Below are 60,948 nucleotides of genomic sequence, written 5' to 3'. Positions count from 1 at the left end.
ATAAGCCTGGTTACTTTGGTAACTGCAGTGCTATTGGACTGAAGCATTAACGTGCAGGTAGAGATGAAAGCAAGGTTGAAAGTCTCTTTTTGATTTCTCTAGTTCAGTCTAGACAACAACAGCAAGATGTACCAAATAAAAACTGAGCTCAGGAATTCTTTCTTTATAAGTATAATGGATGCGCAGAAAGAACTTCTTACTCGTTCTGTTCTACACAGATACTTTCATGGTTAACAGAGAAAATCCAACATGTTTAACTTCTTTTCGTGTACAGGCACTAAGCACTAAGGCGGTCAGCTATGATGAATCTTCTCTGGCATTTTTCACTGCGGAGTACAGGCTCAGCCAGCAAAAAAATAAAAATAAAAAAATAAAGATTTTATTTTGAAAGCGCTGAGCAGATGCTGCCTCGTCTCACTCTCCGCGTCTTGACGCAGGTTCCTCAGCCTTGAGGTGGTGCAAGGAGAGAGAGGAGTGAGCCTCCTCCACTGCGGATGACGCTATATGATGGAGTTATTTATTTATTTGCCTTTATTTACGCGTGGCCGGCCCTGGCTTTTTAAAGCCGCTCGATTATAAGCAGGTGTTTCATCGGCGTTCCTGCTCTTGCCGCACCACCTTTGGCTTTCTCACTGCCGTTTCATCCAGTAAAGAAATATCCCCTCCTATCCTCCATCAGTGCACCGCTTTGACGCTCACCGCCTCCCCCCCCATTCCTCCCCCTCCCTTTTCCCCCATTTTGCTCTCCTCCTATTTGAGGTGAAGCTGGCTTTGAGGATCAAGTCCCATCCATTGTTCTTCAGCCCGCTCAGCCACTTGCTCGCGCTCACTCTCTCGTGTAAGCACACACGCACGTGCATTTAAAGGCGCATTTATCCGCGCCTTTCATCTGTTTCTCAAAGTCACACACACACTGATTTTCTCCCCATAAACACACACAAGCCTATTTTGTCTCATAGAGACTACAGTGCAGTAAGTGCTGTAACTGCGCATGCGTCCTTTGCTTTACATTACACCCTTGTCCCCTATGTGGTGTATCAGGTGAGTTCACCCAGTCATCTTCCGGGATAAAGACACACACACAGAGTTTACAGTGTGGGTCAGGGCAGCATTGATGCTCTGCTTTACATTTGCTATCAGGGAGGCTGTGGTGCTGTTAGAGACGCGCGCTGGTTAACCGACATTCAACAGCATTTTGGAGCTTTTTATTAGAGCAGTCTACAGTTGTTAGCTGTGCACAGTGGGCATTGTGGAGTCTGTTGGGGCCCCTCCAACCAGCATTCATCACCATTATGTTATGAGTAGTCTGACAGCACCAACAGCAGTCCTCTAAAACAACAAGGAAAACATTACTACAGCAGAGACCTTGTTTATTTTAGCAACAGTGACCAAGACCAGGTTGTCTGGTTATGCAGTGTTAATACTATAGAGTGCTGTGCAAAAGTAACTCCTCATTCTGTTATGCTTTGACAGAAACAAGAGGAATAGATGCACTGGTTTACTGAAAGGTTTGCAAACATATGAGGATATAAATACCAAAAATAGAGTTTGTACAGTTATTGAAAGTCACAGCCTGAACTCTCTTAGGCAGCTTTCTCGACATTATTTTCAGTAATCTTCAGGAAAAGTTCTCCAGGCTTCTTGAAGGACATTCAAAGCTCTTCTTTGGATGTTGACTGCCTTTTGTTTTATCGCAGTGAGACTATTTCTGTCGAGGCTTCTGTGAACAAGTGGATCCGTTGAAGGTCCAGATGCCACTGCTGTAGTTTAAGGTTTCTCAGCCCTCAGGGCACTACCAGGCACCCGGTGCCCCGAGCAGTCATCTGCCTTGCCTGGTGTCAAGAAGCACATCCAGCTATATATTACAGAATTTGCATAATTCTGCTAATAGACCCCAAACAAATATTCATATGTTGTGTAACAGCATATGAATGAGTGAGCTGAACTGCTTGAAAATTGTACTGTATTATAAAATAAAAAAATTTAAAAACTCAATCAGGACAGTATTTTTTTAAAAGCATAAAACCGATTTTAATATAATTTTTATTATTAGTTTCCTTGTTCAATATATTATTTGATCCATGATAAATACAAATACTACAAAGCCCCACAACTGCCATATGCACAAATATACAGGTATACCATATAGGCTGAATAGCAAATATATAAAATAAAAATAATAATTAAATGAAAGGATCGCTTGGAAAAAACACTTTTTTCAGCAGCAGTTTCTTTAAAAGACATTAACCCACCTCCTGGTTCACAGGGTCAAACCACTTGAAATGAGCACAAAAAATGTACTAAAACATAAATTGTGTTAAATTGTCAGTTTGGACCAACAATTTTATATTTTTTATGGAAAGCAAGAGCTGCATCAAATATAGCATCTGATTTATAGAAAGATTTTTTAAAATTACAAATGAATTAAAATTACAGGGTAATTATTGCTCCCAATCCACCTGAAAAATAATGGGTGAAAACCATTACTCCATGCACAGCATACTTGTGTGCACCCCCCATCACCCACCCCTTGACATCTAGAAATTATTTTTATTTCTACGTCATCTATAATTATCCTTTTGGGCTCTATGAACAAACATAAAATGAATAACTTCAGCAACAACAGCTGCAGGTCCGTCTTCAACCTTTTAAAGTTTTCGTGGGTTTACATCATCCTGATGTCTACATCATCAGTGAGATATGTTCCTTCTGATTCATTTATGAGGGATAAATTGCAAAAATATGCAGGGTGCAAATTAATAGTTACATTTTTTTTTTTGTTTAAATGTCGTTAAAAGGTTAAATAAACACTCCATTTTCAATAAAGTTTGAATTTTTAGGTAATCGTTTCACAGTTCAGGCTTTGAAGGGTTAACCAGTCAACGGTTATACATAAGAGGTTATTTATTCTCATAGTGTGCTTCTACATGGAAGTCATGCTTGTATAAGCAAGTCATAAGAGTGCGTGACAAAAAAAACAGACCAAACAAACACTAACACGTTCCTATACAAGACTTTAAAATGTTATAAACATGATCTGACTCGACCATTGTCAATGAGCTACACTGTTAGAGAGTTAGCTCCATCCGGTCGTTAAGTGATGACGCGACGAATCCTACTTCCGGGCCTAAAGTAGCCTGCGTTTAATATGGCTTTTGTGTTGTTAACATGTTTAATGTTTTGTATTTTCTTCTATTTAATCTCAAAAAGCTCCTAAAACAGTCAGTGATCACTGTTGACCTCCCTCGGCTTTTATTACCGCTAATCATTTATTTAAGCTCAGTTTTTAAAACCTTAGGATGTAACTACAGCCCAGCCCATGCAGCAGTATATGAATGACTAACCTCGCATTGTGGATGGATTATCTCAGTTGTTCTCCTGGCTGAAGTTTGGTCCTTTTACAGCATCCTGCCATGCGATTACATTTGTTCCTGACCACCGAGAACACTCACGTTAACTCTTATCGAGTGGAAAAAAAGTTAGCTTGTTTATATTATGCTAACATAGCTGTGTCGCTAGCGGTCACGTAGCACATCATTATATACCAGCTAGCCCAACTTCAGTAACCCTACAAACGTCACTGCTGTTTAGTTTTCTGTCTTCATTTATGTTGGAAGTGATAACAGAGCTGTACGTTTTAATTTGTTTCCAAAACCCCGCAGTCAGGACATGCTATATTGTATTTAGATAGAAGCTAGCGAGCTAACTTCCTGCTAACTTCTAACTCCGTTAAATGTCATAAATTCCGTTTTCATGGATGCCTGGATGTTAAACTCAATTGTTACACCTGGTAGAGCAGAACGCTGATCATTTTATTAAAGATAAAAGACTTTAGACAGTTTTTCAACTCTCAGTAATGCCATAGTGATCGTTTGATATATGGACCTGCAGCGGAGTTTAGGCCCAGACACGGCTAGTGACGTCAGACTGAACAACCGGATTATTAGCTCTGATAGCTGGGATCACTACATTCTAATGCAACCTTGTAATAAAGCAGCCCTTCACAGTGGCTCACAGGGAATTTAGAAGGCCAGCGATCCCACTGTACTGTACCAATTTCATGAAAGTGGCTGATTTCACTTTAAGATTTAAATATCAATTAGCAGCAGTAGCAGAATATGTGCTGAGAATGTGTGTCTTCAATTAAGATTAAGGTACATAAATAAAAAGAAGAAGAAAGTGAGTAAGGATGTGTTGTTAACTTTGGCACTGCCCTGTGTTTGTATTGCAGCTTAGAAGGAAATTTATTCTGGTAACCTTTCCGTGAAGTTGCAAGGAAGTGAGAGGACCACTCCACCCAATCTAAAATTAAAAGTTACAAGTTTCACCATGTTGACTCAGTTTTACTATGTCTCCTTTTTCATGATTTAGGAAAGAGCGGTGCCTGCAAATGATTACTGACTGTGGAAAAAGACACTGGAATTTATTGCGTTCGTTCTTGAAATTAGAGATTTCTGCTCAAAGACCCTCAAAGTTCGGGAGGCATTTTTATGCCACTTACTAATAAGCGCAGACATAAAGATTACTTTAGTCTCAGAGAGGATGAGATAACCTGTGACGCTGGAGGTACAAATACATGAGAATCTAGTCAGCTACTGGTTGCATTCTGGAGACCGCAGGGTTCAGATTGACAATTTTTCTGTGACCAAACCAAATGGAAGCTCAATCATGAAATCGCTGCATTTTCGTAACAGAAAGCTCAATAAATAAGTAGCATCTGGTATGAATATGAAATATGACAGAAGACATTCAGTCTTTGGTTTGTTACTAGCTTGAGTCCAGAGGTCATCTCCTCACAACACATGAATCAAAATGACTTTTCTGTAGCGCTACTGGCTATTATTCCCACTTATGAGCCAGTCGAAAAAATCACAAAGTTCAAGTTCCTTTGAGGGAACCCCTGGTTGTGGCGCCAATGGCGGAGGTTCAGACGGAGCCCTATCGAAGCTGCTGGAGGTAGCTTGAGATATATCAAGTGGACCGGGGACAGTGAGCAGGGAGAGCAGAGACACACTGTTTGATGTATTGTCTTGATCATAACTCTGCTTTGAGGAAAAAGAAGGCATGGGTGATGGCTCCAAACCTGAAACGGCTGGAGCTAAAAGAGAAGGAGGAAGAGGATTTTGAAGAGGTGATGGTAAAAAAGTAGACGGTGAAACTGAACTGCTTGGGTTTCCACTAAAGCGACATGGAGGCATTTGGGGCACGCAACCCGGTGCTACTACACCCGCACTTCCAGCCTCTAAATGGGAATAAGGGGGTGTAGCGTCAGCTGTAGCATTTAGAAAAGATGTTTTCTCCTTAAAAAATCCGTCCACTGTGTAACCCATTTCACAGAGGGTGTCTTGCTCCAGCGTGGGCTGCGCAGCTGTGGAGAGCACACCGGAGGGAACGGGGTTTGAAATAAGACCGTCACAGATGGGTATACCATTTGTTGTGCTTGAGGTCATTATAGGTTCTTTGCTAAATAAAGAGTGCGGAGCTGTGTATGTGGTGAAAGATGCTGAATAGGGAACTGTCACTGGGCTGGAGGAAGAGGAAGAGGAGGAATTGAAGAGCTTAGGTGAAGAATGAGCAGAGGAGGCTAATGTTGTGTTAGCTGGAGGAGAGACATGGTTCCTTTTGACGCAGTCAAGGCTCTGAAGTCCCAGGCTGGAGGTCAGAGAGAAGGGGAGCGCAGAGGAAGCAGCCACGGTGGAGTCCGAGGCCTCGGCGATTCCGTGATGGTTGGAGCTGGTCTGACAGTCAGCTGAAGAAGAACCCGCAAGGCTGGAGGGGAGGCGGCAGTAAGGTTCGTGACGCTCCAGCGACGTCGTTAACAGGTGCAGCTCCTTTTTCAATGCAGCGATCTCCTTATGAAGAGCCGAGTTCGAGTGCTCAAGACTCTGGAGTTCCTGAGGAGACAGAGGGCAAAGGGGAATAGGAAGCGATTAAATAAGGGGGTGGGGGAAAAAAGACAAAGCGGAGGGATCAATAGTAAAGAAGAAAAGTCAGGTATATCTTTATTATCCCTAACTGAGGCGCTCACCAGCCATAAAAACTTATTACAGACATACATCAAAGGACAAACAATGAACGCAATCACATGCCACCCACATAATATCACACCAAGCCTGTGCTGCGCAGTAATAAAACGACACAGCGAAACAATCTTAATGACGCTCCTTTAAGGCTCCGAGAGTGTGCAGCAATAGAAAGCACAAGAGGCATGAAGTGTGGCCAACGCCAGAACCCCAAAGGAGAACTGAAATATTGCTCCTAAGTGACAGCGCTGCAAGATCAGCATGAAACGAGTGGGTAGGCGGTGGAGAGAGAACAAAAAGTGATTCCTTGCTGATAAGTGCAGACTAATGCATGGGACCAATTAGGAAAATTTTGAATTGAAATGTGGCAAAAAGCTTTCTCAATAAACGTGCCTTTTTGGAGCATTTACAACGGTTTTCTTTACATTTAGCGGTAAACTTAAAGCACTTTCGAGATGCTCTTCCTTTTTTTAGTGGTCATATATACATACTGTTACATTGGTGGCCATAGTTTCAAATACATACAACTAATGAACTCAGTCTTTAACAATAAAATTCACTGTTTTTGACTGTTTTTTTCTACTCTTGGATCTGCCGGGGATATGCCTAATATAGTCATCTCGGACAGACTGTGGCTGAAGCCCCATCACCTGCTGCTCAAACCTTCGAGTCGCAAAGAGCAGATAATAATAAGAAATCTGAGTCAGACCTCAGTAAGTTAGGCCTAGAGATCAGCTGATGACCCTCAGTAACCCCCGTTCACTATAGGGGGAAAATAAATGTATATTCCACGACCACCTCTTCGGCTTTGGCTGCTAGCAGAGTCGCCGGTAGTTTGCACAGAAGGCTCCAACTCCTGCAAACACTCGCTAGCTAACCACCAGCCGGCCGATAAACTTGAAACAGTGCGGCGTAAACAAGAAGCAAACAAGAACAAAGACCTTCAAAGTAAAAGTTGTACCTTATCTCTAAAACCAACACACGTTAAAAGGCACAACTTCTTGACGATGAAGGCAAAGGTTCTCTGTTTTTAGCTGAGGTCACACTTCTTCCCAAATTTCACTACTGCCACAGACAACTCAGCGTCTTCCATAAAAACTAGAGGCCATCTCTGACTAACCAAAGCAAACACAGGGTGATAACACTGACGAAAGGCAATTTCGCCTTAAGGCGATGCCTAAAGTGGGCCGGAACAATCCGGAGCAGCATTCCAGCTCATTCAGTAAAGTACAGAGTAGTTAAATGTGATTGGCAGATTTGACTAATGCATAATGACTAATGATTTCATTTGCAGCCTGCTTTCAGCTGACAGCATGGAGATATCTGCTTAGTTTCCAAAAAAAATGTAGTTCCTAAGAACAGAAGAAAAAGGAGGTCAGCATACAACAGCCTCAAAGATATGAGTGAACAGAGAACAGGAGAAGAAGATGATAAACTGTTTTCAAAGTTAAGAACTTTTCAGCAAGGGACATTTGATAAAATGGAAATCTTACTTGCAGTACTTGAATCTACACATGATTTACTGCTAATCATACTATTTTATCTATATATTGCAAAACTGTGAAGGTTGCATGAAAATAGTAGTCATTGTGGTGCAAGTTACGGTGGCAGAGCCTGCACACACACACAAAATCTACTGTTGAGTTCAAAAATTAATATGCAGCTTGTCTCTAAGTGACTATTTTCACCCAGCAGTAAGGTTCCCACAGCTGCCAAATCCCACTTTAACCTCTACACAAAAGAAGAGCTTTTAAAGGAATGGGTGAAACCAGCAGCTACACCAGCCTTTTTGGAGCATTTACAACGGTTTTCTTTACATTTAGCGGTAAACTTAAAGCACTTTTGAGATGCTCTTCCTCTTTTTACTGGTCTTATATACATACTGTTACATTGGTGGCCATAGTTTCAAATACATACAACTAATGAACTCAGTCTTTAACAATAAAATTCACTGTTTTTGACTGTTTTTTTCTACTCTTGGATCTGCCGGGGATATGCCTAAGATTTAACTAAGGATTATTTTGAACTGTGACCCATTCAAATCTACTCTAATGAGCCGTCACTTCAGCACAGCTAACATTCGTCTACTTTTAACATTAAAGTGTAAACTTGACAGTTGCCCTGAAGAAGAGTCAGAGCTGTGCTATGCAGTTGTGAGTCACGGTCTCCGTCCCATTGAACTGTAAGCTGCTGACACAACTTTGAGTTTTTAACAAGTTCGAGTGGCTTGAGGCAACGACACTTCCCAGAACTTCAAGTGAAGCACACACACACGCAGCAGAACTGAAAGAGAAGGAAAGAGGGAAAGCGAAAGTGCGAGTTCCCGACACAAAAAAAGACACGCACACACATTCACACCCATTCATAAATTTGGTACACGCAGACATATTGAGCAGGTTACAACAGGTAGGATGTAATCTAAAAGGAAAATAGAGCTTAGTGGTAGTAAAAGAGCACGAGCTCGGGTGCAGCACAGCAAACCGGTGGTTTTGTTTTCTCTTTGTCAGAATGAGAGTAATTAAACACATTTATGAGCGTGAACCGACGGACGAATCAGATTAGTGACATGACAGGAGAACAAATGCTTCTTTTTACTGCACAGAAACCTGAATTTGTACAACTCAACCTGTTGGTTAAATAGGACTCTGTGGCTTAGGCTCATCCTCATGTCCACTCATACTTTTTTGGAATTGGAAATGGCAAATTTGTTTAAGATAGTATTAGGAAAAAAATTTACCTAGGCTAAAGAAAATTGTACAGAAATATATATACATATGAAGCATAATTATCAAATTATCAAACGAAACTGCAGATCTCATGTGATGGGAGAAATTTTAAAACTATGAGCCAAGTAATCTGGCTGGAATACAGAAGTGCAAAGTTTAGCAAGATAAGACAAGAGGAACCTATTAAAGGTCTCACAAACAACCAAAGCAGGTGACCAGCGAAGTGAACGCAACACAGGAAGCGTGCTAAGATGCGGCATTCCCACCGTGCTTAAAGATGCACATCAACAGATTAACTGTATGTACAACTGTGTGCCACTGCTTATCAAAATCACCAGCATATGACGATGCACAATAACTTAGTTCCATTTAGCTCTTCATGTAACTAGTAGCTAACATTATTTCAGTATTTTAGAGAACACCACCACCTGAATACTTTCTGCTTCAATGGATGGGTTTCAAATCACAGTAAGAAATCTTGAACACCACATTTTTACAATAACCCTTCATAACTGTAATGCATGTATGACCTTGAAACAGTTTTCAGGGCTACGTGCTGTTAGGCTTGTGTGTAAGCACGCGGTCATCAAAGATACTTTAGAAATCTGACTGAGTGCTCTGGGAAGCGTGTCCGTGTGTGCGGATGTGTACCCTGACCTGTGGAATTTGCACCCGCCCCCCAGGGGAGAAAAAAAAAGACAGGCAAGTACAGATTGAAAACAAATGCGTCTGTGTGTGTGCGTGTGTATATGTGTGTGTGGATGGCAGACAGGAAAGGGAGGGCTGATAGGGAGGGCAAAGCAGAGGGAGTGAAAGTCCTTCTCCTAAAGCAGGCTATTTACAAGAAACGCCTGCAAGCATGCTGCCAGATTACACAATACGCACGCGCGTGCACACGCACACATACACACACTGCTCATCAAACAGGCTGTGTGAGAAAAGGAGACAGAAAGTGACAGAGTCAGAGGATGACAATGGAAGGAAGCAGAGGGGGAAAGGAGTCAGACCTCATGAAGTTCATCTGCTCTCTCTGTCTGTTTTCTGCGGCTCTTCCTCGCTGCATCCCTGTTCTTCTCCCGTCTTTTTGGCCCTCTGGGTCCCATCTGTTGTCCCCCTCTTTCTCTCTCCTGCCAAAACAACAACAGAATTAAGGAGAAATATCTGGGGTTAATTAGACCGCACAGTGACACAGTGGGCGTTCAAGCATGCACTTCTATTTTGACTTTGGCTTTCTTCTTTTTAAAGGGCGTGTATCGATTTCATTTCGATACCGCGTTTTTGTTTTAAAGGTATAACATGACTTACAAGGTCATGAGACAAACCAATCACATGAGACAGTGCGTGTGGCCCTTCAAAATAAAGCGGGTCAATAATACGTGAAGTGCTTTGATGCAGCGCGTGATGCGAAGCAAAGGCGAGGGCTGACAAACCATATGACAAATAACAAGGAAGATTCTTTTTATTGCACACAATAATTCAGGTCTTTATTAGACTACACCTTCCATTCATTTCATGAGTTCAATTTTCACTCAGCACAGCTGTTGCTGACTGTTCTACAGGCAGTATATACAATCTGTGTATACTTTGCAAACACACACACGATAACTGCAGTAAATAACCTGAGCCGGACGTGAACTGAGGGTTCAGGGCACCAGAGGTGGAAGACCAATACTCAGTTTAAAAACTAATAACAATAATGATAATTAAGGTACTAATAATTTAAATGAAATTTAAATAAATCACTTATTTTACAAACAGATCTGTTTGGAGGGCTTAAAGTGGATCTGAGTTGATAAATAGTGGTTTTAGAGGCAGTGGATGATGATTATAACTAGCATGACTAATAATTAATACTATATATTACTATATATTGCTGTATATTACTATACAATAATGATAATAATTATAACTTTAGCTTTAATAATATATCATTTTTATTTACAGTGTAAAAAGGAAAAAAGCCAGAGGTTCATTAATCAGAAGAGGATCTGACTCAATATAAACAGTGAATGGGTGTTATACCTGTTGTAGCCCATAATTATAACCAATATCGGTGTGAATTTCATATCACATAAGTTTACTCTTAGCATCAACAGCGTGAAAAGGTCCATAGGATGACCTGAATACGGGGATTTGATGATCGAGTCAAGAGACGAGAAAGAGGAACTTACCGATCCTGCAGTACTGCTGGGGCTGGCGGACTCGGACCCGGACCCGGAGTCCATGTATAACGGGGACATCTTGACCCACGCTCCTGCAGCAGACTGGCTCACCTGTCGGCTGGTCGCCTGCGGCAGCACGAGGCTTTCACCTGTCTTGGACCATGAGTGCAGCAGGGGAAGCCGTATCCATTCATACGCGATTATCGGGATATCAGGACAGAGCAGGAGTGCAGGTTACAGAGCAGGTAATGCTGGGACCTGTTGCCGTGCTACAGACTAACATCGGATGTGTTGCTTGGTGACTGTGTGGCGCTGACTGAGGCGCTCAGTCGCTTTATCTGATGACTTATGAGTTCAGCAGGTCTGGCAACAGATGATGCAACATGATGCTGCGGTTCTCTTTCTCTTTCGGTTTCTCTTTATTTTAAACTGACCCGTTGCCTTGCAAAGCTGGAGGGGGTGGGCGTGCTGCTTTCAGGTGCAGCATGTTAGTTTCACTCCCCACACGTGCTTACAAAGTGCATTCGATTTATCTCTCACACGCGCACATTGTTGTGCAGCTTCACGTCACGCAGTAAATCCGTGTTTTTCTGCTAACATCTCTGACATGTTAGCGTCACACTTTTAAGGTCCGGATTGTGAAAAGACCAACGTGTGAAATCCTAATTTCCGACAGCACGTGAATGCGTTATTTTAAATGGCTGGGGAAAGTTTCACAGGGGCAGGAAGCGCTCGGGTCTGCTGACCATATATAGACTAAGGTGTCTCCTTCCCCACGTGCAGGGAATTTCTAAAGCGGATTGCCAGGAAATTGCTGTCCAAGCCTCCAGAAACAAGCCAGCGCTTAGAAGAGTTCTCGGCAGAAAATGATGTAACTTTCCACAGAAACATTTGACCTCTGATGGCTTCAGGTCTTCTAAGCCGAGAAGAAAATGGCTAACTCATGGGATTTTCAGAGATACCTGATCCAGCCTGTAGGCTGAAGGGTTTGTTTGTTTTGTCTGCATGTCATTGCACATGTGTATAGTGACAATAAAATGCATTCTATTCTATTTTCTTTCTCTCCTTTAAACTTAGCTTAATATTAGAAGCTGCCCTTATTTACTTTTTTACACTATTGTCTCAAATTTGAAATGTAACATTTTATCTCTGAGATGTCAAACATTTGGTCCGAGGACCAGACCAGACTCACCAAGGGATCCAATCCGGCTCACTGCAGGGCTTGAAGGGCTGGAAAGTTTAAAATACAACGCATCTGGGAAGTGTTCACAGCACTTCACTTGTTCTACTTTTTGCATTGTTACAGCCTTATTCCAAAATGAATACATTCATTTTTCTCACTTTGTAAATATGGGGTATTATGATTGGAAAAATTAATGTAATCCTTTTTTTTAGTGTAAGGCTGTAAAGTGACAAAATGTAGAACAAGACAAGTGCTCTAAATACATCCACTGTATGATATATTCGGTTTTTCCTAAAAAACAACAACAAAAAAAACAAACCAAAAAACCCCCCAAATGCTGCTATTCCTGGTGTTAAAGAGTGAAAATGTTTTCCAGCTGAAGTGGTGAGGGAAAGTACCAACAAGGTAGGTGGTGTATCCTCTTGACAGGAAATTAGAAAGGGAAAGTTGGTGGCGAATTAAAGACATACGGGAAAGCATTTGAAGGAAGAGTCTAGAAAAAAAAAGAAAAAGACAAAAAAAAAGTGGGAAATGAACAAAGTGCAATGAAGAACTGAGAAGCTAAGTGTACAGCAAGAAAAAATGTTTAGAGTGCATTGAATTTGAGTCTCGGCAATAAAGGAAGGCGAAAATAACTTGTCAATTGGCTAGACAGAGATCGAGCTGGAACGGATGAGCAGCAGGTTGGGGTGATTAAGGATAGAGTTGGAAATGTGCTAATGAGTCAAGTCAGGGTGTTGACAAGTTGGAAGAAATACTTTTGAGGAACTGATGGGTGTAGAAAATGTAAGAGAGAGTAAGATGGGTGGAACATGGATAAGAAAGGATGAAGTGAGGGCAGCTATGAAGAGAATGAAGAGTGCAAAGGTGGTTCATCCAAATGACATACACAATCAAAGGTTTGGACACACCTTTCCATTTAATGGTTTTTCTTTATTTTTACTACTTTCTATATTGTAGATACATCAAATGTTATTAAGCAAGATATATGGAATTATGTAGCAAAGAAAACATTGATAAAAAGCTCTAAATATGTTTTATATTTTAGATTATTGAAAGTAGCCACGCTTTTCTTTGTTGACAAACTTTTTTTCTATCACAGGTCTGCCTTGTCAGGGTTCATTTGTGGAATTTCTTGCCTTCTTAATGCGGGGTTGGGACCATCAGTTGTACTGTGCAGAAGTCAGGATGGTACACAGCTGACTGTCTTATTTGACAACTGTTAGAATTCATTTTACGGCAACCAATCGCATAAGTGAAACGATAGTCTGTAATTTCTTTAAGATCTGAATCTAAGTCAGTCAAAATTTGAATGTGTCCCAAAGTGGAGTTACAAAAACCATCAATCGCTCTGGTGAAACTGGCTCACACGAGGACCGCCCAGGAAAGGAAGACTAAGAGTCATCTCTGCTACTGAGGAAAAATTCATCTGAGTCAGCAGCCTCAGATTAGAGCCCAGATAACATCATGCCACACAGAGTTCCAGTAGCAGACACATCTCTACATCAAATGATCAGACTGCACGAATCAGGCCTTTATGGTCAAATAGCTGCTAAGAAACAACTCCAAAGAAAAGCAACAAGCAGAAGAGATTTGTTTGGGCGAGGATACAGAAGGATTCAATTCAATTCAATTCAATTTTATTTATATAGCGCCAAATCACAACAAAAGTCGCCTCAAGGCGCTTCATAGATAAAGAGAAAAACCCAACAATCATATGACCCCCTATGAGCAAGCACTTTGGCAACAGTGGGAAGGAAAAACTCCCTTTTAACAGGAAGAAACCTCCGGCAGAACCAGGCTCAGGGAGGGGCGGCCATCTGCTGCGACCGGTTGGGGTGAGAGAAGGAAGACAGGATAAAAGACATGCTGTGGAAGAGAGACAGAGGTTAATAACAGATATGATTCAATGCAGAGAGGTCTGTTAATACATAGTGAGTGAGAAAGGTGACTGGAAAGGAAAAACTCAATGCATCATGGGAATCCCCGGCAGCCTACGTCTATTGCAGCATAACTAAGGGAGGATTCAGGGTCACCTGGTCCAGCCCTAACTATATGCTTTAGCAAAAAGGAAAGTTTTATGCCTAATCTAGAAAGTAGAGATAGTGTCTGTCTCCCGAATCCAAACTGGAAGCTGGTTCCACAGAAGAGGGGCCTGAAAACTGAAGGCTCTGCCTCCCATCCTACTTTTAAATACTCTAGGAACAACAAGTAGGCCTGCAGAGCAAGAGCGAAGTGCTCTAATAGGGTGATATGGTACTACAAGGTCATTAAGATAAGATGGGGCCTGATTATTTCAGACCTTGTATGTGAGGAGCAGGATTTTGAATTCAATTCTGGACTTGAAGCCAATGAAGCGAAGCCAAAACAGGAGAAATATGCTCTCTCTTTCTAGTCCCTGTCAGGCGTCTTGCTGCAGCATTTTGGATTAGCTGAAGGCTTTTCAGTGAGTTTTTTGGACATCCTGATAATAATGAATTACAGTCGTCCAGCCTGGAAGTAATAAATGCATGAACTAGTTTTTCAGCGTCACTCTGAGACAGGATATTTCTAATTTTAGAGATGTTGCGCAAATGGAAGAAAGCAGTCTTACATATTTGTTTAATGTGTGCATTGAAGGACATATCCTGGTCAAAAATGACTCCAAGGTTCCTCACCGTGTTACTGGAGGCCAAGGTAATGCCATCCAGAGTAAGAATCTGGTTAGATACCATATTTCTAAGATTTTCAGGGCCGAGTACAATAACCTCAGTTTTGTCTGAATTAAGAAGCAGAAAGTTAGCGGCCATCCAGGCCTTTATGTCTTTAAGACATTCCTGCAGTTTAACTAATTGGTGTGTGTTATCTGGCTTCATAGATAGATAGAGCTGCGTGTCATCTGCATAGCAGTGAAAATGTATGCTATGTCTTCTAATGATGCTGCCTAAGGGAAGCATGTATGATGTAAACAGAATTGGTCCTAGCACTGAACCCTGTGGAACTCCATAATTAACCTCAGTGTGTGAAGAGGACTCTCCATTTACATGTACAAATTGGAGTCTATTAGATAGATATGATACAAACCACTGCAGCGCAGTACCTGTAATACCTACAGCATGTTCTAATCGCTCTAATAGGATATTATGGTCGACAGTATCGAATGCTGCGCTAAGGTCTAGCAGGACAAGCACAGAGATGAGTCCACTGTCAGAGGCCATAAGAAGATCATTTGTAACCTTCACTAAAGCTGTTTCTGTGCTGTGATGAGCTCTGAAACCTGACTGAAACTCTTCAAATAAACCATTACTCTGCAGATGATCAGTTAGCTGTTTGACAACTACTCTTTCAAGGATTTTTGATATGAAAGGAAGGTTGGAGATTGGCCTATAATTAGCTAAGACTGCTGGGTCTAGAGATGCTTTTTGAGGTTTAACTACAGCTAGCTTGAAGGCCTGTGGTACATAGCCGATCATTAGAGATAGGTTGATCATATTTAAGATCGAAGAATTAATTAATGGCAGGACTTCTTTGAGCAGTTTTGTAGGAATGGGGTCTAAAAGGAATGAACATTAGACCGGTGGACATCTGTGCTTTGGTCTGATGAGTCCAAATTTGAGATGTTTGGTTCCACTTGCTGTTTCTTTGTGCAATACAGAAAAGGTGAATAGATGGTCTCTACGTTCATGGTTCCCACCGTGAAGCATGGAGAAGGAAGGTGAAGATGCTTTGCTGGTCACAATGTTGGGCATTTACTGAAAGCTGAAGGCACACTGAACCAGCATGGCTACCACAGCATCCTGCAGCAACATGCCATCCTATCGGGTTTGCCTTTAGTTGGACCATCATTTATTTCTCAACAGGACAATGACCCCAAAACACACCTTCAGGCTGTGTAAGGGCTATTTGACCAAGAAGCAGAGTGATGGAGGTCTGCACCAGATGGCCTGGCTTCCACAGTCACCTGACCTAAACCCAATGGATGGTTTGGGATGAGATGGACCTCAGAGTGAAGGCAAAAGGCAAAAAAGTGCTCAGCATCTCTGGGAACTTCTTCAAGACTGTTAGAAAACCATTTCAGGTGACGACCTCATGAAGCTCATAGAGACAATGCCAAGAGTGTGCAAAGCAGTAATCAAAGCAAGGGGATGCTATTTTGAAAAACATGTTTTGAGTTATTTCACACTTTTGTGTTCACTACACAAGTTGATGCCTTCAGTGAGAATCTACAATGTAAATAGTCATGAAAATAAAGAAAAAAGATTAAATGAGAAGGTGTCCAAACTTTTGACTAGTAATGTACATGTGGAGAAGTGTAGCTACTGATTTAGAAGAAAATGGTAATGTGCAAAGCTGTAGTAACTACAGAGAGATAAAGCTGATGAGCCATACCATAAAGCTACAGGAAAGATGTGCTGAAGAGTTGCTGAAGCTAGGTTAAGAACAGAGGTGACGATCAGTGAGCAGCAGTATGGAGAGTAAGAGCACTACAGAGGTGTTGTTTGCTTTGACAGTGTTGATGGAGGAGTTTAGAGAAGGTCAGAAGGAGTTGCACTGTGTTCTTAAGGATCGAGAGAAAATATAGGATAGGTCAGACGAGAGGAACAGTGGTGCTGTATCAGGAAGTCAGGAGGGTGGTGCAGGACATGTATGAGGACAGTGAGCCAGGGGATAGGATTACCATCTTGCCCCTTCTTGTTTGCAGTGATGATGGGCAGGTTGACAGATGAGGAGCCAGAAGTCTCCAGCAACTCTTATGTTTGCACATGACATTATAATCTGTAATGAAAGCAGGGAGCAGGTGGCGGTATGCTCTGGAGAGAAATGGTAAATGGCCTGTATTTGTATAGCGCTTTTACTAGTCCCTAAGGACCCCAAAGCGCTTTACACAACCAGTCATCCACCCATTCACACGCTGGTGATGGCAAGCTACATTGTAGTCACAGCCACCCTGGGGCGCACTGACATAGGCGAGGCTGCCGGACACTGGTGCCACCGGGGCCAGAGAAGAGTAATTAAAGTCAGTAGTGAAAGTGAAAACTGTTCTAAAATAAGCTGACTGCTTAGGAACGCTGCAGAAGTACAGAGTGTGAAAAACAGCATCACTATCAATCACAAATATCCACAAAAAAATCTTGATTTTCACCATCTTGTGAAGGCACCGCTGCAGAAGTATTTGCATACAATGACATTTGACCACATCCACACCAGCTCCCTGTGAGGGAGAGCTATTTATAATAATATGTTTTACTTAATGTAAATAGATTAAATGAGTTATTTTAGACCAATTATTGTTAGAAATGTCACATCGTATTTAAATATATTATGTTTTCTCTAAACAAATTCATATTTTACATTTAGATTAACTGACTTGTTTAATTCCCACATAAAAATGTTGTTAATTTAAATTGTTTTGTTATCTTAAGTAAATCACGCAAGAAAAAAATATGAAACAACTCAGATTTTACTTTACAGTTTAAGAAACTATGTTTTTGTTTTAATTTATTTTTTAAGAAGAATAAGAAGAAGAGGGAAAGAGCTGGTATGGTAAAGCTTTGGACTACAGAGCCTGAACTGTATTTATTTTCTTTGGTTCTCTGTACATTAACTTAGATTAATTCGATTTTTAATTAGATTTATTAATATTTATTAATAAATCACATTTATCACATAATTCACAAAAAGGTGTCATTGCAATTTTTCCAGTGTATTTTGTTAAAAGTTAGAAAAGAAGCGCCTAAGAAATATTTGCAAAAATCTGTAAAGTGGATTCAGTGGTTGAAAACTGTGGTAAAAATAGCTGACTCGTTTATAACTCCTAAATGTAAAAATGTTCACATTTCTGATGCTTGTTTTCATTTTCACAAGATCGTTAACATTTTATATTTTGAAAATTAGAACATTCCCCAAACCGACTCAAATGTGTAATTTCCACAACAGACACAAGTAGGCGCTGCCGCAAACCATCACAGTAGTTCTCTGGCCTCCACAGCCCGGCCACACCTTAAATATGCACACTGACCAATCTGCCGGCGCCGGAAGTTGAAAGCAACCAATCCACGTTCTCTTGCTGCAAAACAAGCCAATCGGTGGCTACATGGGGCGGGATTAACACTCTGGCTTCTTCCTGAGTTGCAATGCTGCTTACGAGAGCCGAACATTATCATACTAAACTTTAAAATTATAACATACATTTATTACAGTATAACAGTTAAACGGGGCAGCGTCACGATGGGTTTACTAACAATTTTGAAGAAGATGAAACAGAAGGAGCGCGAGATGAGGCTGCTGATGCTGTATCCTTTCTGTGACAGGTTTGGCTAGGCTGAAAACAAAGTGGCATTCGTGCACTTGGTTTATTATAACTATACATGTATCAAATAAGAACCCGCAAGCTTCTCTGTGTGTCTGTGTCGTTAGATAAAGATGCCGGATAACGCCTTTCTCTTTATTTTTCCCTCTGTGCGGATTCATCCTTCTTGCTATGCTAGCTGTTACACGTATTCTAGTAAATATACGAGACGCTGATTAATCGATTAAAACCTCTCAGGTGTGTGAGTTGTCTTTAACCTGGCGCGTGCAGAGGTCTGGACAACGCGGGGAAGACGACCATCTTGAAAAAATTCAACGGGGAGGACGTCAGCACCATCTCTCCCACACTGGGCTTCAACATCAAAACGCTGGAGCACAAAGGGTAACGTGCGCACTGGCTCAAACACGCGCACACGCACGTTGCTTTGACACCCATGTTTCTTTAAAAAAAAAACTAATCTAGTCAAGGAAAAATTTCAAAGATGGTCGATATAATAATCTAAAATTAAAATGTGCCTATATGAATATGAAAGTAGGTATTGTGTATTGTCTTGTGTGAAAACCATGACAAATAATAAATGAAGCTTCAGTGTAATAAAGGAATAAAAGTCACAGGAAATGCTTTATCCCTTCAGATCTATTTGCCTCTATTTCCTTCCGCCTGTGGCGCCTTTTGATTTGGCTTTTATTTCTGTGTGTCAGCCTGTTAAATCCAGAATCAAAGTTAAAATCCTTCATCTCTTAAATAATCAGGCCCCATCTTACCATAAAACCAAATGGGACTATATCAGAGCACTTCGCTCTCAGGCTGCTTGCCAACTTGTGGTTCGTACGGTATTTAAAAGTAGAAGGGAGGCAAACGTTTGCTGAAAACCTCCTGTGTTAATGTACAAAAGTATTCTTTAGACCTGTTTTTTTTTTTTTTCTAGCTCAGTCTGTACATTTCCATTCATGCCTCCCACTCCTTGTGTTTCCAGGTTTAAACTGAATATTTGGGACGTAGGCGGTCAGAAGTCACTGCGCTCCTACTGGAGGAACTACTTTGAGAGCACAGATGGGCTGGTGTGGGTGGTGGACAGCGCAGACAGACTCAGACTGGAAGACTGCAGACAGGAGCTCAGCGCACTCCTCCTGGAGGAGGTATATGAGAATGACACACAGTGGAGTGACAGAATCCTTTATATTGGTTGTTTTGTTTTTTAAAGGATAAAAGAGTAAACGCAATAGGTTTGCAGTAACCGTTAGACCAGAAGGGTAGGTGTGTAAAAATGTGACACTCACTAGTCCTGAATACCAGCCTTAACCCTGGTATTCCACCTGTCATTTAAAAGGAATATTTTGCCCAAACCAATCAGAAGTATCCATTTATCTTTAATAGAAAGCAAATCTTTAATCGTTTTTCTGAGTTGTCTGGAAAACGATCTTAAAAGAATATCTTTTAAGATATTTTCAAAACTGGGCAACTCACACTGGCCTCCATGGACCCTTAAAAGCTAGAGTCAAAATATTTGATTTCAGTATGAACACGTTATGCTATTTTTAAATAAGCTGCGCTCCGTTCTTTGCAGAGGTTAGCTGGTGCAACGCTGCTGGTTTTTGCCAACAAACAGGATTTACCAGGAGCTCTGTCCAAAGAGGCAATACGAGAGGTGAGCTCTGCACCCACTTGACACTGCATTTCAGCAATGATATAGTTGCATATATCACGGTGGATGCTGACACTTTGTTCTTCTGCAGGCGCTGGCCCTGGATAACATCAAAAGTCATCACTGGTGTATCATTGGTTGCAGTGCAGTAACAGGAGAGAACTTGTTAGCTGGCGTGGACTGGTTATTAGATGACATCGCTGCGAGGATCTTCACTGCTGACTGAATGTTTAACTGCAGACCAGCTGGTCTCTGTTCATGACCTGCCGCCTTTAGTGACTGAATGCTTTTATACTTGTCCCATCAAGTAAGGATTTACCCAGCAGTCCTGGGTTTGCACTGATTTAAAGGAGACTTACCATAGTTTACTTGTATGAACCCAGTAATAAAAGTTCATCCATTCTTGTGGCAAAACACTGCAGTTGCCTTCTTACAACATCCACACTTGATTCTTGCAGACAACTTGTTATGCTCGTTCTTATGTAGTCTAAAGTTCTCTTTGACATGCAATTCTTTGCAAATTCTGGTTGTATCACAAGCTCCTACAGAGAAAAATTTGGTGCTTTCCACCATTCTTGCACAGGCCAGTTCTGCATAATTTGTCATCTCATCGATCAGCCTCAAGCTAATTCTTTGACAGTTAGCATTTAGGTTTGATTTAATTTGTGCTACAACACAAAGCATCCTGTGTTATCCCTTTAAGCCAGAAACCTGACATTCTAAAAACTTGCACTATTAAAATGTTCTGGTTTATCGAGTCTCCCCACAGTCACACTTGAAATAAAACTGCTTAGTCTGCTAAATTTTAAACACTTTATTGTTTTGTTACTGCAAATTTTAAGTGACAGAACCCCACAAATGTAAACATTATCACAGGTGTCCACACAATTCCAGTGTAGTTCAAACTGCAGTCATCTTGGTGGCAGCACACAGGAGATCGTCACGATGTGGCACGTACCCTCCAATCTGCAAAGTTTAAAAACAAACACTTAGAAACATGGAGGGCAGGAACACTCATGTTATGATTAAGTCCGTTTTAAATCAGAGTATACCAATCAGTCATGAATCTTCAGACTGGGGCGGTAAAACAACCTCATCACTTCTGCTTAACACTAAACCGTTGCCTAATTAAGTAACTTTTCCAGTTTAAACTGGTTACTCACCATCATGACTGTGCGCAATGTCAGTCTCATGACATGAGGTGCTGGACACAGACCACATGACTCCATTGCCTCAAACAAGAAACCTGCAATAGATGAAATGTGTTAGTAGAGTCTGCTTGTGGAGTGACTGAGAACACATTTTAGCTGCTGAGATCAGAGTATACCAATCAGTCACGAATCTTCAGACTGGGGCGGTAAAACAACCTCATCACTTCTGTTTAATTTTTAACTGGACATTAAGCTGCTGTATGCTGTTAAAACAGAAGCAGAGTTTGTACTCACCAGCATGAACTGACTGAACCGACGATCTGGTGTTTAAAGCTGTTTAAAGACAGACAAGTATTAAGTATCCTGCTGAAGCTCTTTTGGGGAAATTGTCAGACTGACATTAACACTTTAGTGAAGCAAATCTATAAAGCAGCATTCAAAGCCACTGTGTTATAAAGTGTCAAAGAAGTTTAAATATGACATTTCTGGGATGTGATCAGAAGGTTTCTTTTCAGCCATGCCTTGGTCAGCACTCCTTCTCCATCAGAGCACCAGCAGGTCACCTTACACCTGGAGGGGTAACAGTCAGGGTTCTCAGCACCATGCTAGGCCAACAGGAGGGGAGACCAACTGAGTTGGAGGGGGTAGAGTCAACCCCCTCTTTGACTGTGGTGTCATGTCATCATTTGCACAAACCCAGCAGTACTAAAGTCAAGATCCAGGGCTTTCACAGTCTTATCAGACAGGAAGCATGACTGCACAGTTTTAGACCTTAATACCAGAATCATTCATCCTTTATTTTCACTATGATCACTTTTCTGTTGATGTTAACATGCACAGCACCTACCTAGGGCTTGCGTCCAGCTCACAGCTTTGACAGGCAGCTCTGTCCTGAAGGACGACACAAAGTTACATTAGCAACGTTTGCTCACAATGACGTTAGGCTACAGGTTTGTTCCCGTGCAGATAAACATCAGATGATTCACAATTCCAGTATGTTTCCATTCAGACTGTTGGTAACCCCAACAGGTCATCCCCTTATTGCCAAGGCAACACCAGTGGGTTCACCTTTTCAGGTCTGGCATTGACACGAGGCGTAAGACGTGTGCAAGTATCATCATACAGGAAACTTGAGTGACACCCATCAGTCTAAATAAAAGTTTAGAGTCCATCAAGCTCTAAGCCTCCTACATAAAGATGTCTAGATGAGCACTAAAACGAAGCTACAGAGTTCACCCACCTGGACAAACAGCTGGGATGGTGATGGCAGCATCTGGAGTCCAAACTTCAGCTACCTGTAAAATGATTGCATCAAGTCAAGGTACAGAAAGGAGGTTCAAGTCTCACAGTGTTTCCTGTGGACCGTCACTGACTTCAGATTTAAATTTTATCAACAGCAGTTCAGACGAACGAGATTCCAAAATTTCTCTCATCATTTTCAGCAGGTCTGAATATTTAAAACTGCACAGATTTTTTTTTTTATTAAACATACCTTCAAACCGGAAAGCCTCCATAAAGCTGCTGAAGCAGTCATCAAGTCACCTGACAACAGAAATCATTTACATCACTCAAGCGGCCATGCAGATTGTATTATGACAAATAAAATACACAGATTATAGAAATCCTTCAAAGTGAAAAGCTGCAGTTGCTCAGACGTTCGTGTCGTTTCACATCGGGTCAAAGTGAGCTAAGTATCATCATCACTGAAACTGCGCTGCAGATGAGACGTCTCGTCTCTGCACGACAAGCTCAACAGAAAGAATATTCAAGTCTTAAATCCTTACCTTGAAACTTTCTCGACTGCCTTCCTCCCCAAGCATTTGGTGGAAGTCCCTAAAGGAGAAGTTGGGCCGTTAATAAAAAAAGCAGGGACTACTTCTTGTGCCATTAAGGACTTGCATGTTTGATCAGGGCTTTGGTGACAAACTGCCATGTGACACATGTCGTCCAGGTGTTTGATGGGTGCTAACCCATTTCATCCTTTCAAACAGTCAGAAATGCCTCACATTATGGAACCAATAAATTAATTTAGCATTTCAGATTCAATTTCTAGAATTTCACATTAACCTGAAAAAATTAAAGCTTAATACTTACATGCGGATTTGGCATCACTTCCTTCTGAAACAACTCCAACTTTAGCCTAGCAAAGAAATACGACTGTTAATCATTTGCAATAACTAACATTTACATGTTTGTTAGCCTAAATTAAAGGGTAATCAGATTAAAGGTTGACATCACATTAATCAGGCATATGCTTGTCATTAATGGTAATCATCATGCTTAAAACCCTACTGTGGAATTTTAACAACGGCAGAAAATCTTAACTGACCTCTGAATTTAAGCCACTCTGAACACTGCGGGGTTCACATCAGAGGACCTACACAGAAAAAAATAAATCTTTGTTAATGAGATCTGTATTTAAGCCCTCAAGAAATTAGAACTAGAGATTTGTCAATTCAATCACTGCCCTTAACTTTAAACCACAGTCATTGTCTTATAAAAGTGTTTTAAGAGCCATTACAGCACAATCAGGTTGGAGCCTACATGCTGCTCAGAATCTGGTAAAGAAGCTTCTTCAAAACGCTGATTCAGTAAGAGAGAGTTCCAAGACTCATCACCGCAGCACAACATGCTCATTTATAGCCACACAGATGTTTAACTGCAGAGCCACTGAGAGAGATCATTTAAATTCCTAATCCAGATTAAAATCTGAAGCACTCGGAGCATTTTCTAATTACCTGATGTAGGAAGTGTCCTCACAGGCCATGCCTGAAACCAGACGAGGGGGGAAAAAAAAATGGCGCCGTTAGAGAGTTGTAAAAGAAAAAGCACTAGACGATCAGTGGTGATTCCTTCATGCTACTCAGTGTTTGAAATGCTGTCTTCAACGTTTTTATTCAGTGAGAGAGTTCAAACAGGTCATCACAGTAGCATGACCTTTCACGTTATGCCATTTAATACGGTTACATGACCCTACTCTCCATCTTATAATGCAATAAAGCGACTCTGTAAACAGACATTACCTGTGCAGGAAGCACGTTTCCAACAGCTCCACATCTGGAAAGAAAAGAAAGAATGCGTTAGCATGCTGCAGCTAGCAACCAGCTAGCCATGCCGTTTACCACGTGACCGCTAAAATTTAACGTGCTACTGTTCGCGTGAAACAGTATGAAAACTGAGTTTAACAGAGTCTCAAATCAGAATAAAAAGAGTGCAATCACTGCCATTCAGGACAGGTCTGTGAAAAGTTTCATCATTTAGAGACGCTGTTAGTTGCCGTGCGGTCACTTCTGAAGCCATTAAAATGCAAGCCTGCTTTACGTTTAAGTCTCAATACTGGATGCATCAGGTAGAGAACATATTTTTATTAGTATTGACAGAAATTTCAGTCGAAATGTTTAAATTCTGCTGGTGGATGGTTGAAGATTACGCTAAAATCTGGTCGGTGCTCAATGAAGGGAAACTTCTAGCAAAAACACCACGCAGCGTTTAAAATGGCTGAAAATGAGACGTGAACTAACGTGAAACTGCAGCATCACTACAGCAGTTTCTTTCTTTAAAATCATCCAGTTAGTGGATAAACTCTGCAACTAAACTAAAGCGGCTAAGTGTTGCACAAATCTTACCTCTGCCAGAACATCGAAGGAAGTGGAAGAAGAGCGCGGTGCATCTCGTTTTTATGTCCCGCCTGTTGGACTCCGCCCACCGGCAAACGTCACCGAGTGGCTAACGCTTATCTTGACTCTCATCTGTATTACCAAACAATATTTGTCCAAATTTATGGCTGAAATAAATGTAAATTGTACCTTCTGTCAAGAACAACCTGAAACAGTTTCTCATTGGTTTTGGTCTTGTAAATTTACGTGTAAATTCTGGAAGGATTTCCACAAGTTTATTACTGACTCTGTTCTCCCTAATCTTCAACTATACTATAAGGATGTTGTCTTTGGCTATTATAATTTTAAAGACAAGGACAATGATGCTTTCTTCTTTATAAATTTGGATTTATTTTTGGCAAAATTTCATATACACAAAAGCAAAGTCCTCGGCAGAAAGCCTGAACGTCTTGTATTAAAAATGGAACTTGCACAATATATAAGGACAATCTCCTCATCAAAAAACACTAAGGCTCTCAAGACTGTTAACATCTGTAACCGATTGAAACTGCTAACTTGATTTTGGCTCTTGCAAACTTTTGTTTATTTATGTTCCCCTTAATTTATTTTATTTTTTGTACTCACTTTTGTCTCACTGTCCTTGTCCCTCTCTCTGTTCCTCATTGTACTACCACAATGTCATCTTTTATGTGATTCCTGTTTTACTTGACTGTATGTCTAAAATGTGATAAATAAAGTTAATTAAAAAAAAAACAAAAAAAACCTCTCATCTGTATTCAGCTATGGGTGAATTAAACTGGATAGAGTCTTTTGTACACAACCTAAACTCTGTATTTTTAACGCAAGAACATCGCTCTCAGCATGTAGCTGGAGAAAGCCTACAGAGAGTGGATTTTACTACGTCACTTCCGCTAAGATTGAGCGCCATTTTTACCTCCACCAGATGGCAGCAAAGACACAGAAACAGGCTGCAGATTTTACAGACCTTAGTGAGTGTGTGTGCGGGGGAAATCCAATTTCTACATCAGACAAGACAGAAAAGAATTATCCAGCTAAAGCATAACATATATTTAAACAGCGAAGCACTTTACTATCAGTAATACCTGCGTAGCCAAATAATGCAAAAGCAATTTTGACTCAGAACACGTGATTTTCTACTCTTCCACCCTCCACAGTGTTATTCTTTCATGTAAATATCCTCCATTCCAGCAGTGGGCGAGATCAGGATCTGGGTATGACTATTGCAAACTAAACATTGTTCATTTACTGGAGTGATTTCTTTTCACTGAGTTCAAGATTTGAACACAACCTTAAATTAGGAATGATTTTTTTTACTTATCATCTCTCATTCCCCTCTCTAGTCTTGACTTGTCCCCATGAAGAGATAATGTCCAAATGTCTCGCTTATTATGCTCGGATTCTCCAAAGTGTAAAAAAAGACATGGTTTTATCTCTCTCTCTCTCTGTTTTTTTTTAAGGCAGAAAATGAAACACCGTCCAGCCATCAATCTGGAGCACACAGTGCTTGGATGAAGTATGAAGTGCTACCACAACATGAACAACGTGTTTCTGATACTTCCTGCCAGCCAGCAGCTCATGTGTGAGGGCAAAATAACCTGATAGTGACAGCAAATGATGAATCCAACCTGAAACAGTACGTTCCATGGTAACCAGAGCAGCTTTTGAAGGAGCCATCCAAGCCAGGGTGTTTCAGCAGAGGCTGGACCACTGCCTGTTTAAAAATTACAGGTACATCGCCTAAAGTCAGGCTGCTGTTTATAAGCCTTTGAATATAAGGTCCAATAGTGTCCCAAACTTCTTTAAAAAAACGAGGGGGAAGGACATCCCTGGGAGAACCAGACTTGATTTGGGTGACAATTTTACCCAGATAAGACAGAGACACAGGTTCAAAATGGCAAAAAAATGCTAAAGGCTAAAAATAACAGAAGGGTCATAAGAAGGGGGTAAAATATGTGCTCTAATAGATAAAATCTATTAAAGAAAAACAAAGAAATTTAAAAAAGCTTCACAAGTTTCAGCAGAAGCTTCTGTACAGTTGGATTGGGGAGGGCTATGAACAGAGTTTAAAATACTAAATAAGATACGGGGCTTATGGTAGTTGTTGTTAATAACACCTGCAAAATAGGCGGATTTCTGGTTCTTAACAATTTTCTGATATTTATGCCAGCTATCTCTTAAGATATCATAAGACACTTGTAGTTTGTCTTTTTCCCACTTGCGTTCTGCTTTTCTGCGCTCTCTTCGAGCAGCCCGAGTGATGTCGTTCAGCCATGGCTCAGACTTCAGTTTAGACCGCCTGACCTTCAGAGGAGCAACAGAAATGCTCACTGACTCGACCTGTAAGAACCAAACACATTACTTGGTGGAAACTCACACTCCCTTTCTCACAGGTTCACCCACTGTGGGCAGCTCTTTATGTTTGAGTTGGAGCTCAGTGATGCCCTGGTTCAGATCTGGAAGGAGATTGACCAGGAGACCAGACTGTCTCATTAGGAGCATGCTCCAACAATCTGAGACATGCATACAAGCACGTGGGGGCTACACAAACTACTGAGTATCATTTTGAGCTGCTGCATAATTTGTTAACTTGATTTTTAAGGTGTCTTTGGAGCTGTAGGTTCTCTGTAGGTTGATCATTTTCATTTCTATCAATGTGGGATCCTTTATTTCCCAGCACATTACCCAGTCCATATCAGTATAGATCTGCATGATTTGTTCCCACTGAGATCTAAAGTGTTCATTTCCTTTAATTTTTTTAAAGTGTATGTTTTTTAAATTTATATATATATGCGCTCTTCTGGACAGAGCTCGCCGATGTTGTTCCTGGGATCTGCTGGAGCCACTCGCCACATCTTCTCAAGCTCTTCTCTGAGCCCTTGGTATTTCTCAAGCTTCGCGTGTTCCTTCTACCTGATGTTGCTGTCATTCGGTATCGCTACGTCTACCACTATGGCCGTCTTCCTCTGCTTGTCTAACGCCACTGTGTACGGTTGGTTAGCCACCACCATTGTGTCCGTATCTGGAAGGATCTTAGCTCGGCCATTCTCCACCACCCTAGGGGGCGTCTCCCATTTTGACCTCGGGACTTCTAGGTCATACTCGGCACAGATGTTTCTGTATACTATGCTGGACACTTGGTTATGGCGTTCCCTGTATGCCCATATATATGTATATATATGTATGTGTGTGTGTATACATGTGTGTGTATATATATATATATATATATATATATATATATATATATTAGGGGTGCAACGATACACAAAATTCACGGTTCGGTTCGGTTCGATACTTTGGTGTCACGGTTCGATATTTTTTCGATACAAAAAAAATGTTCATGCCTTTTTAATTTGTCATTTATTAAAATTATAAATATATATTTTAACACAAAAGTACAGTTTTTAAATTTAACCCTAACCCTTGTGCGTGTTGTTTTTTAGCTCGTCATATTGCAGCCACAGAAATTCTTTTGTCCATGAAACCATAAAGCTGCACTTTCTTTTTGCCTTATAGTCTGATTTGTCATAACTTCTCCGTTTTGTGGTAAGCTTTTCTTTGGCTGTCACTTCTTCACCCTGACCTGTCTTATTTGGCTCAGCAGAACTAAAATATATATCTGTCTGTGAAGGTTCTCAGTCATCCAGGTCATCGTAGTCAAATATATATCCTGCTGCTTTTACACACGGACTCACATAAGCTCAGCGATTCTCTGCGCGATCAACCTCTCACATGTTTAAGCTGCGGGAGATTTCACTTGTCATGTTTGCATAGTAAGCTAACGATTAATAAGACGATGTCAGAGGAATTGGTGCACAAATTATCATCACTCACAGATCAGTGCTGTCGCTCTCTATACACAGTTCGCGCGATTGCAAAGTGAAAGCAAAAAAACAAGCGCAAATTCAAACACGATTTCAATATGTCACATATTGACAGTGGCTCACCCAATGACATAATTACCCAGCTACATTTCTGAAAGAATGCAAAAGCATTGACATATATTTTTCCTTCCTACAATAGCCGACAGGCAGGGCAGAGATAGCCCCGGGACGTCGGGCTAGCGATATTGCAAGCCCTGTATCTGATTGAGGAATCACTCATCTTTGGAAAAGAGAGTTTATTACAGAGAAATGTCTCTTTCCAAAATAAAAGCTATACTATCCGCTTCTTCTGGGCTATATTCTCAGCAGCATATTAAACATATCAGGTCTCCATAAGGAGAATCCTGTGCTAACAGCTGTCTAAATGACTCGGCTAAAGTTTGTAGCATGCATGCTTGTTGTTTTTGTCTTTGCACTAGGATGATGTCGGTGTAAATGTGCAGTCATATTCGTTGTGTTCCCACTAGTGCTTTCAGGTTAATCTCGTTGAAATAACCTTAACGCCACAACACGGCAAATCTCCGTTAATGAGCTACCCTATACAGAGGGGCTAGACGGCCAACACGTTAACGAGCTAACTGCGCTAACACACTAGTTCCCACCCATGTAATTGAGCATTGCATGGCACATCCAACATACTGTTTTACTTTAGTCCATGACTCGCTTACCTTCAGGGTCATACGTCACATAAAAACCAAAATAATTCCAAACGCCAGATCTGAATGAGGGTGGGGAGGTCCACTTCTGTCTCGCTAGCTTGCCCTGCGCTCTTCCTTCTGACGATGCTGTCTGTGTTGAGTGCTCAGTGAATCTGCGTTCGACTACTCCGCCTAGGCTGCACTCTCGAGCCTAGGCGGAGTAGTCAAATGCAGATTCACTGAGCGCTCAACACAGACAGCATCGTCAGAAGGAAAGTTGATAAAATAAATTACAAATTTTGTATTGTTCTTTTTTTTTTCTCCCCTTTGGTTTTCTTCCTTTCTCTCCCCCTCTTTCTTTCATTCTTTCCCCCTGTCCTATCCCACAGTCATGTCTGTCCCGTTTGCAACTGAAAATAAAATAAATTCATAATTATAATAAAGGTCAATCAAATGGACCAATATGATGATCCACTTAAAATAAATCCTCTTGGCATCTTTCTTGGCCTCAAGACAACAATTCTGATGGCTATAGATCCAAACGGGACACAAAAAATAAAAAATAAAAAATAAAAAATAAATTGAAAAAAATTGTATTGTTCGATACATATGCGTACCGAACCGAAAGCACTGTATCGAACGGTTCAATATCGATACGAATATCGTTCCACCCCTAATATATATATATATATATATATATATATATATATATATATATATATATATATATATAACGGAAGGAAGGAAGGGGGCCGGGGACTGGTGAGTGTCAGCACCACAGTCCAGGATGAGACAACGAACATCCAAGAATACATTGGGAAGATGGCCCCAACTGACCGAGTGCTCAGTGAATACCTCAGGCAGCAGAAACCCAAGAAAGAGGAGGGAGACGAGGAACCATCATGGAAGGACAGGCCCCTGCACGGTATGTACCACCGGCAGATAGAGGAGGTGGCTGATATCCAGAAATCCTACCAGTGGCTGGACAAAGCTGGACTGAAAGACAGCACAGAGGCACTAATCATGGCAGCACAAGAACAAGCTCTGAGCACAAGATCCATAGAGGCTGGGGTCTATCACACCAGGCAAGACCCCAGGTGCAGACTGTGTAAAGATGCCCCAGAGACAATCCAGCACATAACAGCAGGGTGCAAGATGCTAGCAGGCAAGGCATACATGGAACGCCATAACCAAGTGGCCGGCATAGTGTACAGGAACATCTGTGCCGAGTATAACCTGGAAGTCCCGAGGTCAAAATGGGAGATGCCCCCAAGGGTGGTGGAGAATGACCGAGCTAAGATCCTGTGGGACTTCCAGATACAGACGGACAAAATGGTGGTGGCTAACCAACCGGACATAGTGGTGGTAGACAAACAGAAGAAGACGGCCGTAGTGATCGATGTAGCGGTTCCGAATGACAGCAATATCAGGAAGAAGGAACACGAGAAGCTGGAGAAATACCAAGGGCTCAGAGAAGAGCTCGAGAGGATGTGGAGGGTGAAGGTAACGGTGGTCCCCGTGGTAATCGGAGCACTAGGTGCGGTGACTCCCAAGCTAGGCGAGTGGCTCCAGCAGATCCCGGGAACAACATCGGAGATCTCTGTCCAGAAGAGCGCAGTCCTGGGAACAGCTAAGATACTGCGCAGGACCCTCAAGCTCCCAGGCCTCTGGTAGAGGACCCGAGCTTGAAGGATAAACCGCCCGCAGGGGCGTGCTGGGTGTTTTATATATATATATATATATATATATATATATATATATATATATATATATATATATATATATAGTGGTGGAAGCAAAACAGCAAAAGTCAGAGGGAATTCATGACGACATTGATCAAATGTGAAGCGCAGTTTGCTGCTTCTTTTGCTGCTGGTTGGAGAGAGACAAAACCTGCAGCTCAGAATCAGCGCAAAAAGACCTAAACACAGCGCGGACCCGAAGAATCGCTAAGCTCCGACAGCGTGTCCGTGTTCGGGCCGTCGGGTGAGAAAGCCGAGAAAGACGAAGCTGATTCTGATGTGTCGGGTCCGCTCTGTGTTTAGGTCTTTGTGTGGAATCTGTTAATGAATTGATATCGCTTTATTCAAGCTACTCACCTCTCTCTTCCACCTGCACTTTCAACTGGACCACGGCCAATCAGAGAGGTCCCGCCCCTGACTATCTCTGATTGGTTTAGTCCACGATAGGGGCATAATGTGTGTCTGCTGTTGACCACACGGAGAGTTGCAGAGATTTTTTTTGTTACCGGAACAGTTGGTCGCACCTGTGCGACCAAATATTTATTTTTAGTCGCACCACTGAAAAATTTGGTTCAGTATCTGTGAAGTGGATAAGGGCAATAAAAAAATAGATGAATGAATGTTTGAAAATTAAAGACCATTTATTGCATTTTTGTCACATCTACAAACGTCCATTATTAATAGTTCTTAAATACAGTCGTCAGTTTTACAAATCAAACACATAAAAAAGACACAACTTTGCATTCAAATAGAGAAAATATGCACTATTTAATATGACTTTTTTGACCAAAAATAAGCATTATCTTTTTCTGGACGGACATCTAAGCTTACACCTCCCTGCTCTGTCCCTTCAGGTTTAATAACCTTCACTAGAACACACGCAGGGACCTCATGAGGAAAAAGCTAAAAAGCTCTAATAGAAACTCTTACATATTCCTTTGCACAAGGTTGGACCCTGTCCGTCTTTTTCACTTGCAATAAAGCCTACATAAATAATAGAATGTGTCCATAATAATGTGAATCCCTAATAAAGTTTAATTACTGATTTACTGCATACTATTTACTCATAAATAGCTTGTCTGATTAGGCAACGAGCACCACGGTTAATCCTACAGAAGTATGTATTACTCCACAGCTAAAGTCCATCAGTCAGCTGCTACGTTTTAAACTTTCCACCCCCTTTGGTTACACATCAACACTCGAGGAGTTTCACAGCGCTAAACCAAAGGAAGCAGAGATCATTTGCACTGCGAGCTCTTAGTAACGAACTGGATATTAAGAGCTAAAATGCTCTTACTTGACTAAAACTGGAGATCAGAAGGGGACGAGCAGCTGCTGAACTCAGTCACATAAAGACCAGGGATTTCTGTTCAGGCCAGTCTCATAGACTTCACTGTAAAACCAGCAGCCCATCGAGCTAAAGTGGATCCCTGCAGTTTGTGTCCTGACTAAGGTGCATCCTAATAAGGCGATAAAGGTTCAGCTGAGTAATCAAGACTCAGTAAGTTACATAATTGATTAATATTCCTGAGGTGATGACTCAGACACGTCATGTGGTAAATGTTATACAGGCAGGATTGTCCGATACTTTGCAGCAGTCGCGGTAAAACGCTGCATGACCCTGATATTATTAAAAGTTAAGAAGCCTCAAGCTTCATTGTCCATCTCTATCTCCATTTCTATTGAAATTCTGCTAACACTGAATTGTGCTGGTGCTTCTTCTTCGACGACGGTGAAGACGACGATGGCGAGGAGTTCACCGGTGAGAGCGTGACGCTGTAGAGGTTGGCGACGAAGGCCTCCCAGCCGCGGCGCAGTGCTCGGTCCAAGGCCTGGTGGGAACAGGAGGAGTAAGGGTTAGCTACATTACAGCCACTGACAGGTGACAAGAAGAACCTCAGATGTAGTTACAATGTTACAATGATAAAGGCACTCCCCCATGGCAGCAGTCTCCCCTAGCAGGACATTGCATCACAGACAAAACAGCTCAGCAACACCTCAGGGAATGTGACACAGCTGCTCGAGCGCCCTCGAAACTCTACATCACAGTCCGATCGAGCATGTGTGAAACAATGGAGCAAACACCAACTGCTAGGACCCAAAGGATCCCACCACAGGAGACCTCAGTGCTCTTGTGTCGATAATGAGTCAGTAATCAAAGCAGCTCCATGAAGCTGTTTTGTGACTGAGCTCTTCAGTCTTGAATTGAGTTTGTAGTTAGACGCCGAATTTAAATTGGCCAAGCGCTTCATTAAACAGGTAAAATAGTAATAAACACCTGGAAGTAGCCATTTGCTTAATATAAATGTGTTACTGGAAGGTTTTCTTTGAATTTTTACATATGCTGAATGTTAATGTTTGACATTATCCTGCTCTAGGCTCATTTCTTGTGCATGGAATAAAAGGATTTTTCCAGGAGTTCACTGGAATTCCTGTGCTCAGTATACAAATTAATGATTATTACTGTTGTGTCGCAGCACGGCTGCTTCCTGGGAAATTCCAAGAGACACGCTATTGACCTTTTCTATAAAAAGAACCAATGAGCTTTATTATTGTCTAAAAGTCCATCTGGAAAATAATGAGCTCACTGGAAACAGGTTGTGCTGTGGTAACTCATGACTAAATATTTAACCAGCGCCGCACACTGAGCAGAAACCAACCAATCGTCTGCAGAGCGGAGCTGATTAACAGCACTGGAATGTTTTTTCACGGTGCGGGGTTTAGCAGGCGGGTCAGCATCACCTGACCTCGTTCCACTGATCAAAGGACATGATAGAGGAGCCACAGGAATGTCACCTGTGTGTGTGTGTGTGTGTGTGTGTGTGTGTGTGTGTGTGTGTGTGTGTGTGTGTGTGTGTGTGTGTGTGTGTGTGTCAGTCAGCAGGAGCAGAAATTCTTTACAATAACCTGCTTAATTTTTCGTCATTAAAAATGACGTAGAGGAAAAACTCATTTGGGGGTGACTTCATGTGCCGTGACACGCACCAGTGACCGCTGGACCTTGGACGCGCAGTGGCAACATGTTATAAAGGTGATAAGATCGTTTCCATGGCAGTTAATAACCCAGAGTGCATTACGTGGAGGATGGCGAGGGAGAACTTTACCCCTCTGTTCCACACATGCTGGGCGTGCAGTTACACAACCTTCAGCTTCGGCTTAAAGTTTAACCCGACGCAGCGAAGCTAAATATGGAGTTTATGTAAATGTGACAAACTGAAGAGGAAGTTGATACAAGTCTGCAGCCTAAAACAACACCGCACATTTTCTCTCACCTTGCGGTAATTTTTCCTCTTCACCACTTTCATCCCTTCCTCTTGCTCCTTCGTCATCCTCCTCTCCTCCTCCTCTTCGTCTTCTCTTCCTCTCTTCTTGTCTCGGATAAGGACTTGGTCGTCAGCGTCCTCCCGAGCCGGGAAGTGAACGAGCACGGGTTCCTTCTCCCAGCCCGCCTTTTCATTTTCTTCCTCCACCTTCTTCAGGTTCTCCATCTCTATCTCAATCTTCACCCTGATGTCCTCGGGGAAGTCAGCTGGACCCTCCGTGCCCAGGCTGGGCCTCTCCTCTCTGGCTGCGTCCTCGTCTGCTCTCCCCTCTTTCTGCTTCCTCCTGGAGCTTCTCCTCCACCTGCTGCTGCGGCGGCTGGGTTTCCTCCTCAGGAGGCTCTCGTCGTCATCTTCCATCATGCCTTCGCTGAAGCCAAACACCTCGCCTTCTTCCTTCTCATCAGAACAATGCACCGCTGTGATGGATGGGTCACTCGAGACTGCCTCCTCTATGTTGCAAACATTTACACCAGTCTCCTCTACCTCTGTGGCGGCCTCGGGCTCGTCGAGGCGACCATAGAAGCCACTCGATTTGTCCAGAAACTTTGGGGCCCTGATGGAGCTTCGGACTGAGCTCATCCTGGAGTTCCTGCCAATAGCCATCTTTTTGTTGGAGTTTCTTCGAGTTTCTGTCTGTTACTTCTTTTGGCCTCTGGTGCACTTTCTCACACACTCTTTCTGCTCCTGGTTTGTTCCTGCTGAGAGAGGAGAGATTAGAGTTTAAGGCTGTTACATAACCCTGCCCTCTGTCAAACGCACAGTCCGATCCATTTCCATACAGGCAGCCAAAATTTCAAGAACAGTGATAGGAGATAAAAGCTGAAGGAAAAAGCGTAAAAGACCATAGATGAAAGATAATTACTTTTCACATCAATGTGAGTATGTGTGTGTTTTATCAGCCTCTCTGGATGGTAAGTACTGTACAACAGAAATGCTATGCAGGCGTCACAAGAATGTCTGTGTTTGAATATCGGTGGCCGTGACCGAGGCTGGAGGTCAGAGTCAATGTTATCGGGGTTGTGATGATAACAGATGTCAAAAAACTGAACGCGCAGCATTCTTAGCGCTGAAGATAAACACACAGGGAGTCGGACAGCCGGATGTGCAGCCAAAATCAATGACTTCAGACTAACTGTCGGTGTCAGCGACCTGCTTGTCTGTCCATTCTCCACCTGTTCTGAAAGTCAGTCATACAATCTGCGTCAAACATCGACATGTTTTTTTCAGGGGTCCCGTGTAAGCACAGTGTTGTTTAGATGAGTTCCTTATATTCTGGCTGTGTTGGAGTGGCTGATGACTGCTCCACTCCCTGTGCAGGAAGAGCAGCATTATTACCTCCACCAACGAGGTTATGTGCCGGTGGCGTTGGCACGACTGATCCGCGTTAGCGCGTTAAAACAGGCTAATCCGCGTTAACGAGTTAACGCAGACTGACTCAAAATCCCTGAAATGTCTCTGTCAACGCCTTTTGGGCAGTTCGTCCATTTTAATCGCGTTAATCATTAACCACGTTAACGCAGCCCTATTAGAAACTGTTGCCAACATATTGAAACTTCCTTATTACATCTTAAATATCATGTCACATTTGACCTCTGACCTCTACTTTATGATCAGTGGACTGATCTGTGTGTCACAGTGATTACAATGCAAGCCACACAATCAACGAGCGTCTCTCAGAGCGCTCCTCTTTGAGGTCCTCAATGATCACTGCTTGCTCGACTGCCCTTTTGGGCAGAATTGCAACTGCAGCAAAAGCTTCGCTTGTACTCTCCGCCTGGTGGGACACTTTTAATTAATAAAAGAAAAGCGGCCAAACAAACATGTGTGTTAGTCCAGGATGAGGCAAGAAATCAGCTGCTGTGACATCACTGATTGCGCTGCTGGTAGAAATGAGACGTACTCAGGGGTTTTGACCCTGCAGTGAAAAAGTGCAAGATCGCTTCCCCTCCCCTCTGTGATCACCTTGTAAACCGTTTCACCGCAAGTTACATAATAACAAAGTCCACACTAATGCTCCTCTGAAGGAGTACACTTCCTGCTAATAACCAGAAACTGCAGACATATTTGGTGTCCTTTCCAGATCAGCTTTGTTTTTTAAAACAAATGAAGACTTTGGATTGTTACAAGGGTGGCAAACAGAAGAGGAAACCAAAAAACGTCCTTCTGTGCTCTGACAAACGGCGTCCTGGAAATCTCGAAGACTTGCGAAGTGCAGGTAACGTTTCATATAATGTGCAGATTGCAAAATAAAGACTGAAAGGTGTTGTGTAATAGGAGGCGAATAAAAAAAAAGGATGACTTAATTAAAGTGTTAAAAATTAAACAGGGCTGAGAAGCAGCCCAACAGTGAGAGCATTAAACAGGAGTGAACAGAAATGCCTGCTACCACATATTAAACAGTAACGCCTTCAACAGGTGAAGAAATAGTTGCAGCCTTACCAGATCTCTCGCTCTCGTCTCGTTCCCCTCTCGGTGTGTGAGTCTGAGTGAGTGACACGGAGCCGGGAGCGCTGCTTATTGCCCTCATACACGTCACACGCCAACCCTGCCCAGACCTGCAGAGTCTTCGTCACTGGTACGAACACACACACACACACACGCTGTAAAACACTCTCCCTCTCTCCACCTACACACACACCTTGTCATTACATCCTTGAACACACACTGACTTAGAGATAAAGCCATGTATTAAACAGGTCAAATATTAACTTACTGAAAAAAATCTCAGCAGCAGCAGCGCACGTCCTGCCTTTGCTGGGTAAACTCGCGGGATCCAGCTATAGAGGCTTTGCAGGGATGCAACAGAGTTTTGCCTTCAGTGCTCAACGCGCCAGGGTCTCCATGGTCAAATAAACGATTTATTGGTGGAGATGGACACGAAGCCTTATGACTTAGAAACTTTGATCATTCAATCTCTGATTTACCTCATACTTTGTTTTAAACAGCTCTTTATAGATGAACCTTTTATAAAAACTCTATCAACTTTATTCTGCCTGTGAGCTCAGTTATTGCACTCTTATGCATTACACCAACATACAGTGGGGACTCTGTATATCCTGTTGGTCCTGGAGAGGCTTACCTGAACAGTCTGTTAACTTTCTGGATACTACTCTGGATACTAGGACTTCCCCCCACAGTCCAACAATATGTAATTAGTGAGGTTGGGTTAAATGTTAGCCCTGTGACAGTCTGGCGACCTGTCCAAAGTACAAAAACCATTTACATACTGCATTAATCGATCATTTTATAATCTAATTATTTGGAATATACATTTTTCTTTCATTCAGTTAGCACTTTATCATCAGCTGGTTACGTTAACAGGACAATTCGTCACTCGCTCGGTGTCCAGATATCAGAATGAATCAACTGACTTCAGTTTCTCTCCACACTTTTTATCCAGGCTGCCTGTCACGTGGTCTGTGTCTGCGGTTGCAGTTTTTTCTCTGTTTTTGTCTGTAAGTTTGTTAGCTTATTATTAGCTGTGATGGAATGACAGGAATAGTTGTCCTTATCCTCCTTCCCATGAGAAGATCAGCTGGACTGTATCCCTTTGCCAGTGGAGTGGCATGGTCGGCCATAAGGGCGAAATAAGGATCACCAGATCACTTCTTCACAGAATGTGTTGTTAACATCAGGAATATAACATTTATGTACCATTCTGAACTGAATGAATGAATTTATCCAGCGTGCCTGCAATGATTTTTAAACCCAGCAGATGTCGCTATTAAGCAACACACCAACACGGCGTAAACACGGTAAGGGTCATGTAGCGCACACTCCGTGAGGCCTCATTTAGTCATCACTAGTCTGACCTGATCTGATAAAACAGTTACGTTTGTTTCTGTCACTTTGTGCAGATCTAAAGGGTCTTATAACTTATAGCTGCTGCATGCTAGGTGGGCTAATTTTTGTGAATTGTGGGTGCAGCTCTGTGCAGCTAACCAGCAGGTTAACTTTAGTTATGTCTGTTGTAGATTCAGCACTCTGGTCTCCAGCTGTGGAGCTACAGAACACAGGGAAACACAGGGAAGAGGTATCCTGCCATAAATCCTATACATAGAAAAGTGGTAATGGTAATGTAGTTGTACATAAACTTTTTCTGGAGTAAAAGTACACATGTTCTGTATTAACAAACATTTCAGACTCTGTGTAATTGTTTAGTCATTGAATTGTACACCACAGCTGGAGCTAATTCACTCAGTCACACCATCATTTATTATTCGATTAATAGTTTTATATGAATCTTTTAGTTCTGCTGAATAGCATGAGAACATAAAAACATTTCTATAGCTTCTCTGTTTTTGAATGAATCAAAAATCACAGTGAAAGAGATGATCTGTGCGACACATCAGTAACTTGCTGTCTTGAGGGTTTGTTGACTTTTTGAAGGTGAAGTTTGCCAATTTAACATTTGCTGTTGTTTCCACTGAGCACCGGTGGATACACTGATTTATCACTGGTATTTCTACAACAGCAGTATTGTTTTACTCCCTTAAAACGTACGTAGCTTTTTGTTCTCTTCACAGATGGCACAATAGATGTTGATGTAGCCCTGAATCCCCCTGGACGTCTAACTTAGTGTCGTGGAGGGTATGCCGTGCTCTTCTCTGGTCAAATTTGGACAAGCACGCCCAAAGATCAATGATTTGTTTGGCCTTGTTCTCTCTCCACAAGGCAAATAATTGGTCACATTCTAATGAAAGTTTTAATGAAAGAAAGAGCTTCACAAATTAAAGTGCATTAACAAGAGAAAACGCGGTCGATGCAGGACACTTGCAATACTTAGGGAGGTGTCGTTTCAGTGCAGACAATCCCACCAAACGCTTTCAAAGCATACAAATATGGCATGAACTGGATTCAGTAGAGCATCCCTGTTTTTTAGTTACACGATGAACACAAAGAGGGTGTTGCACCAAAGACCTCACTGTGCTCGGATTTCTAGCAGACCGCCATCTGCAGCTTGTATGAAAGACGTCGACTCGTCTGCAAACACTCGGCATTGACACAATCGCACTTCAAATCTATGCGTCAAAACGAGTCAAATGATCCATAGGAAGACCAAAGCCAGTGTCAGAGAGCTTTTAGATGGTCTGAACATAAAACGGTGCCATACGTCGATATCGGACTGCACATTCCGTCCTACGATCCCACATTCCTAGCTCTGCGAGAAAACAGTCTTCCAGATATGCCAGAGGCCTCCTGAATTTGGATGGGAAATGCCTACTAAAATCAGAAGTCTGCTGGCTGGCCTCTGGCTGAACAGTGTCTGAAACAGGTTCTCAGGTGGATCAGTAGAAGTTTCTGGTGCCCCAGGAGTCCTTGAAAGATTGTAACTATTTCTTACCAGTGTGCTTATCTTGGCTAGCAAGGTCTTGGGTCCAAATCCACCTGCAGCCTCTCTGTGTGGAGTTTGCATTTTCTCCTCGTGTCTGCATGGTTTCTCTCCGGGTACTCTGGCTTATTCTCGTAGTCAAAAGACAGTTACAAGTTAGTGGGTCAATTGGTCATTCTAAATTAGCCTTAGGTGTGAACGGTTGTCAGTTCCTGTGTTCGTCCTGTGACAGGCTGGGACCTGTCCAGGGTGTACCCTGTGCCTCACCCTAGGAAAACTAGGCCTGTTGAATGGCCTAAACTAGACTGACTGATATGTAGAGAACAACTATAGTTTTTCCACTCTTGCACGAATCTTGGTCGTGATTCAAATTGAAGGCGTTCCTGCAAAACGTGTTATCATCTCAAAACAGATACATTCATCCAAACACAACTAACACATTAATCTCTCTGCAAATCTTGCACAAAACCTCCCGTAATTGGTTGCATCCTTGATTTGCTCGCCGCAAGAAGACATTTAAAAACCACACGTGAGTCAGTGTAACACCCTGAACTGTTAACTTCTAATGCAGGTAAACCCTGGAGTAGGAATGTGTGTATACAGATTAAAATCAGTTAGCCTGGTCAATGATATGGTAGTGTTTGCACAGTGAACACTTGGTCTGGGTGGGACTGGAAGTGGGAGCTGTTTATCTCTGTGTGTGTGTGTGTGTGTCAATGCCTGCTTTTTTTGCCCGTGTCACATTTAATAGCCCTTTGTGCACCTTCATGTAAACGCATGCAGAGGGTTCCTCTGCAGCTGTGATGACACACCATCAGGAACACACACAGATTAAAAGGAGTTTAATGATGTGTTATTCATGACAGTGAAGCTCATACTTTTACAGGTAATAATACAACTTCTTTCAGTATCACCACTAATATCGTCTACTGCGTGTTCGTGCAGCTGCACTTGTGACTCATCAAGGTCCAACAGTGGCGTGCATGTAGCTCTGACTTCAGCTCCTCTTACTCATCTCCCACTGCATCTTCATCTTGGAGTCCCTCCGCGAGTACACCTCCACACGCTCCAAATATAGTCACCAAGTGGGCCGCTTCCCCTTAGAGAGGGCGTACCAGCTGTCAATCACGCAACTTCAGCTGTTCTGAGGTTAGAGAATCCCCGCCCACGAGAGAGTAATCACCCATGACTGAGCAGGTTGCAATGGTCGCTGTCAGGCACAGACAAGTTGGGGCTCGGTATCTGGACGGTGAGGTGAGGATGTGGTGAATGTGCAGAACATCCGGCTGGAAGACGGCGTTATAGACGATGCTAGGTGCAGACAACGTGATAAAAATAACAGACACGCTGCGTGACAGGTCAGAGGAGAGGGACCAAGTCATATATCACAGCTTGACTACTGAAAGTGACACGCTCAGAGAACAGATGTGCACAATGAATGTGGTGTGTCAAGTTGCTGCAGGCAGCAAAGGTTAAACGCCGCAAAAGCCTGTCTCACCGCAGACTACCTCCATGATTTTCAATATAACTGCTGTTTAAAAAAAAAAAAAAAGCTTCACTTAAGTTCAAAAGAACTGGAGACAAACAAAAGTGACAAAGTGTGTTTTTCATTACTTTTATTTCCAAGGCCAGGGACAGACATGATCACACTGTACAATGTAAAGAACAGTAATAAATACGTTATACACCAGTAGAGAAGTTACTTACAGGCACTAATTACACGTAAGCAGGCACTAGCTGTTTTTACAGCGTCTGTTGCATTGCAGGGAGTGTGGAAGATGACGAAGCACAGCTCGAGTTTCCATATTCTGCAATCTTTAAGTACCAGGGATTTCCTGCCCGCTGGAGGCAAATTCAAGTGTTTTTCTGATCGCAGCAGTGTCGAAACGTAACACGTTTGTTTATTGCATAACTCGTTTATATGCGCTTCAGCAGAGATGTTTGTTTAATCACTGCCTTAAATGGTTTCCACTTTGAGCGTGGTTTTTAAAAAGCATCACTAAAGCTGCTCACAAAACACTGGGTTAAACTAGCTGTGGTGTGATGACACCAGTTACAACCCAGAACTTATGCGTTGGGTGTGGAACCATTACACGGGTGTTTGTCGTGCCCGTGTTGCTAAGTTGCACCACTTTGTCTGCAACACGGGTTGTTGAGGGCTTAATAAAGACGCAACAGCAAGTCGTCCGTGGGGTTTGTTCACTGCTCGGCGTGTTTAGAGAACACCGTCTCAGTCATGGATATTTTTATTCTTAAAAAAGACGTACCGGTAGTAAGTATTCACTGCCTTGGCTCTACAATGCTTAATCCTAGACATTGTTATTACAGTTTGAGTAAAGATTATTGACATTGCTTTGATGCTGATAACTTGTTTTTAGGGGTAAAAAAAAAAAAAAAAAAAAAAAAAAAGGGGTCTACATCCTGAATATTGACTTACAAACACAAAAATCAGAAGCCATGCATGAACTAAGTGCACAGTTGTAACTGATCCTTGGCCTGAAAACTGGAACGACACTGAAGGCTGCACTGCTAAACCAGGGTACACATTATATCCATGTGACTGACATACTCTAGATATCAGTATCAGGTTTTTGCTTTAAACCCCCTAAATATCGGTATCTACCACAAATGTCCTGTATCTGTCAGAGTCTAGTAGACGCTTCCCTTGTTAATCATTTGTATATAAAAATAACAGTTTGCACAAAACGCTTAGACATGAGCTCAAATAAGCAGCTCAGTATCACTAAACATAAAATTCAGACCCAGAATTGAAAAAAAGATAAATGCTCCCTTACTTCCCATGGGGTCACCCTTGCAGACTTAACCCTTGGGACTGCTAATAGGAGTACACTGACTTGTTCTACCCCGACGCTGCATTTGTGTCACCTCCTAGTCCCAATCCGGGGATCTTTGGCATGCTAGGCAAAGGTTTTACCCACAATAACATGAAGCCACAAACATTTATGATCATCTAACAATAATGATAAAATTTAGTAATTTTTCCCCCTACAAGGCAGTTTGTGAATGAGACACTCACAAAAAATGACAAGCTTGGTTGTCTGTATTTCCCCCTTCTTTCTTCATCATCATATTGACTCAACTCACTATTTAAAAATAATGAAATGAAAAACCAAATCCTTCTTTTTAAAATACCACTCCATGTTTTGGAAAAGGTATATACACGGTTTCTGCCTGTCACATCATTTATACATCCAGCCCCTGATAAAAACATCTAAGTGCTGCCGGGAACGGGAAACATCACAGGCGTCTAACTGAGCTACAAGTAAACAGAAGTGATACAAGACGACCCTGCTATGAGACGCACCCTCCCTCCAGTTTTAAGCCGCAGTGCTCCAGCAGCACGGCTTCACAAACTAATACACTGGCGCCCCCATCGGGTAGTAGTTTAACATTGACACCGACTGTACTGCTAAACAAGGATCGCAAACTCAAAAACGAAAAAGACGCACACACTAACATACAATCAGCACAGTTATGACAAAACACACACTCGATACACATCTATATGTACAACCGGGTGTAACAGTCTCTCAAAACCAGGTTCTCTCCTGTACTTTAGTGTTTACAGTATTTACAATGCAGTTACCTATGCAGCATTAACAGCAGGATATAATCACACACTGTGTGCACATGTGTGTGTGAGTGTGTGTTGATGTGCATGCGTTTCCCTCAGACCTCCACAGCAGGGTCTGAACCCAGTCCCTGAGCCTGCAGCGCCTCCTCTCTCTTCATCTTCGGTTTCTCTGTCCGTGTGTGCCACACCAGCACCTGCAAAGCACACAAACACACTATTACTACATGTGACCTTATATATAAACTGTTACTAGAATCGTAATGCAACTACTGCAAATGCCAATGCACGAACACTTCTTTCTTAAAGGTCTCTTTTTCTGCGATTTCCATAAATCATAAAGAAAAAAGACTGAAGACTTCAGAACAAAGCATTTCACACTGAATCATCTGTTCTAAAATAATTATAGACAAGTCTTCATTCTTATCTCTTAACGCACACACGCGTACTTTAGTGCAGTTGTCTGCTTTGGGCTCCAGTTCATCCATGGTAACCAGTCCCTGAAGAAAGCTGCTTTCCAGCAAGCCCATTGGTGCCTCTCCGTCAAAGCATGCCTCTGGATTGGCCAGGACCAATTTAAGGGAAACGGCGAAGCCAGCCATGTCGATCGGAAAGGGCCGACTGGGACGCCAGCCGGTATGGAAGCGAACGACCTTAAACAAACCATCGTAAATATGATCTCAGTATTTTAGATCAAATGAAAAAGCTGAAAAGCTTAGCTCTTAGGTGCAGTTAGATGCAGGGGATTTTTGCATCTTTAAAACAGCAGCATGGCAAAATGTCAGTGACCTTACCTTTCCTCCTTCAACCACAGGCCTCTCATACTTCATCCCTCCAACCAGGCCCACCGGCCAAACTGACACCCGCTGCGTGCTCCTCATCTGAGGAAAAGAGGACATTTGTTCGCAAGCATCAGCAATAAGCCTAATAGTGAAAGAAATAAACATAGTCACACACTTAAATATCCCACCTCCTCAAACAACTGCAGGCTGTATGTGTTATCGTCATCAGCAAAGTACACCACTCCTTGCTGGTTATCCCCTCCTGGCTGAGCCCTCCTGTCCTCTCTAAGCCACCGTAGCCCTTCGTTTCTCTGCTCCACTCCACGGGGCTTGAGCCAGCTGGGGTCACCCTGAGCAGGAAAATGACTCAGTGTTTTTAAATAAGGAACAAAAAAATTTGCAAGAACATGCATGGATAAGACAAAAATAAAATAAAATTGAACGAACCTCCTGTAGTTTGCGGTCCTTGGCGGTGGGCATGTGTAGGTGAGTGTAGGTCAGGCCGCTCTTCATCAGCAGGTCGGTCACCAGAGGCGTCTTGTGTGGCGAGTCCTCCACCAAGATCCAGTGGAGCCGAGGGACATGGAGAAAAGTCTGGGACATACGAGTCAGCTCGGCCTTCTGCACCAGCCTGAAAACAGATGGAAATCGGAGAGAGGGTGAGATCAGTGCAGGAATGCACAGCGGAGGGTGGACACCAAGCAATGGTCGCTTGGAAGACTACCTTGCATATGTCGGCGTGATAACAAAGATGGTGGGCAGGGACGGTTTGGCTGGCTGCTTCTGAGGTTGCTTTGTTACTTCAAACTTCCTCATCTCCTCCTGAAGACGGTGTAGTTCCCCACGCAGTCGAGATATGGTGCGGTCTTTAGGGAAGTCATGTTCTGTACAGTCACAGCGCTGGCCTGCACAAAGAAATCAAAGCAAAGTGAAGCTCTGCCACTCAGGTTTGCACATTTTTGACTCCTTTACACCTGCTGATGCTGAAATTTTATACCATTATTCATTCTGCTCATAGGTAGGATTCACTTACCGAGCTGCATCAGTGCATAGATGAGGCCCAGGAGCGAGACCATGAAGTAGAGCAAAAATACAGTCTTCAGCTTTAGCTTCATCCTCGTTGCCATGGTGCCCTGACTAGCTGAAAGTTGACAGAAAGTGCAACTTGTTCACGCTTTTCTTATTAATCCAGTTGTTTATGTTCTGATGAAGTTGTGCAGGCTGTAACCGAGGAGCTAAACTGAGTTCAAATGTACCCAATTTGACACAAGCAACATTTAGCTTGCTAACAAGCTAAGAGGGAAAGCCTCCCCATGCAGCGGGACGTTTCTGAGAAGCTAACTGAGGAAAAGTTGAAGCTGTGCACGGGTCAGTGTGGCCTAACTCCCGACGAGGTCGAATAACATGAATCTAAACTGAACTCAATGATAAACCAGTGGAAGCTAAGCTGTATTAACCAGACAAGCACAAACATTCCCATTTTTTTCTTTTCTTTTTCTTACCGGAGGCGACAATCGGCGGAGCTGAGCGATGGAAGCTCAGAGCTTCATGTCATTTTGGACAGATGTGAGCAAAGGCACCTCACAGCATCCATTCATTCGGCTCAACTATGACATTTTTTCTGCAGCTAATGTACCAACAGCGTCCGGTTTCTGTGCGACGCGAAAAGGAATCCCCCTCGAAACATTTACAGCCACACAGACAGTTCCAGAAGCGGCACAGAAATCTGTGCAGCGTAAAAATGAAAGAAAAAAAAAGTACTTATCAAATTAATTATCACTCATTTTGATAAAACAAATATTTTTTAAAATCTTAAAAAGGAGGTTCACATAGGCAGCTCATTTTCTTGACAGTACTTTCGTTAGAGGATTTTTTTCTTTAAAGGTTGCATTATAGGGTCAACTTGAAAGAAAGCTAGAACAGCGAGGTCAGAGGTCAAATGTGCCATCGTATTTGAATGCAAATTATAATTTAAATATTTTGAATCCCAATATATAAAATTCCATATGTACCTGTATGTTGTCAGTAGAAACAGTGATAGGATGAAACTAAAAAACAATTATTTGACCTTTAGTTCTACTGACTTTGGAGGAGAGGTCAGAGGTCAAATTTAACATATTGTTTTAAATCACTCCACAGTGCGTTCTATATGTTGGCAATATACACCACACCTATATGTTAAGCATTAGTGAATGGTCTATACAGGCAAATCGGCAACCTTAACACATTTTGACGCAGCTACATGTGTAACAACAGCATAATGAAAATCTGAAAAATTACCTATAAAAAGAAAAATACTAAATATATTAAACATTTCCATACATATCCTCTTTTCCTGATGGAAATTCACTTATGTTAAAAAAAAAAAAAGTAAAGAAAAAGAAAAGGAGGCATTTCTTGAAAAGTCAAACAACTTTCCTTTATTTGTAACATTATTTGTAACATAAAACACTGACAAGGCAGAATGACTTAGTTTTCCCTTTCATTGTCATTTACGGACAGGACTGGAACACTCACTCTCAAACACCGAGGTTTTTTGTTTTTTTTTTTGCCTTTTATTAACATCATGTTTAAAAAAGTGTTTCTCCTGTAAAAGGCCAAGAAATGAAGATGGATCCACAACAGCTTATATATTTATATATATTTATATACATGTTGAGAAAAGACCAAAAGCAGTATCTGGAATTTTTTGTATCTGGAACCATTAAAAAAAAAAAAAAAAAAAAATTAAGTCCTCACTGACTTCAAAGTAAATTAAATTCAGGCTCATTTCCAAAAATTACATTTTCACATAAGATTTTTTATTTTATTTTATTTTTTATTCCCAGTGAGCCTTTTTAAATTCTTTATGATTATTTGTTTTAACTGCCCACATGCCTGGATTGAATATGACCACCGAGTGCAGATCCAGTCTCTGTTCAAACTTTGTTACATTTACTTTCATGCAACTTCACATTTTCAAAGAATAGGATAAAACTAAACAAAAATCTCCTCCTGAATACCAGGACTACTTTCCGGTTGTTTCTTTAAACAGGATGGTAACAAGACTGAGCCGTGGGTCAATCCAATCCAGCCAGCGGCTGACTGACTGACAGCGTGGCTGTTAAGTACAACAGATGAGGTTTGATTATGTTTGATTAACCTGAGAGAGACTGTCAGTCCATCGATCTCCTACCTCTATGTACAACATCCTCTTTTTTTGAAATTGTAACATATGAAGTACAAAAATTTTTTACTGTACTATTCAATCAGATAGTCTAGTCCCCGCAAACAAGCATGTTTAGTTGTTTCTGTTCCTCAGAGTTCAACCAAGCAAGAAAAACCACCATGTCTCCAGGTGCAGAATGTACGTTTAGCAGGAAACAACCAAAGCTTTCATCCCAGGATCCCGTAAGATTTTTCTCCTCAAACCCTTTTTTTTTTTTTTGGTACCAGATTATTTTAGTACCAAGCATTTACACCAAGTGTGTCTACTTCACATAACAGCCTCTAACTCCACGTACTTGTAGCAGGCTTTTCATTATTATTTCCATTATTGTCTGTCATTGGTGTGCTGTTACAGTAGTGGATCCAGCATATGTACACGTCCTCTCTGTGAACCAAAAAACTCAGAGTTTAACACAGAAGCACTGTTTCAGACATGTTTATCTACTCCTGGCTTTGTGCGATGTCAAGGAGAGCCTTAATATAGATGACAATTGAAACCATCAGTTTGTCAGGGATAGCCAATGAGAGGACAGCTGTCTTATTAAAGGGACAGGAGCTGTAACAGCTCATTTGAGACAGTGGATAAAATAAACTGCACCAGAGGCCAGGATAGGATAAATAAGGATTATTTTTAACTGAATCATGCAAAGCCAGAGGAAAAAATAAAAAGTAAAAAATAAAGGACACATGGAGCTGGAAATGTGCACAACAGAACCCCGTTCAATGCAGTCAATCTCAATTCTAAATCAATTTTTTTTTAAAAAACAGCAATTTAATCCAAAAACACATCAAAGGCTTTGTGAACAGGCGGGGAATTAAGATTATTCTAGACCAACATGAGAATTTTAGATGCTGCTTCTCGCAGTGGACCTAAACCTTTTAGAAGCCACTAGTCCATAATCCTAATTTAAGACTAGATTTACTCCACCCGCCCCCACCCCCCCCCCCAAAAATACCTAATTTTACAGGAGGGGGCCAGGAAAATAAGTTAAGACTGTGGAAGAACTCAAACAATTTAAAAAGCAAAAAAAAAAAAAAAAGCTCCCTCAAGTGCGCTGCCGTTACCCTCATCTGCATCCATTCACGTGTCGTTTTCAAGCAGCTATATGATCAAACGGTGACCTCTGTTGATGCTATTCCACCTTAAATCCACAAGATATGCAAGAAGTGCAATGGAGGATGGACTTAGTTGTTTTTAAACAGGCCTAGTAGCGTCAGATTTGTCGTCAGAAACTAAAAAGCAAAGAGGGAAACGGGTGTACTACGAAAATCCGAAAGCTCAGTAAAAATGAGAACTGTGTGGCAGCCGTGGGTGCAGGTCAAGAAGCAGGAAAAACTCAAAAAAAAAAAAAAGGAGGCCGAAAGGTCAAATGATGAATTTTCACAACTAAAGGTGTCTTCTGTGAAGCTGAAAAAGCATCCAGTTACAGCATGCATCTCTAATGAGGCGATATGACACAGGTGGGGACAAACTGGGAATATTTACTTAGTCGGATGCAGATTTACAGCAACTGATGATGTTGAGAAAACATTTTTTTAAACGTATTTTACTGAGAGACTCGAAAGAAAAAGGCAATCTTGGAAATCTCATTTGATAAGCTGTAAGCATTAAAAGCGAGGGAGACATCGATACATTTACCTGAATCGAGGAGGCGGGTGGTGCCGATGGTGTATTGTAATCATGTAACAGCAGTATCACGTGCCAGCTGCTGCTAGCTGCAGTGTCTTCTGTTACAGAATAACTTACAACTAGAGTCAGAACAGATAATATTACAGTGCAACGGCGCTTCTCGTGCTGGTTTAACCAGGACCTAAACTCGGGCTCTCACGTGAAGCCCGATCCGAGGACCCCGGTGCAGTGAAACAAGCAAGTCGTCTCAGTGCAAAGGCCCCAGAAAAACCCCGAGCTGGATTGTAGAAACTGACTAACTCTGAGTTATTTTTATCTGCTTATTTTGGATGGTTTTAGTTGTGATTTCAAGACTCAAATAATCCCGTTTTACACTTGAGAGACCACAAGTGGGGAGTTTCTTCAATACAGCTCGAGGCCAAGAGTCAACTTTAGGTCTCGAACCACAGTTTAAGAAGCAGATCCAATACAGTATAGCAACACAGAGATGATGAGAGCTGCATGGGATAGGATCGGTCTCCGTGATGGAGACAGTCAGCTTTTTCTTGATTGGAAACCAGTTCTGGTAATAACAGCGTTATGAGAATGGGAAGAGATGATTTGGACAATGAGCCGAGGGGCTGGAAAACAAATTAAACAAACAAAACAAAAACATAGAAAAGGCTGCGTGCGAAAGCTCACACTGCACGCTGCATCGAGATGCCGGCTTTTAATGCGCAGGTGGGTTTTCCCACCTGTCGGCCTCCATAATTCAAAACCACTCGTGGGCTAGCAGGCAGCTGAAGCTTTCGCACGCAGCCGGTTAAAGTTGCTGGCTTTTAACCAATCGCGTGGCGTAACCGAAGCCGATCAGTGGCAGCAGCCCCCGCAGTGTCCGCCCCCGTGGGTGTGTCCCGCCGAGGCCTCGCCGTGCTTGGTCCGCCTGCTCAGGATCTCGTAAGAACAGTCGTCGCCGCAGCAACCGGACATGCTCGGTGAGGTCTCATCGATCTCAAACCTGGAGGTGAGAGGAGACGGCGAGCTTCGTTAATGGGAGACCGAAGGAAGTCGGGTTTCAGACGAAGAAGGACCGTTTCCTGCCTGTATGTGACCTTTATAAGTGGGAACTTCCTGGAGTGTTAATGCACTAATGATGGCGATCACATTAAGACGCCATAACTGTAAGACCCGCCAGTCCCACACGAAAGAGAAAGTAAAAGATAATTCAATAAGGCAGCGCCGTGACGTCTCCATTATCCCAATAATAACCCTCAACAGTCCTCGTGTTTGCAGCGCAGTGATCATAACAAAACTGAACACTAAAAATGAAAGTCGCCAGTTCAGTGTGGGACTAAAAGGGAAATCCGGTTGCAATCTTTGCTTCTGTTCCAGTGTTACGACATTGAATAAAGGCCAGAGAAGTTCCACATTTCTCTATGATTTCATCTTTCATTTATATTAAATTAAATGAGTTAAAATTCCTGGATTATGTCCAGAAATACATTTTTGGGAACTGCCAGCTTTGCCCATTCCTTTCTGATCTAAGACAGCAACTTCATGAGAAAGAGACTAACCCACAACACCTGTGGAGCCATTAATACTGAGCTGTGAACCACGTCATATTCTAAGAGGCTTGGAAAGAAAAGCGTCTGGACTTCTTTAGGTTTCTTGAAGACGTTTCACCTCTCCTCCAAGAAGCGACCCTATGGGAGGGTCAGGGTGTGGGTCACAATCAGCCAAGATTTCGGGTGAACCCATTGTGAAACCTAGCCCCACCCTATCATGTGATGGCTTCACCCGAAACCTGTTTTCACACCTTGGCTCGTGTGAGTAGGTAGAGGATCAATAGGGGGTCCATGACCCTCTTGGGGTCATTACAGACTACGATGACCTGGATGACTGAGAAGCTTCACAGACAACTAACCTTATATCATATTCCATAATAATATAATATAGTGTCCATATATTATATTATAACCTTATATTATACTCCAGACTACACGTTCAAAGGCTGAACATTTGTGTCATTACAGTTAAACCCTCCATATTTCCTAAGCGTTAAAGAGCCGGCATACTCACTGTAAAGCTTCTCTGAAGAACTGGTAGGCCCCTTTGTTCTGTTTAAAAACTGTCAACATCACCTTCTTCATCTGTGTACTGGACAGAGGACAAAAAAAGAAACACTTGTCTTTAGTGTAAAGTGACCTGAAGGCGTGATCATAGACTGTATATAAAAGATGGATGTAGCCCATGTTTTAGCATTTGTTATGATAAATGTGCTGTGAATGCAATGTTACATCCTCCAGTTGTGTTTGTATTCAGTGCAGGTCACCTGTAACCAACTTCACAGTCACCACAATCTTCCCTCCCATAGTCACACAACCGAAGTTCTTTACCTGTTAGCGATGAGCTGGAGTATCTGGATGAGAAACTTGCCAAGCCCTTTCCTCCGCACTCTGCTCTCTAACTGCACCTCATAGCTGCAGAGCAAAGAAAGAGGCGCAAATTTAAAAAAGATAAAACTTAGAATAACAGAAATGAGGTTTGAAATCTTTTCTGAAATCCACAAACACACGGCTGGGTACCTCACCAATATAAAACCTCCTCCCCGCACTCTATGTCGAACCGGAAGTGGGAGAAGGCCACGGGGGAGGAGTCGGCGTCGCGAGCCAGCAGGTACCAAGCCCTCTCGTCATTCATCTCCTCCCTCTTTTCCCTCTCCTTCCATCCCCACTCACTCTGCTCGTACCTGCAACAGAAAGACAGCAGACGAACTCGAGCATGGCACAATAATTGGAATTCTTTGCTCTCAGATTTTTCTAAACTGGACAAATACCGTTTAAAACTGAATATGAGACAATATTAAATACAGTAACTCAATCTCTACCTTCTTTTTATACTCTGCGTTTAATTCATGGCCTCAGATCCACATCTTGCCATCTGCCCTTATCTCATGTCACAAAAAGAATTTCTGGCCTATCTGCACTCTGCTCTGAAAAAGATAGGTCACTCTGTTCCTGAACTACTTCGAACTCTGAGAGGAGGCGAGAACAGACTTCTTACAGCGTCTGCATGTTGGCTCTTGTGAGTTCGAAAGCCCACTCCACAGACAGCGGGTTAAGCGCGGTCACTCTCTTGCACTCTATCTGCAGGTTCAGCCTGGAATGGGAGGACAAGTCAACGTGTGAGTTTATGAGTCTGTGTCTCTGGGAAAAGCGGCTGTTCCCTCCATGCGGAAAACACAAAACAAGAATGAATTTCATGGAACGGGATACTGAATAAATCCTCTGCGGGTGTACAAAGCAGTGCGTACCCATTTCTGTCGTATTTTTTGAAGGCTGGGAAGGCGGCCAGGGGGTCCTCGAGCTGTGAGAAGAGAGGGCAGAATGAGAAAACGCTAAACTATCAGCACTCTTCTCCATTCAGTCATGTCCTTTAAGCAGCCTTTACGCTCAATGACCTGAAAAGCCAAATAAGGGCAGGACAGGCTACACGTCCATTAGTCAGTCACGATGACACAAAAGGTCAGCTTCACCTTGTTACTATGAAGATCAAGACTACTCTCATCCTTGGACAGATTATGGCACACTGGGCCGAAACCACAGACACTCAGGCTCAGAGAATTTAAGTATGAAGGCCAAAGACGGACCCTCAAAATCAGGTTCAATTGCTCATTTATTCATTTGAAACTATGGTCCACTTTAGGAGATTTTCTTGCATTCCTTTGCTGTTATCACATCCACCACAGTGGGGGCAACTCATTTTGAAACAAAGTGACACAAAAGTAATCGACCCAGCCAAACCCATCATGATCCCAATGAGGAGGCTGCTGCAGCTCAGATCATGTTGTGCGAGCTGTTTTCCTCCAGTTTGCCAACGCTCTAGCCAACCTCCAAGCTGCAGGAGCCGTGCATTCGAATAGACGGGTGGGGGATTTAATGATGCAGATTAATTATGCATAAAGGCACACATGGTGCGGTATTTGCCTTTTCCTGTCATGCCCATATCAATTAAGGCTGTAATCGGGGTGAGGAGGGCATCCCCGAGCTTCTTTTTTTTCGTGCCTTAAGCTTACAATGGAACAGCGTGCGAGAGAGACAAAAATCAAACCGCGCATTTTTAACTTCAGTGCAAAGCCACAGCAGAAGATTTCTCCTTTTCACTCATATCCACAACTGAGGTACCTTATTGGCTGCGTCTACTTTGGCGCATACGGCGTCCATAGCTGCCCTCTCCTCCAGACGTCTCGCTTTCTTCTCCTTTGCTCTGTTGGACTTCCTCTGAAGACACAAAATGAACGGAGAGGAAAAAAAAGCAGGGGACATTTGGTGAATTACAGATGGATCAGAATGAGATTTTTCACCCTGACACAGACACACAAAAAATGCAAAATCCAGAGATCACTACAGACAAAGAGGTGCTATAACCCTTTGCCTTTTTTTTTACCACTTAATTTATTCCCTTCTCTGCTTCGCGTGATCAGTGCCAGCCATTTTTCACCACTTCTTTACTGGTGAATCGATCTTCTCTTGTCAAAGAGTGTAACCTGTGCTGACGAAATGACAAGGTAATGCAGCATTCTGGCACAGCAGCTACAGCCTGTCAGGTCACAAGAAATCACGATGAAACCTGGTGGCAGCAGAGCCCACAAACACAGAAGCAGGTAGTAGCCAGAGGATACCACTGTACTTTTTCGCCAACACACACACACACACACACACACACACACACACACACACACACACAAAATCGATCAAACGTAGAGTGCAGTCTGTCCCACTCATCTGAGTATTAGCAGATCTTTGAATTTCTGTTTAATAATGACGTGTGCTGCTGTACACGTTTTAATTACAACCCCAAAGCCACGTGGCAAATCAATCAGAGAACAGATCGACCCTCAGACACTACGCATGAGCACATCTGGGAAGATCGAAGCTCCAAAAATACATCAAGGCCTGGAAAACAATGAAAAAGCAGAGCTTATTACTCTTAATAACGTGATTATTGTCTCTCTGAAATGCTTTCATTCTAAAGCCATTACAGCGGTATAGTATTTCTATAGCCTGTGCTGCTCCCTGTGGGAAATTTCTCTGATACCGTTACTCTCATTAAGCCTGCTCCTGGTTTGATGTCCAAAGCATCTGCATTGATGGTGCAGCCATAACTCACACAAATGACCCTGATAGCGTTTATGCTGTGCAACAGAGAGATTAGGCACTTTAACAGTTCCTATACCCATCCTCTGGACCTGATGTAGTGATTTTTTTGTGGCTCCATGCCATTTAGATACTTATTTGTCTGGTTGAGTCAAACAATCACAAGTAGTATTAGTGTATTGCCCTGGTTGGAAGACTCCATGAGTTATTAGAGTTGGTCGTGGTGCGTTTAGGGTGCAGAATTGGTGCTTCACTGGAGAAACAACTAGGCATTAACTGAATTCCTTCATTCCAGGGCTGAGCAATTATGAAAAGGAATGCCAACTTTAGCTCCAAGCATTAACTCTGTACCAAGCACAGGGAGGCTGCACACTGAGCTGGGGAAGGGGGGACACGTGGATTGGTTTATCTGGAGCCAAAGAGAAGGACAAAGTCAAGTCTAGCTAAAGTTAATAAACTCAGCTTTACAGCTTCAGAGTGTGTGCAGGCCTGGCTGGTGTAGACAGGTAGCTCATATTATCAACTTCCAACATGTGTGAATTAACCAAGGCCAGGTGGGAAAGAGACCCCACATCCTGGCCTGTTTGGAAAATGTACACACACACACACACGCACGCACACACACACGCACACACACACACACACAAGTGACTAGCATTAATGGTTAGCAACGTACTCGCCATTTGCTGTAATGGCATTCCCCGACAGCTAACAAGGCTAGCGGGCTAACAATGTCACAACACACATGACATGTTAAGTGTGCGCAACGCCAAGGACGATGCAGTAACCCAGCTGAAAACGTCATAAAAAGCCATGTGTGTGCTCGAGCTAACGCTACAATGCTATGTTACTGGGTTTATGTTTAGGCAGCTAGACGGCTAACAGCCAAACCAGCACCTTCAGCCACATCCATCCACCATGGTCTTTCTCGCTTTCCCTCTCTCCTGCCTTCCTTCTTTCTTTCTTTCATATCTCCTCTGCTTAATCAGCCACTGACGAGCTAAAAACCTTTCTTTGTGCCACCTCGCTTCATATATATATTTTTGGGGAAAAACACATGCAACTCACCCCCATTTTGCTGCCGTATCTGCTCGATCCCCCTGGAGAAACACACCTCTATTGTCCCGGTGCTTTGCTGAGTTATTAGTATCGTGACTACAGGCAGAAATAAGGGGGCCAGATGAATATGACAATGATGGATAGTGTGCTAACAAAGCTAGCTGGCTGGCTACAGCAGACGACCGAAGGCTTTGAAAGAAGCAGCAACCGGCTGCGAATTTGATTCCAACGTGAGTGAAAACCGAGCCGTTTAATTTCCCTCTGAAGTCGGATTGGCGCCAAGACTGCGAGGCTGAATTATCCGGGCTGCTTCGTTGCCCTTTTCTTTTCTCCTCTCCGCCGAGTCCAGCTATGCTGCGTTCACGTGTTCCACCTCACCTCGGACTTCTGACACCCTTAGCCCCCAAATAGATTTAAATAGTCTTAAGAAGACTATTTTGGGTTAGGGTTACCCTAACCCTAAACCCTACTTTTCCTCTCCCTACACTATTTACTATAGTGGTTTAAAACAAAACTAAAACCTAAAAATGTTAACCTAAATAAAAATATAAAATGGAAAACGAATTTAAACTACATTGTTTGTTTACAAAGCTTCAATAATCATTCAATTCAATAATAAGTTGTTGTTTTTTTTAACTCTTAGCTGTAATATTTATTGATATGGTCATCAGGAGCCTCTGCTGCATGTTTATCTAGACTTGGATGTATACATGACTTTAAGTGTTGTGTTTGTGTAATATTTAATCTGAACTTCCTAAACCTCGACCGTCTATAATCTTTTTTTTTTAAGCCAAACACTTAACATGTTCAAACAATATAAAGGTGAACTGAAATGAGCAAACCCACCCTGGAAAGTAAGTGAATTTACACTGAATTGAAAACGAAAATTCAAAATTAAACGAAAATTAAGACTTTTTTTAAGGCAAACAATAAATATAGAACCTAAACATCATGTGCAGTATCCTCACATACATCTACTACATGAAAAGTGGCACTGGAGAAAAGCGTAAACTATAGCAAATCAGCTACTGTGAAAGTGTCTTGAGCCTGCATTCCATCTGAAGACCACTAGATGGCGACAGCTGTGTTGCAAAAATACTTGAGGTCCTATTGAAGTCTAAAGGAAAACAGTTTCCTGTCTTGACCTCTGTAAGCACGTTGATGCTTGATTTATGATCTCAGTTACTCATTTGGAGTTATACTGAATAAAAAATGAAGCCTATTTCGGCTTTTAGTCAATCTATCTTTCAAAATAGATCTGTATAAAGCTACACAATCATTTGCTAACTTGTCAATCACAAGTCACAGCCAGTGAGTGTATGGTTTCACAAACCGGCATGTACTTGTCACATGTGGATTTTGGCAATCAACATGGCCACAGTGGAAACAATCCAGTGTTTGTTCAGTGATTCCAGTTAATGGAGATGAGTAACTGTAGCTGCCATTGTGGGATGAAATGAAATAATAACAATAATAAAACAAATAAAAGTAGTCATTATGCAAATCCCCTTAGAGGATGCCATCGCCCACGTCCTACACACCACTCTCAGCCATGTGGACAAGAAACAGGGTAACTATGTGCGAATGCTGTTTGTTGATTACAGTTCAGCGTTTAACACAATAGTGCCCTGCAGACTGTTCACAAAGCTGAGGGATCTGGGACTTAACAGCCGTCTGTGTGCATGGGTGTTGGACTTCCTCACTGGCAGAACTCAGGTGGTGAGGGTGGGCAGGTGCTTCTCCAACAGCATCACCATCAACACAGGAGCACCTCAGGGATGTGTCCTCTCGCCACTGCTCTACTCCCTCTACACTTCAGACTGTGTGGCCACCCATGGCTCCAACACCATTGTGAAGTTTGCTGACGACACAGTGGTGTTGGGTGCCATCTCCAACAACGATGAGGCGGCCTACATGGATGAAGTGAAGAATCTGGCATCGTGGTGCCAGGACAACCACCTCCAGCTGAACGTCAGCAGGACCAAGGAGCTGGTGGTGGACTTCAGAAGGGGTCAGCACAGAGACTACAAGCCCATTATCATCAATGGAGCTCCAGTGGAGAGGGTGCAGTCCTTCAAGTATCTTGGTGTCCACATCTCCTCAGACCTGACATGGGCTGCCCACATTCAGGTACAGACCAAAAAGGCTAGGCAGCGCCTGTATCACCTACGACAACTGAGGAAGTTCAGGGTCTCTCCAAAGATCCTCAGGATTTTCTATACAGGCGCTGTGGAGAGCATCCTCACACAGAACATGACATCGTGGTTCGGGAACAGCTGTGTGAAGGACCAAAAAGCTCTCCAGAGAGTGATCCGTACAGCAGAACGATGCTGCAGGATTGCTCTCCCCCCGCTTCAGGACACCTACACCAGGAGATGCTGGACTAGAGCAGCGCAGATACTGAAGGACCCGTCCCATCCTGGCAACAAACTGTTCCAACTTCTGCATTCTGGTAGAAGGTTCCGCATCTTCCGGGCAAGGACAGAGAGACTCAAGAGGAGCTTCTATCCCCAAGCCATCCGTGCCCTAAACACACACACCCGCCCTCTCACATCATCTATAATTGACTGAGACAGGACTCTTCCAGACACTAAACCAAGGCACAATGTACATTTCAATTCCTTTAATTTTAAATATGTTTATATTGTCTATCCTGTAAAATAGTCAGATGTCTATTCATATTAATGTACAGAATTCACCTGCTTGCTCCTACTACTGCACATTCACCCAGTGTATATACTGTATACATATATATATATATATATATATATATATGATGTTCTTCCTTTAAAGTATATTCTGTGTGTATTGACTGCAGCTTTCTATGTGTACTTGAAAAATATCTGGCAGCGGTGGGATTCGAACCCACGCCCCCGAAGAGACTGGAGCCTTAATCCAGCGCCTTAGACCGCTCGGCCACGCTACCACGTGCGTACCTGTTTTCCTGAAAGAGCTGTTGGTCACTTTTCTGACAGTACCTGAACGCACCGCTGCGTTAGCGCGAACATGGTTTCCTTGTTTGTGACGACAGAGCGCCAGACAGCACAGGTCAGGAAGCACGCGGCACTTTCAGTACCAGGAGGATGACCTCTGACCTTTACTACTTCTATGACAGAATAATGCTCAAAACGTGAAAGGCTCATAAATAACAGGCTGGGAGTAACATGTGCGGCAGCTACAGTAATCTGGTAACTCATTAAATACATTTTTTTCCAGTTCTGGTTATCTGAGTCAAAATCAGACGTTACCGTCACTCAAACGCGCATGTGTCAAACAGCTGCATATATGACAGAAAACGCATGTAAGCATTGTATTTTCAAATAAGACCCTTCTTTTTTATAAAGCACCGACTGTGTTCTGAACAAGTTTTCTCAACGTGAAAACAAAGCATCCGCATTTCACGCGTGAGCTTGTTCATTTTCCTGTGCTTTGTCTGTGCAGCAACGGAGGTTTAGTGAAATTATGGCACATTTGCCTTCTGAAGTCACTCTTCCAGTTTAGGGAGTTACAGCATCTAATGCTAATGTTACCACTTGGACCACTTTGGACTTCACTTTCCACATCTGCTCCAGCTGTTCCTTCAGCCCCTGGTACGCCTCTATTTTCTTGTGCCGCTTCTTCCTGATGTTGCTGTCCGCTGGGATTGCCACATTTATCACCACTGCGGTCTGCTTCTCCTTCTCAAACACCAATATGTCTGGTTGTCAGTCTGGTTTAAGTCCCACAGGACCTTACCTCCATCAGCTTTGTCTCCCACCAGGAGTTGGAGGCTTCTAATTTGGGGCAAGTTTTTCAAAATATTTCTTTCTCACAATATATACTCACTACTTCACTAGCACTTACATCACAATACTTTACATCATCATTATTACTAATAGTAATAGTGGTTAAATAATTTAATAATTTACATGGAAAAGAATAAAAGAAAATGATTTCTAAGTATATTTACATAATTATTGGTTGGAATTTCCAGTAGAAAATTTCAGTGTCTTTTCTGCTATTTTGCTAAGATTTTATAAGAATACAAACCAAATACTCCACTTTTCTCAGTTGTGCATCTATAGCTCATAGTTAATCATGCGAGTGAAAGATAACTGCCACAGCGTGAAACCCCATGCTGCTCTGGGCAAATCTGGCATGTCTGGAGAAGGAGTTTGCCACAGTGACCAATAGGTGGAGGTGTAGGTTTGGGAAATTAGCCAGTTCATACTACAGCTCTTATTTCATTCTACTGAAGCTAGAAATGAAAGTTTTTGTCAATTACTCTCAAATTTTTTACAGCGTTTGTAAAACAAGATGCATTTCCCCAAACAGCTCATACAATCAGTCGCAAAACATTGCAACTAATGTGAAAAAGGTTGTAATTTAAAAACCTTTAACTGTTTATCAAAACAAACTATCTGCATTAAACTATAACACTGGTCAGCGGGTTTTTTTCAGAGATGAAATGTGACATTTCTTATTGACTTTGCTGAATCCAAATATAACAATTTAAATGCATGATTGACGGTTTCCCACGATGTTGAACTTTTTACATTTCACACTTATATACGTTCTAACATTTTAAAATAAATTAAAAAAAACAGTTCCACGTAGAGACAAAATTACACCACAATACAAAGCAGTGTTGTTCAAGTTCGGTTCACACAAAGGGTCTGTTAACGGTAAATTTATCTGGGCTCCAGCCTGCCAGGCCAGACCAGCATGTTGTGTTTAGGTGGGATAATGTTATGACATGTAACATGACATGTTGGTTTCTTCTTCTTGGCTGCATGTCTCTCTGTAGATCTCCACAACCAAACTTAGTTCATCACTTAACAATGTGGGGCACCAACAGTGAAAATGCAAATGTTTAATTTGCATGTCATTGGTGCGCACTCTGGGAGTCACGTCACTTAATATATTTTTTAAAAAAATCACGCAACTTTACTCTGCAGCATTACACATTTTCTGCTACTGGGAAGGACAAATTTAAGGTCACAGTACGGGTCAAAGGTCAAACAGAGAGAATATATTTAAATTTGATATTTGCTTGTGATGCTTGATACCTCCACCTGGGCCACTACTGTCAAAATTCAGGGCTTTACTTTATTTATTTATTTATTTATTTATTTCAGAATCACTGACTTTTTTTTTACCCACATGTCGCCAGGTGTTGAATTCTGCTGTGCAGAAGTAACACAAACCTTTTAAGGATTTTGCATGTTGTTTTAGGAAAAACTTTGATTTGCATAAATCTGTAAAGATTTAAATTAGTTTCCAGCTCATGTAAATATCGCAGGATGGTTAAACTTGTGGTAACATTTTGTCTCCTTGCTGTTTTTCCTAATAACAGCCAGGGGTCTGACCTTGATTTTCCTGCTTTTTTGTGGTTTCTTTACCACAGTGACTTCTTTCTAATGCCTTATCCAACAATTGGATTGTTCGCACTAGATCAGTCTGCTCTAAATGGAAGCCAAGCCAGTAAAGGTTGACATAAGAGTTTATATTTCCTATACTGCCTCATCAGTTATCCTTGTTAGGGTATACTTTTTACTACTGAGCATTTCTCCTTCTTTGTTAGTGTCTGCACATGTTTCAGCACATTCAGGCAAATAATTAGGCACAACTGTCAATCCTTTGAACAGTTACTGCCTGTATAATATGTATGTTTAAATGAAATTGCATGTGACATGAGAAGCTACTTTCAGCTGCCTCCTCCTTCGTCACAAGAGGTCACCACAGCAGGTAGCTCTGCATATTTGGCTTGGCAGGGTTTTTACAGCAGATGTCCTTCCTGATAGATCCCTCAAAGGGATTTGTGTTTCCTC

At 42.2% G+C, this 60,948-nt stretch overlaps 5 protein-coding genes, 1 long non-coding RNA gene and 6 other non-coding genes across 13 annotated transcripts; 1 reads left to right on the top strand and 11 right to left on the bottom strand.

Annotated features, from left to right (window-relative positions):
- Nucleotides 1-4,406: 4,406 nt before the first annotated feature.
- On the bottom strand, nt 4,407-11,922 carry batf2 (basic leucine zipper ATF-like transcription factor 2). Its single transcript, XM_026161708.1, has 3 exons — nt 10,921-11,922; nt 9,757-9,876; nt 4,407-5,894 (listed from the first exon to the last, which is right to left on the bottom strand). Exons 1-3 carry the CDS (start codon nt 10,987-10,989, stop codon nt 4,830-4,832), a joined length of 1,254 nt encoding a protein of 417 aa, XP_026017493.1. The 5' UTR covers nt 10,990-11,922; the 3' UTR covers nt 4,407-4,829.
- Nucleotides 11,923-18,147: 6,225 nt separating this feature from the next.
- On the top strand, nt 18,148-20,505 carry arl2 (ADP-ribosylation factor-like 2). The gene is made up of 5 exons (XM_026161706.1): nt 18,148-18,366; nt 18,654-18,764; nt 19,360-19,522; nt 19,951-20,031; nt 20,120-20,505. The coding sequence occupies exons 1-5, from the start codon at nt 18,302-18,304 to the stop codon at nt 20,252-20,254; spliced, it is 555 nt and encodes a 184-aa protein (XP_026017491.1). The 5' UTR covers nt 18,148-18,301; the 3' UTR covers nt 20,255-20,505.
- Nucleotides 20,506-20,827: 322 nt separating this feature from the next.
- LOC113018583 (uncharacterized) lies at nt 20,828-24,852 on the bottom strand. Its single transcript, XR_003271817.1, has 12 exons — nt 24,806-24,852; nt 24,203-24,236; nt 23,918-23,948; nt 23,509-23,556; nt 23,274-23,319; nt 22,964-23,012; nt 22,672-22,721; nt 22,420-22,474; nt 22,027-22,070; nt 21,474-21,512; nt 21,192-21,274; nt 20,828-20,994 (listed from the first exon to the last, which is right to left on the bottom strand). It is a non-coding gene; the product is annotated as an uncharacterized LOC113018583 (long non-coding RNA).
- LOC113019813 (small nucleolar RNA SNORD31) lies at nt 21,064-21,135 on the bottom strand. The gene has a single exon (XR_003272118.1). It is a non-coding gene; the product is annotated as a small nucleolar RNA SNORD31 (small nucleolar RNA).
- LOC113019812 (small nucleolar RNA SNORD31) lies at nt 21,339-21,410 on the bottom strand. The gene has a single exon (XR_003272117.1). It is a non-coding gene; the product is annotated as a small nucleolar RNA SNORD31 (small nucleolar RNA).
- On the bottom strand, nt 22,180-22,305 carry LOC113019814 (small nucleolar RNA SNORD22). The gene has a single exon (XR_003272119.1). It is a non-coding gene; the product is annotated as a small nucleolar RNA SNORD22 (small nucleolar RNA).
- LOC113019811 (small nucleolar RNA SNORD30) lies at nt 22,549-22,619 on the bottom strand. The gene has a single exon (XR_003272116.1). It is a non-coding gene; the product is annotated as a small nucleolar RNA SNORD30 (small nucleolar RNA).
- LOC113019810 (small nucleolar RNA SNORD29) lies at nt 22,824-22,888 on the bottom strand. The gene has a single exon (XR_003272115.1). It is a non-coding gene; the product is annotated as a small nucleolar RNA SNORD29 (small nucleolar RNA).
- Nucleotides 24,853-31,694: 6,842 nt separating the features above from the next.
- On the bottom strand, nt 31,695-37,138 carry LOC113018581 (uncharacterized). 2 transcript variants are annotated; one of them, XM_026161704.1, is made up of 3 exons: nt 36,841-37,138; nt 34,351-35,099; nt 31,695-32,910 (listed from the first exon to the last, which is right to left on the bottom strand). In XM_026161704.1, exons 2-3 carry the CDS (start codon nt 35,002-35,004, stop codon nt 32,758-32,760), a joined length of 807 nt encoding a protein of 268 aa, XP_026017489.1. In that variant the 5' UTR covers nt 35,005-35,099; nt 36,841-37,138; the 3' UTR covers nt 31,695-32,757. The 2 variants fall into 2 exon arrangements, with proteins under 2 accessions (XP_026017489.1, XP_026017490.1); XM_026161705.1 differs by having other exon boundaries at nt 34,351-35,096.
- A 4,194-nt stretch (nt 37,139-41,332) lies between these two features.
- On the bottom strand, nt 41,333-45,850 carry b3gat3 (beta-1,3-glucuronyltransferase 3 (glucuronosyltransferase I)). The gene is made up of 8 exons (XM_026161703.1): nt 45,610-45,850; nt 45,141-45,248; nt 44,832-45,012; nt 44,555-44,738; nt 44,296-44,457; nt 44,120-44,206; nt 43,775-43,978; nt 41,333-43,522 (listed from the first exon to the last, which is right to left on the bottom strand). The coding sequence occupies exons 2-8, from the start codon at nt 45,232-45,234 to the stop codon at nt 43,424-43,426; spliced, it is 1,011 nt and encodes a 336-aa protein (XP_026017488.1). The 5' UTR covers nt 45,235-45,248; nt 45,610-45,850; the 3' UTR covers nt 41,333-43,423.
- Nucleotides 45,851-46,504: 654 nt separating this feature from the next.
- On the bottom strand, nt 46,505-55,522 carry naa40 (N-alpha-acetyltransferase 40, NatD catalytic subunit). The gene is made up of 8 exons (XM_026161702.1): nt 55,148-55,522; nt 53,108-53,203; nt 52,237-52,289; nt 51,987-52,082; nt 51,514-51,672; nt 51,320-51,403; nt 51,003-51,080; nt 46,505-49,941 (listed from the first exon to the last, which is right to left on the bottom strand). The coding sequence occupies exons 1-8, from the start codon at nt 55,151-55,153 to the stop codon at nt 49,794-49,796; spliced, it is 720 nt and encodes a 239-aa protein (XP_026017487.1). The 5' UTR covers nt 55,154-55,522; the 3' UTR covers nt 46,505-49,793.
- Nucleotides 55,523-57,982: 2,460 nt separating this feature from the next.
- On the bottom strand, nt 57,983-58,064 carry trnal-aag (transfer RNA leucine (anticodon AAG)). Its single transcript has one exon. It is a non-coding gene; the product is annotated as a tRNA-Leu (tRNA).
- Nucleotides 58,065-60,948: the final 2,884 nt, after the last annotated feature.

This window comes from Astatotilapia calliptera, chromosome 3, assembly GCF_900246225.1.
Source record: "Astatotilapia calliptera chromosome 3, fAstCal1.2, whole genome shotgun sequence".
NCBI lineage: Eukaryota > Metazoa > Chordata > Actinopteri > Cichliformes > Cichlidae > Astatotilapia > Astatotilapia calliptera.
This window is presented reverse-complemented; position numbering and strand designations above follow the sequence as displayed.

Bases quoted from the DNA above. Each gene is read 5' to 3' on its own strand.
- batf2 (XM_026161708.1), bottom strand. From the start codon at position 10,989: ATGTCCCCGTTATACATGGACTCCGGGTCCGGGTCCGAGTCCGCCAGC. The intron at 9,877-10,920 runs GTAAGTTCCTCT...TTGTTTTGGCAG, and splicing joins CCAGCAGTACTGCAGGATCG to GAGAGAGAAAGAGGGGGACA. The intron at 5,895-9,756 runs GTCTGACTCCTT...CTGTCTCCTCAG, and splicing joins GAGCAGATGAACTTCATGAG to GAACTCCAGAGTCTTGAGCA.
- arl2 (XM_026161706.1), top strand. From the start codon at position 18,302: ATGGGTTTACTAACAATTTTGAAGAAGATGAAACAGAAGGAGCGCGAG. The intron at 18,367-18,653 runs GTATCCTTTCTG...TGGCGCGTGCAG, and splicing joins GAGATGAGGCTGCTGATGCT to AGGTCTGGACAACGCGGGGA. The intron at 20,032-20,119 runs GTGAGCTCTGCA...GTTCTTCTGCAG, and splicing joins CCAAAGAGGCAATACGAGAG to GCGCTGGCCCTGGATAACAT.
- LOC113018581 (XM_026161704.1), bottom strand. From the start codon at position 35,004: ATGGCTATTGGCAGGAACTCCAGGATGAGCTCAGTCCGAAGCTCCATC. The intron at 32,911-34,350 runs GTGAGAGAAAAT...TGTTCCCACCAG, and splicing joins AGAGGAAAAATTACCGCAAG to GCCTTGGACCGAGCACTGCG.
- b3gat3 (XM_026161703.1), bottom strand. From the start codon at position 45,234: ATGGCAACGAGGATGAAGCTAAAGCTGAAGACTGTATTTTTGCTCTAC. The intron at 44,739-44,831 runs GTAGTCTTCCAA...ATCTGTTTTCAG, and splicing joins ATCACGCCGACATATGCAAG to GCTGGTGCAGAAGGCCGAGC. The intron at 44,458-44,554 runs GTTCGTTCAATT...TTTCCTGCTCAG, and splicing joins AGGACCGCAAACTACAGGAG to GGTGACCCCAGCTGGCTCAA.
- naa40 (XM_026161702.1), bottom strand. The intron at 51,673-51,986 runs GTAAGAAGTCTG...TTTCTGTTGCAG, and splicing joins AGAGCCAACATGCAGACGCT to GTACGAGCAGAGTGAGTGGG. The intron at 49,942-51,002 runs GTGAGTATGCCG...TCTCACCTCCAG, and splicing joins TTCTTCAGAGAAGCTTTACA to GTTTGAGATCGATGAGACCT.